Source organism: Zingiber officinale, chromosome 6A (assembly GCF_018446385.1).
Source record: "Zingiber officinale cultivar Zhangliang chromosome 6A, Zo_v1.1, whole genome shotgun sequence".
NCBI lineage: Eukaryota > Viridiplantae > Streptophyta > Magnoliopsida > Zingiberales > Zingiberaceae > Zingiber > Zingiber officinale.
In genome coordinates this window covers 134,945,250-135,017,338 of record NC_055997.1, presented here as the reverse complement: position 1 = coordinate 135,017,338, position 72,089 = coordinate 134,945,250, and the positions used below count along the sequence as shown (strand labels likewise).

At 37.3% G+C, this 72,089-nt stretch overlaps 2 protein-coding genes, 2 long non-coding RNA genes and 1 pseudogene across 4 annotated transcripts; 2 read left to right on the top strand and 3 right to left on the bottom strand.

The window, feature by feature from the left end:
- Positions 1-18,676: 18,676 nt before the first annotated feature.
- Positions 18,677-19,540, bottom strand: LOC121995377 (annotated as a pseudogene).
- Positions 19,541-43,451: 23,911 nt separating this feature from the next.
- LOC121994452 lies at positions 43,452-44,688 on the bottom strand. Its single transcript, XR_006115724.1, has 4 exons — positions 44,608-44,688; positions 44,409-44,541; positions 43,685-43,796; positions 43,452-43,572 (listed from the first exon to the last, which is right to left on the bottom strand). It is a non-coding gene; the product is annotated as an uncharacterized LOC121994452 (long non-coding RNA).
- A 1,318-nt stretch (positions 44,689-46,006) lies between these two features.
- Positions 46,007-46,644, bottom strand: LOC121995376 (F-box/kelch-repeat protein At3g61590-like). Its single transcript, XM_042549129.1, has 2 exons — positions 46,326-46,644; positions 46,007-46,218 (listed from the first exon to the last, which is right to left on the bottom strand). The coding sequence occupies exons 1-2, from the start codon at positions 46,642-46,644 to the stop codon at positions 46,007-46,009; spliced, it is 531 nt and encodes a 176-aa protein (XP_042405063.1).
- Positions 46,645-47,414: 770 nt separating this feature from the next.
- LOC121994450 lies at positions 47,415-47,949 on the top strand. The gene is made up of 3 exons (XR_006115723.1): positions 47,415-47,630; positions 47,705-47,812; positions 47,909-47,949. It is a non-coding gene; the product is annotated as an uncharacterized LOC121994450 (long non-coding RNA).
- Positions 47,950-68,102: 20,153 nt separating this feature from the next.
- Positions 68,103-68,954, top strand: LOC121998245 (21 kDa protein-like). Its single transcript, XM_042553063.1, has one exon. It carries the CDS (start codon positions 68,168-68,170, stop codon positions 68,774-68,776), a length of 609 nt encoding a protein of 202 aa, XP_042408997.1. The 5' UTR covers positions 68,103-68,167; the 3' UTR covers positions 68,777-68,954.
- The last annotated feature ends 3,135 nt before the right edge of the window (positions 68,955-72,089 follow it).

Here is a 72,089-nt window from a genome sequence, read left to right as displayed (position 1 = left end):
ACGGGGATATAGATATATGATGTCTTGGTCCACGAATCGTCCGAAACCGTGATGATCGTCAGATATAATCCTCCCACCGATCGGCTCGGGGTTCGCCATCGAGCCCCGCTCATATAATCCTCCGGCTGCTCGGCTGGGGTTCCATCGAGCCCGTGCGCCCACGGCTCAGATATAATCCTCCCCAACGGCCGGGGTCTTCACCATCGAGCCCGTAGCAGCTACGGGCTCGTATATAATCCTCCCGAACGGCTCGGGGGTCTTCGCCATCGAGCCCCTGGCTCGGATATAATCCTCCTGGCTGCTCTGGGGTCTTCGCCATCGAGCCCGTAGCTCGGACCAACAGTATATAATCCTCCCGGCTGCTCGGCTCGGGGGTCTTCTCGTAGCAGCTACGGGCTCAGATATAAACCTCCCGGTCGATCGGCGGGGCCTTCGCATCGAGCCCGTGGCTCGGATATAAACCTCCTACCGATCGCTCGGGGTTTTCGCCATCGAGCCCGTGGCTGATATGAACCTCCGGCCGATCGGCTCAGGGGCCTTCGTCATCGAGCCCGTGGCTCGGATATAAACCTCCCGGCCGATCGGCTCGGGGGCCTTCGTCATCGAGCCCGTGGCTCGGATATAAACCTCCCGGCCGATCGGCTCGGGGGCCTTCGTCATCGAGCCCGTGGCTCGGATATAAACCTCCCGGCCGATCGGCTAGGGGGCCTTCGTCATCGAGCCTGTGGCTCGGATATAAACCTCCCGGCCGATCGGCTCGGGGGCCTTGGCTCGAAGAACTACTACAGATCATATAACTAACCGAGAACAGATAACGGAAAAACTGACCTAGGTCATGAGGATAGCAGAACTCTTCGGCGTCGTCCATCTTCACGTTCCAGATCAGGCGCGTTCCCACAGACGGCGCCATTTTGATCCTGTCCGAACCAGAAGTCAGCAGACGCTGGGCACGTGACGCTCCAAGGCTCGCTGATGTAGGTCTCCAACTAGTGTCGAGATGCTCCGGCTATCCTGCACAGAAGTCGAGCCGGGAAGGGGATTCCCAGCGACGACCCTCCGACGCTCAAGTCAGGTAAATCACGATGAACAAGGTGGCTCCAGAAGTCTCAGAGTACATACCATCATCCCTTGTCGATGAAACCTGAGGTTCTTTATATAGAGCTGTGAAAGGTTTGGGCACGCGTACCAAGGTGCATAAGTGTCCCCTGTCCTATCCTAGGTATGCGGCTGTCAGAAAGCTTACCTGTCCTTTCCTAGGTACGCGGCTGTCAGAAAGTTTACCTGACCCATATCGCTACAGTCAAAGCATGCCCTCGATGGGACAGCAGAATCCCCTGTCACAAGATTTGGAGCATGACACACACGTGAAACCTACAGGTTGTCAGAGAAAGAAATCCTCTGGCCCTTTCCTTTGCTCCAAACTTGTAGTCCGAGCGGAAAGATACCTAAACATCCGACCGGACATCCGCAGTGGTTTACTTGTGCTTTGTGGAGACTAACAAACAGGGGTGCTTTATGACTGTGATCGGTCAAAAGGTCAGCTCGGTCCATGACCTTTTTAACTGAGCGTCGGAACCCCGATTTGACAGGGTGCCTACCAACTATAAGTGCAAACCGGCCGGACCCTTCCGGGTACTCGATTCCATCGACCGGCCGGCAGTCCAGTCGGACCGGCCATCTATGGCCGTCCGTCCGGTCGGACCACACTCTCCTCTGGGTGGGCGGCTGTTCCGGTGACTTCCACTTGGCGTTGACTTTGCAAGAGAAGGGGGGGCCCGCTCTTACTACCGGATCATCTAGCTTGCCGGACGTGTTCAGGAAATGTTTTTTTCCATATATCATGATTTACCAGACCCCTTACCTTCTCCCTTTGATGTCTCATCTGCCTCCATTTATGAGTATTTCTTCGGACATCCTAGACCGGGTGGACAAGATGAATTAGATGTTGATTTTCCTACTTTTGCAGCCCTAAGACTATCTGCCCCAGATTACATTCTCTTTAAGATTGTCACGAATTGTCTTCTGCCAATCACATCTAAACCCTTGTCAGAGATCCGACCATATCACTGCCTGATGCTTTATGGATTACGTTGGCGTCTCGATTTTGACATCATGTCGAGCATCTACTCTTCTATCATCTCCTATAGTGAGTCTACCAGCTTCACAGTTTATATGCCTTATGGGCATATAATTACGGATTTGCTCGAGACCCTACAGATTGATGTCTCCAAGGGAAGGATAGTCAAGATGGTGAGGCAGGACTGCAGACTTGGAAAACGTGCATTTTCCAAGTCTGGCATCATAGGACAGAATGGGACGGTTCGTTGGAAGGACGGGAGAGCACTAGGTGAGCTACCACGGGCACCTCCGCGACAGGTTGATGCTGCTCCCGTTGCTTCTCCTCCTCCTGCTGCTGCTAAGTATGGAGAGGCAGATCCTGATCTGCGCTGGCAGATTGCTGAGCTGGAGAGCCGCATTGATCAGCACGATGAGCTACTGGCTGCTGAGCTCCATGGGCTGCGCGTTCGGATTGACCAGCGTTACGATGATCTACACAGTCAGCAGTTAGCGACGCAGCAGGTGCTTCTGGGATAGATGGCCAGCTACCCATCGCCGCAGTATTACTCGGGCTATCCACCCTCGAGCATGCCGCCTCAGGGATTCATTCCTCCAGCAGATGATGATGATGCTCCTCATCTTGAGGATGTTGATTGATACACTTTGTTTTATGTTGGTCATTTTGACTGCCTATGTTTCAGATATTGTTTGATAGATACTGTGTCTGACCTGGATATTAGCTGTTTATGCTACTCGTTTTTCTATTACTTGCTTCCTTTTATTTTTCAGTTCTTATTGACTATTTATATGCTTTTCATATACCATACCTTGATTGTCTCTTATTTACTATCCGATATTACACTTAGAGTGAATTTTGTGTGAATTAAGAAAGAGACAGTATGGGTTAAGGGGGAGTCTTTTGAGTCTTATTGCCTAATTCGCACCTTTTCGGTGTTTGACAAAGGGGGAGAAAATGACTAAGTTTAGAGATGAATGAAGTTTTGATTTTAGGGGAAAGGATAACAGTTTTGATTTTAGGGGAGAGGATAACCTTTGAGGATTATTGACTTCTTTAGTGTTGTATTCATCTTAAGGGGAGGATCTTGATTCCCCTAGAATTAGGGAAATATGAGCATTTCTGATCTAAACTTCAATCGTGTTGTCAAACAACAAAAAGGGGGAGATTGTTGATACGGTCTGACCTGGCTGTTGTTTTGATGTTGACACTGATTTAAGTTTGTATCAGATATTAATTAAACTCAGATTGATTACTGATCAATGTTGTTCAGGTGGAAGGGAAAAGTCCAAGTATGGAAACTTGGCACGCGAAGTTAGAGAGGGCTCGGTAGCTCGTTCTTCGGACTAGGTCAGAGAGGGCTCGGTAGCTCGTTCTTTGGACCGAACGAAGTCGGAGAGGGCTCCGTAGCTCGTTCTCCGAACTAGGTCAGAGAGGGCTCGGTAGCTCGTTCTTTGGACCAAACGAAGTCGGAGAGGGCTCCGTAGCTCGTTCTCCGAACTAGGTCAGAGAGGGCTCGGTAGCTCGTTCTCTGGACCGGATGAAGTCGGAGAGGGCTCCGTAGCTCGTTCTCCGGACTAGGTCAGAGAGGGCTCGGTAGCTCGTTCTCTGGACCGGACTAGGTCAGAGAGGGCTCGGTAGCTCGTTCTCTGGACCGGACGAAGTCGGAGAGGGCTCGGTAGCTCGTTCTCCGGACTAGGTCAGAGAGGGCTCGGTAGCTCGTTCTCTAGACCAGGAAGGCTTTAGGGTTTAGGGCTGGGAAGCTCTAAACCTACCTACATAGGCATTGGATCGGTCTGTTGACCGATCCAGTGATACTATGGATATCTAATCGGTCTGTTGACCGATCCAGTGATACTATGGTTATCTGATCGGTCACCAGACCGATCAGTAACCAATCAGCAACATTCTGTGAGATTTACTGATCAGTCTGGAGACCGATCTGGAGGCAATAAAGTTCGGGAGAGAGTATAGGGGATCGGTCTGTGGATCGATCCACCTATAGCCTGATCGGTCCACAGATCGATCAGAGCTCTCCTGGACCGATCAGGCCATAGCCTGATCGGTCCAACAAGGTGTGGATCGATCTATTGACCGATCCACAAAACTGTCTGAAGTCTCTGCTGTTTCTCTGCAACTTCTGATCCATCTGATTTAACCATCTGTTGTTAGCTTTTTAAGTTGCAGATTACAGGTATCATGCCAATGCTCAAATTCAAATTAAGCTCCATCAGAAGAATAAGACAAAGGGTTCTTTCTGCTGTGTTTCGCTGCAAATGGTGCAATTGGAGCATCAACGGTTACTGGCTGCGATCAGGCTGTGATTTAGCTGCAATCAGTTGGGAATCAGCTTGACTCTTGCTCATTGGTTCGAGCTCAGAGACCCCAGTGAAGACCATGGGTTCTATTGGCGTGAGTTCAGAGAACCAGAGGAGGAGGAAGAGTGATTGGCGACGTTGTAGCTTGCAGCAGGGATTCGGTGCAGGTTGACAGCAATTCGGGACAGGCTGAACGCAGTTGAAGCAGAGGCATAAGAAGAAGGATGAAGAGAGGTTTTAATAGAGAACTCTCGATCGATCAAGCAAAGGTGCTGAGCTTTGAGTTCTTGGCTGTGCTTCCTTCTTGTGCTCTGTTTAACTGCTGTATTCGCTTGGCTATGAGCGTCTTTCTTCATTCTCTTTAGCCATTGATCTGTAAGTCTTGTGCTTTATTTCCATATTTTTCTGAGACTTTGTGGAGAGGTTACTCCACCGAGAAGGAGAAATTTTTAGCCGGTATCTATCCGGGGTGTGATCTACCGAAAGATCAATGGATCGTCCACCTTACGGACACGCCGAGGAGTAGGGGCAAGTTATCCCCGAACCTTGTATATACTGGTGTTAGTTGTGTGTGTCTTTCTTTTCTTTGTATTAGATTTTCATGTGCATATTTCCGCTGCGCTAACGATTTGATTGAAGAATTTAGTTAAGTTTTAGAGGAGGCTATTCACACCCCCCTCTCTAGCCATCCGAAGATCCTAACACTATTGACATAACTGTTGAACATCCTGTAGCACATGTTCACACACAAAACAATCTTGCAGAATCGTTTATTAAGCGCCTTCAATTGATTGCAAGGTCATTACTCATGAGAACAAAACTCCCAACTTCTGCTTGGGGCCATGCTATTTTGCATGCAGCAGCACTGATTCGTATTAGACCCACAAATTATCATGAGTTCTCCCCTTTACAATTGGTTTTTGGTCAAGAACCAAATATTTCCCATTTAAGGATTTTTGGATGTGCGGTATATGTTCCTATTACCCCACCGCAACGCACTAACATCGGTCCCCAAAGAAGATTGAGAATATATGTTGGATATGAATCTCCATCAATAATCAAATATTTAGAGCCATCGACTGAAGATTTGTTTACGGCTCGTTTTGCAGATTGTCATTTTGATGAATCAAAATTTCCAACATTAAAGGGGAGAAATAAGCAGCTGGAAAAGGCTATTAATTAGAATCAATTATCCTTGTCTCATCTTCACTCTCGCACAAAGGAATGTGAACTAGAAGTTCAAAAGATTATTCATTTGCAAAATTTAGCAAATGAATAGCCAAATGCATTTACAAATTCGAAGAAAGTAACTACATCCCATATACCAGCTGTTAATGCTCCAGTTAAAATTGATGTTCCTGTAGAACCATCTATTATTGCCAATGAATCTAAAAAAAGGTAGATCCGCTACCTTAGCGGCCCTCCTAGTGCCGGCCCCACGGATATGATTGCCAATGAATCTAAAGCACCTATGAAACGTGATCGACCCACTGGTTCCAAAGATAAAAATCCTCGGAAAAGAAAAGGAACCAAGGATCAAATTGAGGAATTCATAATTCTAGAAGAGTCCCCAAATATGATTCTAGAAGAAATTCAGGTACCTGAAACTTGTGACAATCAAGAGATCTCGATAAATTATGTCACAAATGGCCAAAAGTGGAATCAGAATAAAATTGACGTCGATGATATATTTGCATATAATGTAGCGCTAAACATTGTTAATGACAATGAGGACCTTGAGCCAAAGTCTGTTGAGGAATACAGATGTAGAAATGATTGGCCAAAATAGAGAGATGCAATTGAAGCGGAATTGAATTCACTTTCAAAACATAAAGTTTTTGGTGCTATTATGCGTACTCCTGATAGTATCAAACCTGTAGGATACAAATGGGTATTTGTGCGTAAACGATATGAGACGAATAAAATTGTCAGATATAAAGCACGACTAGTTGCACAAGAATTCTCTCAAAGATATGGTATCAATTATAAAGAGGCATATTCTTTTGTAGTGGATGCAACTACTTTTCGATATTTGATTAGTCTGACAATACATGAAAACTTGATATGTGTCTAATGGATGTAGTTACGACTTATTTATATAGATCACTTGATAGTAATATTTATATGAAAATCCTAGAAGGATTCAAATTACCTGCAATATATAACTCAGGTAATCGAGAACTTTACTCGATAAAATTATGCAAATCTCTATATGGATTAAAGCAATTTGGACGCATATGGTATAACCGTCTTAGTGAATATTTGTTGCAACAAGGGTATAAGAATGATTCGATTTGCCCATGCGTATTTATTAAAAGGTCTGGATCCGAGTTTGTTATAATTGCAGTTTATGTTGATGATTTGAATATTATTGGAACTGCAAATGAGCTTGCAGAGACAATAGGCAAGTTAAAGAAGGAGTTTGAGATGAAAGATCTCGGGAAAACAAAAATTTGCCTTGGTTTGCAGATTGAACACTTAAATGGAATTTTTGTCCATCAATTATATTATATATCAAAAGTGCTAAAACGATTCTATATGGATAATGTCCATCCATTGAGTACTCCAATGATTGTAAGATCACTTGATGTGAATAAAGATCCTTTTCGACCTCGGATGAATGATGAAGAACTTCTTGGTCTTGAAGTACCATATCTTAGTGTTATTGGAGCATTAATGTATCTTGCAAGTCATACACGACCTGATATATTATTTTCTGTAAATTTGTTAGCAAGATACAGTTCTTGTCCAATAAGAAGACACTGGAATGGAGTTAAGCATATATTGTGATATCTTCGAGGTACAATGGACATGAGCCTATATTATTCCAATGTACCCAAGGCTGAATTAATTGGCTATGCAGATGCGGGATATTTGTCCGACCCTCATAATGTTCGATCACAAATGGACTATTTATTCACGTGTGGTGGTACAGTTATTTCATGGTGTTCCACGAAACAATCTATTACCGTCACATCTTCTAATCATCCAAAGATCTTAGCAATTTATGAAGCACGCCGAGAATGTTTTTGGTTAAGATCAATAATACATCACATTCAAGGGTCATGTGGTTTGTCTTTTAACAAAGAAGTCCTGACGACCTTATATGAAGATAATGATGCATGCATTGCACAATTGAAAAATGGGTACATTAAAGGAGATAGAACAAAATATATCTCACCAAAATTCTTTTTCACTCATGATCTACAAAAGAAGGGTGATATTGATGTTCAACCAATTCGTTCAACTGATAATCTGGCAGATTTATTCACTAAGGCACTACCTACTGCAACATTTGAAAAGCTAGTTCATAATATTGGAATGCGCAGGCTCCGAGATTTAAAGTGATGTTGAGAAGAGGGGGAGTAAAAAATACTATACTCTTTTTTAATTTCCTTCACCATGATTTTGTCCCACTAAGTTTTCTTGGTAAGGTTTTTAATGAGGCAGTATCATGGACATCCAAGGGAGAGTGTTATGAACAATATGAATGCCCATGAACTCTTCCTATTGACTCTTGGCATTCCAAAGTATCTTCGAGTTCATTGATGTATCCATGTATCTTCAACGTATCTATAACATTCTGAACTATTCATATATTTAAGATATTCATGTATTGTAAGTATTCATGATGTATCGATGTATCTTGAGCCTTATAAATAGGGAGCTCCTGTAAGAGTCAAGTAGACACAAGATTGAATAAAATCTTTCCCACATTTCTCTTCATTTCTTCTATCTCTTTTGTTCTCTCTTCTGCGATATCAATCTTCGATTCTATATTCATACAACATTATAATTTGTAAGACTTTAAAAATATTTATTAAATAAATTTATTTTAATCGAGATATTTAATTCAATTAACTAATCCTAAAGTGATATATTCAATTCCATAAATATTATTCACCGATGAATAAGATAATTCAGAAAATGTTCATCAAAGTTAATCCCTTTAATAAGTACTAATTAAAAAGTTAACTGTATATATAATTAGAAATTAATCAAATATAGTTGGGCAATTATTAAAAAAAAAAGTCTTTTTTCTTATTTATTATTGCTCTGCAAGAGAGTTCCTTTAAAAAATCATCCATTTAAGACGACTAATAACTAAAGAATTTTTAAAATAATATTAAAATATTTCTTGATGACATTACTCATTTGAAAATCATGCCACGCAGTCTTGTGTCATAATATTTTTGTAATCATGAAAATCATGTCAAATATTTTGATAAACATTGTTTTTAAATTTTTTGAAGTTTTTTTCTTTTCTAAGGAATGCCCCCTTTTTAAAATTACATACATATTAATTTTATTTAACAAACGAGGGTGATGGTCAATGGTCATTAATAATTCATTTTATAGTAAAAATTAGAATCTGTCATCTCATAATAATTTCACGTGATAGGTCCCATGATTATATGTGAGAAGATAAATTAAAAAAATTATAGTGAGCTATTGTGAAAAAAAAAATTAAAAATCTATATATATTAATAGCAGTAGCCCTTTGACAAGGATATCAAGTTGATGACTAGCAGAGCAGCTGACACTCTTAATTTAAAAATCTATATATATTAACGGTGTTATGGATCTTAAATAGATGATTTCAGCCCCATGCTGGCAAGACGTTCAGGTAATTTTACGAGCATCTACGATTTAAAGATGTAGGCGTATTGTCGAATACTTTTCTCTAGAAAAATAAAAAATTTAAAATATTAATTACTGGGTTCGATGTCGATTAAATTTAAAATATTAATTACTGAGTGTGATGTCCATTGTGCTTTTAAATTTACCTCGTACTGATCCAGTAGGGAAACTATAATCCTAAATCTATGAATCTAATTTTATTATGAAATTTACTTCACTGCCCTGTTAAAATTAAAAAATTCATTACTTTTATAAACTTCTTCCCAAATCATAAATCCAAAAAATAATTTTATATTAGGTCCCATTAATTCACACATCATTATTTATATATTTTTATCTTTATTTACAATATTTATTTATATATGCTATCGTAAATATATATTTATAATATACATATTAATTAATTTATTACTAATCTATATTAATTTTATTTACTAATTTTTAATTAAAAAATAACCGTTTCTAGCTTATTTTGTATATTTAAAAAAAATATTTAGCCAATTTGATTTTGATATAAATTTGTATATTTACAAAAAATTAAAAAAAAAATAAAGTGGGTGTTAGCCCCAACATGTGGAGCCGCCACTAAATATTTTTTTTTTTAAAAAAAAAACTTATGCTGAACCAAGATTTAAATTTAAATACTGTATTTTTAAATTTTAAAAACCCACTAACCTTATAATACTATTGGATTCACAAAACCCACCCTCTTAAATTTTATGAACCTAAAATTAGAGTTACTTTTAGACCAGACCTTCTACTTAATAAAAAAATATCTTAAATATTTGGGATCTTAAATGGATGATGATCTTAAAAAAGAGAACTTTTAGATTAATAATAATTTTTAATTGCCATCCAATGGGCATTCTACGTTTAGATTAACAAGATAAGGGAAGGTAACAAAATAAAAGTGAAAATGTGATTAAGATAACGAAACAATATATTTTAGAAGATGCTTAAAAAACATAAAAGGTAGTCTGCACGAATCTCACGTTAATATGGGATTTGAGAGAAAGATCAGACCATATTATAAGTGTTTATGTGTCCTTTATCCACAATCTGTCCACAAACTTATAATATTAAATTATCGGTCTAACTAACTGAGTAGGCCGATCGTCAATAATGTCTGGAGCTACCTAAGTTCATCGATGAAGTTGATATCGGAGACTCGAAATAGACACCAAGCAAACTCAGCGCTTGAATCCAAATGAGGAGCCTCATTTGAGGAATAAAGACATCAAATCTTGCAATGAAATAGTCTCCTTAAAATAGATTCATCACTTCCGACAGTATTAAAAACTTACACTTGGACGCACATCTATTTCTCAAGATAAAATAATAAAATCATAATACAACTTAGCACAGGTTAATATGACAAATTAAATATATCTCTGAATGTTATCATGAATATCTATTCAATAAACAAATTGTTGAGCAGAAAACGAGGAGGAACGGAGGGATTGGAGCTCTCTTACTTTATGTAGAAGAATTGTTCAGAAACTCCTTCTTCACGTGCACACACAGATGTGCTTCTGCTCTTAATCTTTTTTTTTCTGTGTTTATTGCACAGGCGTAACCTCCTTATATGCATGACACCATTACGTGGGTATGAGCATCCCCAAGCAATTGGCATTCGTGCAGAGCCGGAACGTGGCATGCAAACAAATCCAAGTCACATGGCGTGCATGAATAGCAAGGTGTCATGCATACAAATAAGACATGTGTCATGCAAGCAAAGCAAGTAGCATCCCATGTGACATGCTAGCTGAGTCACGCAGGCTGAGTGAGACTCGCAGTAAATTTTGACGGATTCTCATGGATACATTATACGATTCTCTGCGTGCAGTAGTGTTCATCAGAAAATCCTTGGGTTAATATAATTCGGATCTTAGAATCATACTCCTCCTGTATAATTGATCAGTCGTAACATCACTCAATTAATGCAAGATTAATAAATAATAATTAAATTATGTTTTCATTTATATTTTTTTAACAATTTTCTATATATATATATATATATATGATATGTAGATATCACTCTTTGAATATTTTTCTGTGAAAATCTATTTACTCACTAGCTGATCAGTAGATGCGATGTATTTGAACTGTTTTACTATTTATGTAAGCATGGATAGATCTCACACAAGATTTTCTTTGATATAGCTTAGGTCTTATAAGTGCGTTCGTTCTTGGCCATGGATGCACCTAGTTCTGTGAGAAATGCTAAGAATTCTCATCGATCAATTTATATTAAGTATCTATACTATGCATTATTACATTATCAATTGTAAAAGTAAAAAATTTTCAATTTATAAAGTTTATCAACCAAAGAACTATTGTCAATCAAAACTGAATTAAAAAAAAATACTAAACATTCCATTTTCAAATGAATGTGAATAACTTGATTTACTCAAATAAGAAATTGAAATTAAGTTATGTTTTCTTAAGTTATGTCTGAAAGACAGTACAATAAAAATATTTTCTAAATCTAAATAGATATCAATTTCTAAATAAAGGATAAAAACACTAATAGATTCAACTGTAACATTCTTTCTATATTCTGTATAAATGTATTTTTCACCATCAAGTAAAAGTCAACTCTTGAGACAACCCTACATAGTGACACATATGTGAGTAGTAATATTGGTATTTATCCTTTACGTATCAACAGGTACAATTGCTAAATTGACTTCCAAATTAACAAATTTGAGAATTTTACCCTTCTTTACCCACTAATTAGCGTATTTAAGATAATCTTTCTTCATATGACATTCCTTCTTGCAAAAGAAATAAGTGAATTCTTTATCCTGCTTCTTGTACTCTTTATGACGCTTTTAGAATCTGCAGTTTATTTTCTTTTTCCTTTGTTATTGATCCTCTTTCACTTCTTACTTAGACTTTGAGAACTAGATGCTAATTAGTGAGTACTCTTAGATGTCTCAATCTTTAGTTTCCCCTCCATTTGCACGCATAAGCAATGAGCTCATTCAATGTCCACTTTTTCTTTTGAATATTATACAATATCTTAAAAGGGGTGAACCATGCAAGTAGAGATATCAAGATGAAATGCACTAATATACTCTCAAGCATATCTATTTTTAGTACTTTCATACTTGTCGCTATATTGGACATCTCCACAATGTACTCCCTTATATTTCCTTTACTATTGTACCACATGATTACCAACTTAGTAAGAAGTGTGATAGTCTCAACCTTTTCATTTGAGATAAATCAACTTGTTAGTTAGTTAAGGAAACTCCTTGCATCTCCTCTCTTTATTATTGAGATCTTTATGGGTGCCAGTATGGAAAGTCTCATGATACTCAGATACATATGATTTAATTTCTCTCACAGCTGAAACTCATCCCTCTGCTTTATAGTCCTAGTACTGGTCAGAGGTGCGGGGAGATCGTTTTTTAATGCATAGTCTAAGTTCATGTAGCTTAAGACTAGGATCATGTATTCTTTCTATTCAGTAAAATTTAAACTAGTTAATATTAGGATGATATTAATATTGGCAATTATAGATTACGCTAAAATTAAAAGAGTATAGATTATATAAGTTCATGATTTAATTAAAGCCAAGAATATGAATAAAATTATGTAAATAAAATAAAATTTTAAATGTACATAAATTGTCTCTTTACGAAATATCAAATACAAAATTACATTTTACTATATAGACTAAAATACAATTTGTCAGCTCAAACTTTAATTGACCACATAATGTGTCTTCCTTTGAGCCAACTCATTGTGTGCATAATATGATACTTTATATGAGTTTTATTTTGATCAATAATTCACTATAACCTTTATCAACCACATAATATGTTTTTCTTTAGACCGACATATTTTGTGCATGATCTAAACAAAATAAAAGTTTATTCCATAGTTGTAAGCTACCTTGAATATATATCTTGTATAAAAGTAACTTTCCTTTAAGCAGATTACTCTTAGCATAGATATATGTCTACCAATATAAAATGCACTAAATTTACCTAAGATTTATTCCTTTGGACCAATACAATAGTTCAACTTAATAGCACATTATATAGATAGACCCAAGAAAATACTAACAACTTTAACTGAATAGATAATTACTTAATCAATCTTAATAACTTTAAATTAGATTTATCAATCGATTGATATCATATGACAATTGATTAATTTTAGTCAATCGATTACTATAATTGATTTAAAAATTTACTGTATATGAATATATGATCATGTAGAATTCACCTTTAAAAAAAAGCTAAAGCTTCCTTCGAGTTTTATAATTTAATTATTTATTAATGATATTTAATCTCATTCTTAATCATTCATGTGGCATAAAGCGATTCACTCGCCCCCAGCACCCTCGTCAACCCGTCCCTAAGCCAACACGGAGGAGGTAAATCGCAGGTGGCTACTAGCCATTAGTGCAAATGGCCAAGACATGGGGGAGGTCATGCTCGGTCACGCCGAGTTTCAATCCCAAGACCTCATGTGGCAACACCTCATGTCTTAACCATCTCACCCATGCGTTACATTCAATCGATTCAAACATACACTAAATCGATTCTCATGCATAGATGCATGCATTACATTCAATCCATTTAAACCTACACTAAAGGGGTGTTTGGTTGATGAATTTAGAAATTAAAGAATAACATAATAGTAAAAGATAATGTTTAGATTATGGGTTTAATTTGAAAATCATAATTTGGAAATGATTTCTAGATTTATGGGAATCAACCAAATCCATATAACTAAGTAAATTTCATGTCCATTTTTATTTCCATTCCACTTTACTATCAAATTCATACCCATAATTATTCCCATCCTTTAATAAATCAATTCTCATGCATGAATTACATTCAATTAATTCCAGCCCCCATTAAATCGATTCTCATGCATGAAACATTATTTAATGCCTTTTAATAACATATACTTTTTTTTTCTACACATCTGATGTAAAAACAAAAGTTTTAGTTGATTAGAAATATTTCTAATCAATTTTTAATTGATTGGAAATATTATGTGATGGAAAGAGTTTTAATTGATCAGGATATTTTTAATCGATTGACTAATCAATTTTAATTATTTTTTATCATGAATTTAACTGATTAATCGATTTGAAAAATTAAAATTTTTAATCGATTGATAGCAAGATTTTATCGCAACTCAAGACTTTTACTTGATTGGAAAAATTATCAATCGATTGATAGCCTAAATTGATTAATCTAATTGATCATCCTATCATCTTAATCGATTAATGAAATTAAATCAATTAAATCAATCAATTCCCATCGATTATGTTCACCATTTTAGGCTTCGTAATCAATTGGGCAACCAAGCCAATCGATTAAGTCATCACGATTTAACCTAAAAATTAGATTAAACTTGATGGTTCTTCCTGTCACGCCCTGAAGGTGTACTTGTTAAATAAAACTGATGGTACCCCTTTTGACAATATTGGATACAACATGATATAAGTCCATTAATTGGAAATAAATACACAACGAAAAATATAAGATAACAAACTACCCAATAAAGGGATTTACACAATCCACTCACAACATGAAAACTAAAATTGACTACGTGCTAGTATAGGTTAACACAACAAATATCACAACCGATTAAGAATACACCACAAGACTAAAGTCCATGAACAAAACCAAGTGCAAACACAAAGCAATGAGACATAACATGGAAAACACGATCTTGAATGTGATGTGAGAGTGGCAGTCAAGATCTCTAAACGACACAACACATCCTCTACCTGCTAACCTGAAAATAAAAGGAAAAGTAAGGGATAGTGAGTACAAAATACTCAGCGGTAATAAGAAAATAGTATATGATACTATATATAAGGAGATCAAAAGAATAAGTCTTAGGTAAAATACTTACTACAAAAGTTAGAGCACTAATATAATCATCTACTAACCCAAAAACATAACCAATAACATAACACTCACTAACCTGCTCAACCGAAAATAACCAATAAATCGGAAGTACATACAGTACATCCAAATTTGAAACTAACAAATATATGACCGATATATATAGCAAGCATATAACAAACATTAACTGTAGGATAAACGCTCTACCATAGATGATCCCGTGGGCAGTCAGGATAAACAAATAGTCACTGTATGGGGGTGAACTCGCTACCACGTACAATCTATTGGGCAGATAGGGTATATACATAGCGATCTAGCTATAGCACACGAACTCGCTATCAAGAATGTCTCATGGATAGTTGTATGTACCATGATCACTGACAACTCTTTCAACAACAAATAAGAGACAATGGCCGATAGGATATACCAATTGTCGTTGATGACTTTCTCAACCACGAATGGAAGACAATGATCGACATGATATACCAACGGTTGCTGACGGCACTCTCAACTACGAATGAGAGATAATGGTCGACAGGATCATATACTAATGGTCGTTGATGACTCTCTCAACCACAAATGGAAGACAATGGTCAACAGGATATATATGATATAATGATACATAGAAAATCAATAATCACACCAATATAACACTCGATAACCCTACCAGCGTATATACATGAGTCTAAATAACAAACAAAGGTCTAGTAAGATACTCGATATCCTAGACTATCGTACAATCTTATTAATGTATAGACCTGAGCCTAAATAACAAACAAAGGTCTAGTAGAATACTCAATATCCTAAACTACGATACAATCTTACTAATATATAGATCTGAGTCTAAATAACAAACAAAGGTCTAGTGGGATACTTAGCTATCTAGCTACGATCTACGTGCAATAACTCAATACCATTAGCTGATCTAATGGATAGTTCAAATGTATAGAAATGCAATATATAAGTAACAAGTCTAACAACATTCATCTAAGTACAATAGTAACAATATAAATAAAGGAAATTCTAGTCATCTAATCGTAACATCTCAACTAATTAACTTCATGGTATCATCTTAAATATCCTAAAACAATGAGGTCCTAATCAAATAGTCCCAAATGATCGTCTGAAACAGATAACCTAGTAGAATACTCTACCACTTACTATAGTATAAAATCTAACACGTATATACACGAGTCTAAGTATATAACCATACAGTATGGTATAAATGCATGAGTATATGATCACAATTACATTATAGTTTGGCAATATCCTACATGTATAACCAACCCAAGTAGGAATAATAAGTTAATTAGATTGCATAGATATTAAAATAGATCAAAATACAAGATCAAGCAATAAAAAGTCAAGTTCAAGAAGTAACATAGAGTATATATTAAGGTAAAAATAGCTAATAATACACAAGAAATGTAAATAACAGAATCATGCACTAAGGTCAAAAATCTAAAGAAGACAAGCAAAAACTACTCACCTAATCTATAGATCGTTATATCAGTCTTCAAATCAAAAGGTCTACTTCAGACTCCCATCCTACTGGGGTAGAATGCGAAGCAACACTAAATACTAAACTAATTCTAGTAGTCATCAATAGCCTACATATATAATTTAATCCTTTGGTATTTGTCTAAATTTAATTAAATAATAAATCAATCTTTGACTTAATTATTTAATCAACTAATCAAAATTATTTTATCAAATTAATTCAATCTAATATTATTTCTTTACCCTTATAAGTAATCAACTTCCGGTTAATATCAAATAATCAAACTAAATTAATTATTCTATAATACGTTATTATTTAATCAATAATCACTTAACATGTTAACCTAACAATCATTATTTGATTAATACATCAATCTAATTAGCAACAGGGTCAAATGAACTTTCATCTAATCAAAGCAACTCATTATCTTCTTTCTCAGACGGAGTTTCCTGCAGTTAGCATTTGCTCCAGGTTAGGGCTAGGGGTCAGAGGTGGAAACAACAGCGACATCAGTGGCTGCTCGGCAAGGAGAGTAGCAACAACTACTCGGCACATGAGACTATGCGACTTGTAGTCATCACGGTGGCTGCCAACTGCGGTGAACAGCGGAGGTCGACGATGTTAGCAGTGATGGCGACAGTACGGTCTGGAGCAACGGTTGGTAAACAACTGGCCACTGCTTACCAGCAAGGGGGAGGGTGGCGGTGGTGTCGTGTGGACGTAATCGCGACTAAGGAATTGCGTGATTCTGGTCAGGACACCAGCAGGCGACATCCTCAAGGAAAGAAAGGGGCGTGGTGCCAGTGGTGGTGGCCAGCGCCCGGTGATGAGTGTCCGGTGGCTGCACGTGCACACGTGGTTATGGGTGAGGCAACGTTGAGCTATCGGGTGGCACAACATCATGAGAGCCGGGCCGGTTTTAGGTATAGGCTACTAAAGGCCTATGCCTAGCGTCCCTATATATATATATATTTTGAGAGAATAGAAAAATATAAAGATTTGAAACACGATCTTATTGGATTTCACAAAGATATCTTTGGATTTGCATGCTGCATGATCTTATTGGATTTCCCATAGATTTTGTTACATTTCAATGGATTTATCAAAATCCTATCTTTCTTTTTATCCCTCTTATCTATATAGAAACCCTACATTCCCATTGGATTTCTCTTGTTATTTTCCTCTCTTCCCTTTTGGCCCTTTTCCAACTTGTAGCCAATTTGAAGAAGTGACATGGGGATGAAGATGCACAGTAACTATTTTTTGGTAAAAAAAATATCTTCTTTTGAATTTTTTTAGAGAAAAGTGGTTGTTTTGTTTCATTACCTTAAAGTTTAAGCACAACAACACATTATTTTTCTAATGTATGATAAATTTAGTATTTTGTAATGAGCATTTTTTTTATTAAATTAATAACTCAATCAACACATTACACTCTTTTTACTAGAAGGGAGTCATTCATTAATTATTGTTAAATAAAGAAATCAAAGAATGCAAAGATTGAGTAGTAGGATTTCCTTTTAAAAATAATATCAAAGTCTTAATCTTTTTCCGCCTAGGGCTTCAACTAGGATTGAGCCAGCCCTACATGAGAGGGACAGGAGACTGTGGTTCTCCCACATCTAGCGGCATCGTCGTCCGGTCCACATGCGAAGGGAAGACGAATATGGGCTCGCGGCAGCCGACATGACGACGTCATGGCGAGTGAGCGGAGAGGAGGTGGCCCAAAAGAGATGAACACGGACTAAACTTTTATTTTTTTAGGTTTAAAGTAATACAACGGATTAAAAAATATAAATATTTCCTAGTTTAAATTGGATAACTAAACCATCTTCTTTTCTACCCCATTTTTCCTACAAAACATAAAAAAATTCTTTTAAAACCTAAAAAAAGTTCAATAAATTCTATAAATTCATCTAAATTTATTTTCTTATTAATTATCAATTTTTATGTTATTGTTTTCCTAAATAAATTTAATTATCTCCGATTTTAATCATTTTAATTCCTTATATATATTTTTGGTATATTACATTCTCTCCATTAATAAAAATTTAGTTCCTAAATTTACTACTTAGATGGTAATACTAAGGTATCCTCATCTAATGTAACAACTAAATAGTATACCCCTATATTAGTCCATTCTAATATCTCGAAAAATCTATAACGGTCTAAGATCCCTTATACATTACTTGATCTACAGTCCATCTAAGTGTCACAGCAGGATTTCTAGGACAAGGAGTTGCAATCCATTGTCTTTCTTTTATGGAGGAGAATTTAGTGGACTATTGCTATGTTCCTCAATTTGGCAGGTATCGAAAACTACATCTGGAATTTCTCGAGGAAGACGATTTCTCTCCTCTGGCATAAGAAGCTTTTCTTTTTTGTCAATATACTCAAATAGAAATCTACGCCATCCTTTTTCTTTTGCTTGATCAATCAGTTTCTGTAACTTCAAAATTTCCTTGTCAATCCAATGGTTCATTATGTAAGCATGAATACTTCTGACCTTCTCCTCAAGATCTGTAACAGTGGCCTATTGAAAACGTCTTTATTTGCTAACTTGCATAGATATTCACATTCATCCTCGTGGAAGTCATCATCGGTTAGCATATACATTGGAACATCCTTGTGCATATTGGATACACGTAGAACCATAGCTGTGGACATTGCCACTATCTTGTATGTTTGAGAGATATTTTTAACACCTGTAACCTGCCCGAGCTTGTACATCTTTTCAGCCCGAGAGTAGAAATATTTAGGATCAAGTTTGACTCTCCCAAAACATCTAGAAACTTTATCTTCAAAGGTATCAGGATCTTTAAGAAGTTCTACAATTAAAAATTGCCTCATATAAACCAAATTGATGTTCTCGCTAACTATGGAGGCATAGTGAGATTAATTCAATGCAGAAAGGTCTCTCTTATGATTCTTCAGATGTGATGTATCAAATTGGTAATCATTGTTTTTCTTCCGTTTCTTAAAGCAACTGCAACGCCGATGTTAATATCTCGTTATAATCATACTGTGCAATTAATCTTGCGTTGTGGAGGTGCGCCTCCGCGTTCATCGCTTGAACACGTTCAAGCATGCATGGGGTGGGCCAGGGTTGGTTGGCCCACTCCATGTGTATATATATTTTTAATTTTATTTATTAAAAAATATAAAATATAAATAAAAAATTAAATAAAATAGTTAGTTTTTTAACGATATTTTTTAACGGCTAGTTCAAAATTTCATCTATAAATATCCATCAATATGTACATATATTTTCATTCTAACTCACTACTATTTCAATTGTACTCTCTGAATATTCTCCCCATCTATTTTTTTAAGTTTCTATCATCTTATTTTCTATCCGAAATAGATGAAAATAATAGGGCATTTTTTACAAATTTCTTAAATTCTACAAACAACTTGCAAGAATATTCATCTTCCCAAAATCCATAAATTCCACCAAATTATCAATACTCACATCCATTTCCAAATTTGTCGTTTTCTAAGCAAAATCTTCAAATTTTCCAAAATTTTGGAAATTCTATGAATCATAATTAGATGGTAATTTAAAATAAATTTTGTTTTTCCAACTTTATAATTTTAGCCTCTCAGTTATAATTTCGTTTTCCCAACTTTATATAATTTTAGCCGCTTAATTTCTTTTCCCAACTTTATAATTTCATTTTCTCAACATTATAATTTCATTTTTCACATACATCTATTTTATTTAATAAATATATTAAAAATTAATATTATTTTTGAAAAATAATAAAATTATATTTTTAAAAGTAAGTTTATTATTAAAATAATAATAATAATAATTTAAATATTTTAAAACATATTTAAAATAAATTTATTTAATATGATCTAATTTTAAAATGATTGAGTGAATTACGGGATCTATAAATAATGAAGGTTAATGTTAAAAGGAATGTGAGTAAAAGAATGAGGTTGTTATAATGAGTATGTGACAGTAAGCCAATATTTTTTTGATGAGATGGTGAGTGTTATAACGAGATAGCATTACAGATGCCCTTTCGCCTACCAAATGCATCAACGCCTTCTTCCAAACTAAAAGACAACACATCGTCTGAGTTATCACTTGAAGCAAAGTGCCTTTCCAGTAAGCTGTATATTTTCTGAAATTTCACTTTCTTCTTTCTGAATAAACTGTACAGCCGTTCATCACATATAACATTTTTTTTCTCTTCTTATCATTAAGGATCATGAAGTTTGTTTTCTTGAATGTAATCCTTTACAATTTCACACGCATCTAATTGTGTAAGTGGTTCTTTTGTATCCTTACCAAAAGATGAACCCCAACCAACAAACTCCTTTTCCTTTGGCCTGGATCTCTTTTGCCACTTCTTTGATCTAACAGATGTGCCTTTCAAATCCTCCAAAATTGCCAACCCAATATTGAAATTGTCTTTAAACTCATCAAAGTCAGATTCCACCTCCTCAAGTCCATCCGAATATGATCTAGCCTGACAATTTTCACCTCTTTTAAGAAGAGCATTTGCTGGATGAAGATCAACAAGTGTCAATTTTTCCTGATCCTTGATGAGTTCCCAATAATCCTGGAACAAAAACTCATATATATGTAGTAGTGGTATCTTCAAAGTCTACCTTTCCCTTGGGCAGCAATAACATTGGATAACAGCTGCTCTTTTACAAATACAGCAATAATGCCAACCTGAAATCGTACATCTGTAAATTTCCCCCATCCTTGCCAATGAAGTAGCCCTCCGCTAAATCCTCCTTGTTCGACTTCTTACTCATCTTAAACCCACGTCACAAGCGTTTAAAATCGACTCTTTACCTCGATAAGGATTCTTAAAACCTCGACGGCTCGACAGATCCCAAAATCCACGCAGAATCTAAAAAGCAGCACAAACGCGCCTCATTTTTTTTTTTTTGTCAATCGAACTGCGCTTCGAGCAACCATCAGAGAATCGACAAGGCAGCATTCCTCTCTCAAATCAAACCAAACATAATCGAGTCCAAGAACAGCAGGGGCTCCCATAGCAACGGACGGCCCAACAACGACAAGGCGGAATGGGGAAGAGAAGAAAACCCACAGCGAGTGAAGAGAGAACTGGCCGAATGTTACGGACTAGGGTGAAAGCCAAAACGGCGACATCCTATCACGTTGTGCCCTGGACTTGATTAACTTTATCTTTTCTGCAATTCATATATTTAAATGTCCTTTCTAGATTTTGTGGTAAAAGGTGATTCGCTCGTTCCACCCTCGTCAATCTGTCCCTAGGCCAACACGAAGGAGGTAAATCGCAGGTGGCTACTAGCCATTAGTGCAAATGATCAAGACGTGGGGGAGGTCATGCTCGGTCACACTAAGTTTCGACCCTAAGACCTTATGTAACAACACCCCATATTTTAATCATCGCACCACCCCTAAGAGACGTCCTTTCTAGATTATCGAACTTGATACGAATAGTCCAGAATGAAAGTTCTCATAAAATAGAATACATTAATTTTCTATTGACTAGGATAGTATGGTCTATATGCCTTGTCCATTACTCATTTCTTAGTGGCAAGGTCCTACTTTCTGACTCATTCTCAATTGATGTCGCAGAAGAATCTACATCATCTTCATCAAGTTCAAGTCCTAAGTGTCAACTGGTTATTTTCATTGTCAACCTTGACCACAACTATAAATAAGACTTATCACTAAGTGTCATCATGCTAGAATAATAAATAAATAAGTACCTAATAGACCGATATAGAAATAGCTACATCATCCGACAAAATTGGAGGAAGTCTAACCAACCATACCTTAATTCCTAGGGTATTCAACTTGTCTAATAATAAACTACACCAAATAATGAACACAAAAGGTAAGATAATCACTAGAAGTATACCTTAATTTCCTATAACTCAAAGATGTCATGTCACTGTCCGGTCCCAAAACTCAAAAGTCACATCAAGAAAACAAGACACAAAATTCGAACACAAAAATAGGCTTCACAACTTGTGGTTCTGATATCAATAAAATTGTCACGCCTCGAATGTGTACTTGTCTAACAGGACGGACGATACCCCTTGTGACAATATTTGATACGACATAATATAAATTCACAAATTGAAAATAAATACATAGTGGAAAATATAAGATAACAAACTATACAATAGAGAGATTTACACAATCCATTCACAACATGAAAATTAAAAGTGACTGCGTGCCGATATGACCTAACACAACAAATATCACAACCGATTAAGAATACACCATATGATTAAAGTCCACAAACAAAACTAAGTACAAATCCAAAGCAATAAGACATAATGTGAAAAATATGATCTCGAGTGTGATGTGAGATTGACAGGTAGAATCTCTGAGTGATAATACACATTCTCTATCTGCTAGCTTAGAAATAAAAAGAAAAAGTAAAGGGTAGTGAGTATAAAATATTCAGCTGGTATAAAAAAAATAGTGCATGATATTATATATAAGGAAATCAAAGGGAGCAGTTTTAGGTAAAATATTTACTACAAAATTAAGAGCACTAATATAATCATCTACTAATCTAAAAACATAACCAATAACATAACACTCACTAACCTGCTCAACTGGGTATAACCAATAAATCGAAAGTATATACAGTACATCCAAATCTGGATGAACAAATACATGACCAATATATATCGCCAGCACATAACAAGCACTAACTGCAGGAGAAACGTTATACCACGGATGGTCCTATGAGAAGTCAGGGTAAAAAAATAGTCACTACTTACCACGTACAATCTTGTGAGCATACAGGGTATATACGTGGTTATCTAGCTACTGTCTACACGCGAACTCACTACCATAAATATCTCATGGGCAGTCGTATGTATCATGACCGCTGATGAGTCTCTCAACCACAAATGAGAAACAATAGTCGAGAGGATATATCAATAGTCGTTGATGACTCTCTCAACCATTGATGGGAGATAATGGTCGACAAGATATACTAACAATAGTTGACGACTTTCTCAACTACGAATGAGAGACAATAATCGACAAGATATATATGATATAATGATACACAGAAAATCAATAATCACATCCAATATAGCACTCTATAACCATACCTCGATTTAATCTCGTTCGCGTATAGACATGAGTCTAAATAACAAACAAAGTCTAGTATGATACTCAATATCCTACACTATGGTATAATCTTACTAATGTATATGCCTGAGCCTAACTAACAAACAAAGATCTAATAGCTAGGATACTCGATATTCTACACTACGATACAATCTTACTATATATAAGCCTAATCCTAATTAACAAACAAGGATCTAGAATGCTCAACTGTCTAGCTACGGTCAACGTGCGATAACTCAATACCACTATCTAGTCTAATGAGCAGTTTAAATGTATAGAAATGTAATAAGTAGAAAGTCTAACAACATGCATCTAAGTACAATAGCAAGTACAATAGTAACAATATAAATCAAGGGAAGCCTAGTCATCTAATCGTAATATCTCAACTAACTCCGTTGTATCATCATAAATATCCTAAAACAACAAGGTCCTAATCAAATAGTCCTAGATGGTCGTTCGAAGTAGATAACCTAGTAGAATACTCTACCAGTTGTTACAATATAACATCTAACATGTATAGATATGAGCCTAAGTATATAACCATATAATATGTTATAAATGCAAGAGCATATGATCATAACTACACTATAGTTTGGGAATATCCTACATGTATAACCAATCCGAGCAAGAATGATAAGTTAGACTACATAGATATCAAGAATGATAAGTTAGACTACATAGATATCAAAGTAGATTAAAATACAAGATCAAGTAATAAAAGGTCAAGTTTAAGAAGTAACATAGAGTAGATATCAAGATAAAAATAACTATTATACAAGAAATGTAAATAACAGAATCATGTACTAAAGTCAAAAATCTAAAGAAGATAGGCATGAACTATCCATCGATCTGTAGATCATTACAATAGTCTTCAAGTCAAAGAGTCTGCTTCGGACTCCAATCCTAAAGGGCAGAATGCAAAGCATCACTAAGTACTAGAATAATTCTAGTAGTCATAAATAGTCTACATAATTTAATCTGTTAGTATTTGCCTAAATTTAATTAAATAATGAATCAATCTTTAACTTAATTATTTTTTCAAATTAATTCAATCTGATATTATTTCTTTAACCTTATAAGTAATCAACTTCCGATTAATATCAAATAATCAAACTATCATTCTCTGAATTGATTATTCTATAATACATTATTATTTAATCAATTTCGTAATCAATAATCAATCAACATGTTAATCTAACCAGCATTACTTGATTAATACATCAACCTGTGGTTAGCATTCAAATGAGCTTTCAGCTAATCAAAGCAGCTCATTACCTCCTTTCTTAGATGGAGTTTCCTGTGGTTAGCATTTGCTCCGAGTCAGGGCTAGGGGTCAGAGGTGGAAATAGCAGCGACATCGGTGGTTGCTCTGCAAGGAGAGCAGCAACGGCTACTCGATGCATGAGACTATGCGGCTTGTAGTCACACATAGGTGTTGCTCGCGATGACTGCCTACTGTGGTGAATAGCGGGGGCTGACTGTGTTAGTAGCGACGACGACAATACTATTTGGAGCAAAGACTGGTAAACGATTGATGACTGCTTGCTAGCAAGGGGAGGGCGGCGGTGGCGTTATGTGGACTCAATCGTGACTAAGGAATCGCATAGTCGTGGTCAAGACACTGACAGGCGACAACATTAAGGGAAGAGAGGGTCGTGACGCCGATGGTCGTGGTCAGTCGATGAGCATCCGGCGACTGTGCACACACACGTGGTTATGGGTGAGGCAACGCCAAGCGATCAGGCGACGTGACATGGCCAGAGGGAGAGGAGACGGTGGTTCTCCCACATCCAGCGGCGTTGCCATTCGGTCCACATGCGAAGGGGCGACGATTGTGGGCTCGCGGCAGCCGACACGATGGTGGCATCGCGAGTGCACGGAGAGGGAGGTGGTGCCGAAGAGATGAACACGAGCTAAGCTTTTAGCTTTTATGTTTAAAGTAATATAACATATTAAAGAAAAAAAATATTTCCTCGTGATTTACGTAGTTAAAATATATTTCTTTTTTATCTTATTTATCCTTATAAAATATATTTTTTTAAAAACAAAATTAGAAAAAATTTAGTAAATTCTATAAATTCATATAATTATATTTTCTTATTAATTATCAATTTTTATGTTATTATTTACCTAAATAAATTTAATTATCTTAAATTTTAATCATTTTAATTCTTTATATATATAAAGATGTTCGGCGTTGTTCTTACTGTTCTTCACATCAACATAAAAAATCTTGGAAAAAAAGCATATCCTAAGTTCTTCTTATATGATTTTCGATGATCAAAAAATTATCTTATATTAAGAAAATTTGATCTAGTATACAAATAATAAATCAACGAAAAATTTAAACTGTATTACCATGAAATTAAAGAAATAGAGCCTTGACTCTAATACCGCATGTTAAATTCTTATAAAACCTAAGCCATGAAATTAAAGAAATAGAGCCTTGACTCTAATACTGCATGTTAAATTCTTATAAAACCTAAGCCGTATGAATTCTAAAATACAAAGAACTCACATATAGAAAATATAAGAATAAGAAAATCTAGTTTCATCAATTAAACATGTGTAATATATAAACATAAAAATAAGGAATTTGATTGAAGAGACATTGTTCTTGTCATCGGCTTTATCCCTATGGAAGAAGATGCAGCGGAAGGAAGAGGGAGGTCTTCTAAGGGGCTTAGGGAATGACAACGCCGAAGATCTTTTTGTCGATAGGAAACAAGAAATTAGGTCAAGATTTTCCTAAATCTCTATGGAGCTCAATTATCAGTCCATAGAAGGGTTCTATATATTGAACTCATATGCAATAACCCGAAGCTCAATAAACATAAGTTAGATCATTTTAAAGAGTTCGAATTGTATTTACATGTTCAACTTACAAATAAGTTCACATAATAGGGATAATAACATTCAATGCCAAATACTAACACCGGTTGAACTTCTAATCAATGTCAAGTATGTAATTTACTTTACCCACTTAAACTCTCTATAATCATATTGCTCAAATATCAAAATCCTAAATTAAACTATGGTCAATCTTGACATTACATCAATAGAAGGCCTATTAAATTTGCTAGTTAAACTAAAGCCATTTGGATCAACCTTTCGAATATATTATGTCTAAATCAAGGTGATGTAATTTGACGATTGCCCAAGAGTTGGTCAATGAAAATCCTCTTTAAAATACAAGATCAAAAGTGTTTGCAAAATCTGAATCACTATTTAAGTATGTTATGCTTGAGTAATAGAGTTGCTTTATTGGATAAGGGTTGATTCTAGTGGAATTTATTTCCCAAAGAATTATATGTCTTTCCACCTAGGAGGCTATTCGGTACATGATTTATTTCCCTTTATCTCATTCTGAGACTGACACACTTAGGTGAACAAAATCCCCTTTTACTTCAACGATGAAACATACACACTAAAAATCCCTCATGAATATATCAAGACAACTCACTTATATTAGTTATAAGTGTTAATGAATACCCTTGGTTGTGTCATCATAAGTTATATATAATAAGATGACCATAGATTGATGGATTGGACTTGATTAGATTTATTAAATTTGGTTGCCTAAGTCAAGAACCATTAAATCTAGAATTAATATTGATTGTATTCGACAAAACTTGTTGATATATAGAATCCTTATCGATTTTATACTTAACTAGTTGTTTATTTATCAAGCATTTAGGTTAGTTCATTATTTAATTATAAATAAATAAGCTACTTAGGTGGGTGATGCGTCTCTCTCTGACGTGTTTTGTTTTATATGTTTATATTATTTATGGCTCTAGCTATGATGGATGAAGATACTGGACATTTTTTTCAATGCCGAACGGTAGTTGTTTAACCACCCATTTTCAATGTCAAACGGTAGGTGTTTAACCACCCATTTTCAATGCCAAACGGAAATAAATATTTACAAAATTGCTTGTTGAATGCATTTTTAAAATTTGATTTTTGAATGTAGGTTATCTATAAGGATATTTTAAAAACTAATTATTAAAAAATACAGCTAAAATGAAAACGGAAATTAGATTAAAATAGAGGGCACACCAGATGATAAGCAACATTTGGTGGGATAGACTGTGTAGCGGAATCTTTTGAAATTGGATGCACATGGGCACAAGGACCTAATACACAGCCCCTTAATTCGTCCCCTGCTCCATTCCTTCTTTAAGATATTAAACTAATCAAGATGTTCATCCATAGGTGTAGCGCAGTTAGTACTGATTTATCATATTAAAATAAGGGTCGATTTTTATGAGATTCATTTTTCATGAGAAAAAATATCTCACCTACTTAGGAGGTCATATATTTTGATTTATCTTACTATAGGGTCGACGATATTAGACAGTCTAAAATAAATCCATCACCTTTTTACCACGTCTTAGAATAATTAAGATCATGGCAAACAGAGGTGACAGAATGATCACTTGTTTTTCTCTTTAGCAACCAATAACTTATCTTTCCAAAGATTTGACTACAGTAAATAAAGAATTAATTTAGATGAGCACTACAATCTCCATAGATAAGAACATTGTTTGGGTACCATAACAAGAACTTGGCATTGTTGAATCGGATAAAATAAGGGGGAATAATAGAAAGGGATCTTGAATGATCGTTTATACTCATTTGTCAAATCTAAGTTGCTCATTTAAGAGTAGTTCTAACTTTCAGAAACATGTGAAATCCAATGGCATGGCCTAACTACTTCCCTATCAATATATGCCATATATGCTGCTTTCCACCAAAGAAAAAGATAATGAGGAAATAATAGCTCCATATGCTGCGTAATCTTAGAGAGAGAAAAGGCGAGATTAGTAAATGGAGAAGGTTGCAGCACTGGATTTTGATTATTGAGATATTATTTTCAACATCAAAATGATGCTTCCAATTGTTTCAGATTTATCACTGTTCTTCAATTTGAAATTTTTGTCTTGTTTATCTGATGCGGTTGGAATCTTCTCCTCCACTATCCTGGACTTCTTTTTCTACCACAACATTTCAATAAAGGTTCGCACTAATAGAGCCTCCGCTTCCGATAACCCAGCTATCCTCCTGCAACCTTCTAGTCTGTGGCCTTGGATCCTCCTTCGAGCTTAGGGCTCCATTATCTGTATATGCAACTTGACATGCCTTCAAGTTGTTGACCTAGACGGCCAATCGAATATCGGTGAGCGAAGGTCAATGTTGCCAGCTTTGCCACTCTGATGTTTAAGTTAGCAACAAAATGAATGAATAAAATGTCTCCCTTGGGAAGAGGGCTTAAGCTGGAAAAGAAAGACCCTCACTGGGGAAGTGTCTTAGCCAGTTGTGGGTCGGAGCGCCTTCCATTAGAGAAAGAGCTTCAATTGGAATCAAAGAAAAGAGGAGAAAGGAAGAAGAAGCTTGGGATGATGAAGACCCGATCCCCCTTCCCATTCAAACTTACATTGCTTTTTATAAAAATTAAACCTAGTTTCTCGTGTCCCCTTCACTCTTGTCATTTCATCCTTATGTTGTATAGGCAAGAGACCATTCCAACATCATATAGCTGTACTTGGATGTCAAAGACACGCCGCAAATAATTAGGGACCAATCCTTATGTGTCAAATGGCGGCCTATCTTTTTAAGTGTGGGACACTTTATGATTTAGAAACTGCCTTTCCAAGTTTGAACTTCAATTCAATTGACTGTCGTAAGTGACGGAGGGAACTGATGACATGGGAGGAAATGCCCCCACCCCCCCCCCCCCCCCAGATTGCTCCTACAGCCATGTTGAGAGGGTCCTCTGATGATATCCTCTCCATGCGAGGAGATTAATATTACTCCAACTCCAGCACCACAACCTTCCTTACTGAATTGTACATGAAAACCTTCCAGAGATCAGATTTTTCCATGTACACAATGCCCACTAAGAAATTTGCGAGGCCTGATGCCTTGATAGTCTCGACTTATACTCCAGTTTGTATTCACTTAATTCTATGGTCAACTTTACCAACCTCCCCATAGTAGTTTTAGGGTGGGTAAGAATGCATCCAAGGAGAGTTTCTATTAAGACCACCACGAGGTGAGATAAAAGATATAGTCTTAGGCATTGTACCATGTGTGTAAGACCCAAAGTCAACTTCTCTAGACCGGTATAACGAACTACTCCTTTAAATAGATAACTAAGGTAATACAACGTGCTCAAGAACCTCTTTACTCACCATTATAGGAACTCACAACAACTTCCACACTACTAAGCAGGATCCCCATTTTTCTAGCACAAATGGATAAAGAATATTAATGGAATTCCTATAATCTATAAATACCTAGGATATCTCAAAATTGGCCATCATGACTTCTATTACTAGGGTGTTGTGTGGGGGAACTGTGAACCCCTCCAGATCTTGAGTGCCAAACCTAATGGTGGGTCTTGGATGGGGATGTAAATCCTTCACAACCATGCATTCTGCTCTGCCATGCTTCTTCCTCGCCCTGTTAGAGTCTTTGTTCATGGAGGCACTCAAAATCATATGGATCCTTTCCTGTAGTGGTAGTCCAGTAGCTACTGATTGTCTCCCATTGGTGGTTTTGTTTGGCCCCATCGGCTAGCCATTGGAGTTTGAGGTTGTAGTGGGGTCTATATGTTGTGGTCACCACCAAGAAGGCTTAGACATAGGGGTGGATGCCCACAATTCTTTCAATCTCCATTGATATTTTGATGTAGTTATTAGTGTCATGCCCACACTCCCGACGGAAGGAGCGGAAAGTGGCTGCCTAAGGTTGGCACGCCCCCCTCTAATTGTATCTATATGGCCTCCTTAGAACCTGATACTTTTCGTATACCTATATCACTTGTTCCTCACGTAGCTCTACCAGATAGTTCTTCAGTTCCAAGAAGGCCTTCTCACAATCATCATTCCACTAGAAGTGGGATGCCTTCTGCATGATTCTTAAGAATGGGAGGCTATAGTCCGCAAAATGGGAAATGAACTTGGACGGGGTTGTTACTCTACCCAGCATGCATTGTACTTCACAAACACTCCGTGGTGATTGCATTTATCGAACAACTTCTATTTTCTCTAGATTAACTTCAATTCTCCTTTCAGTTACCATATAGTCTAGAAACTTACTCTATCGTATTTCAAATATGCACTTATTAGGATTTAATTTCAAATCATATTTTTGCAAAGTAGAGAAGGTCTCTTTAAGATCAGCTACCTACTTCTATATTTCTACCACTAGAGATTTTATCAATATGTTGTCGGCGTTGACTTCTATATTTCTCGCTAGCTACTTGCTAAACATCTTGTCCATAAACTGTTGGTAGATAGCTATGGTGTTCTTCAACCCAAATAGCATCACAACATAACAAAATGTTCCATCTGCAGTAATAAAACTAACCCTGTCTTGGTCCACTTTGGTTAGATGGAATTGATGATACCCTTGATAGACATCAAGTATAGAGATAAATTGGTGGTCAACAGTGGAGTCCATGAGTTGATTGATCCACGACAAGGGGTAGAAGTCATTCGGGCATGCCTTGTTCAAGTAATCGAAGTCAATACAGACCCACCACTTTTCAAGGGACTTTGACACTAGTACCACATTGATGAGCCATTAAAGAAACATCATCTCTCAAGCATGACCAACTTTCAACAACCTATAGACCTCTTCTTAGATGACCCAATTCCTCTCTAGTCCAAATTGCCTCCACTTCTACATCACGGGTCGGATGGCATGAAGGAGGTGTAGTTGATGGTCCATTACAACAGGATGGATCCTTATAAGGTCATTGGGGGATCAAGTGAAGACATCTTGATTTTCAAACAAACAGACCACCAGGCTCTTCATTAGTCTTGGACTCAACTCCTTGGGAATGTGTGTCACCTTCTTGGGGAAGTTAGGCACAACTTCCACCATCTCTGTCTCCTCCGATAGAAATCCATCTTGGACTCCTTCATGAACCATGCACACGACCTCTGATCTCGATCTAGCCTCTAAGCCTCCAATGCAAGCCTTCTTCTAATCCGCATATATGACCTCCACATAGCATTTTGTAGTGGACTACTAGTCTCCACAGACTTCTCCTACCTCGATCATAATGAGAAACTTGAACTTATGATGGTATGCGGATGCTACTGCTTCAAAAGCATTAGGGCAGATGTAGGATCAAGACGCGCTAGAGGGGGAGGGCGAGTGAATAACGCTCATGGCTTTCATGATTATTTTTAAAATAATCAAAGAGAGTAAAGGCAACGGAATAAAGAAATAGACAAAAGAACAATGCTAACTCGACCAAGATTTACTTTATTCGGAGCCTATGGCGACTCCTACTCTAAGGACCGCACGTGAGAGTGTTTTCATTGGGCAAACACTAATCAATCGAAAAGTTACAATAGATGATTACAATTTGAACATGAGTAACTTGAATAAAAATAATACCGATGACTTGGAGGATTAGATCTTCAGCGCAGTCATCATCAGAGCAGCTTTCGGGCGTCGAGGAGACGTTTTTTGAGTAGCACGAAGAAGCGAAAATTGCTTGGAATGATGTTCTTGAGCCATTGGCCAAAGCCTCTTTTTATAGCCCATTCCAAGCGCTTGGAACCCTCTGGGTGTCTAGACCGTTGATGTGAATTTGGTCAGTTATCGCGCTCCAACTCAGCTTTGGGATAACTTTTCTGGTCCGGGCGCTCGGACCGCCTGGGTGCCGCAAGCCCAGGCGATACTGGTCCAGGCACCTGGACCATCTCTGGACTAACTCCAAACGCCAGACTCCCCTTTTTCGCACTTCTCTTTTCTGTAAAAAAGAGTTAGTCTAGGCAAATAATATGTAAAGAATGGCAGGATTTGATAGCATTTGGACTGTCCAGTCCTAACTTTGAGTTTGACTGAAACTCTAGGTCAGACCTACATCTACTGTTCCCTCTTCGGGGAATGCATCCTCACCTACTTCTCTCAGGAGAAATTATCTTTTGCCAGAATAGTCCTCCAGACCGTCTGGACTTTTACTCAGTATCCGAGACTTCAGGACTTCATGTTGAACATTCGATCCATAACTCATCCAGTTTTCCACCTGGTGTCCGCGACCTCTAGGATTTTTACTTAAATTCCTCAACTCTATGATCTCATCCAAAGTTCTTGACCCCACCAAGACTTCGCCCAATCCACCCAACCAGGACTTTGTTCCCTAACCGTAGTTAGGACTTTCCTTTACCTAAGATCACTTAGGACTTTCCTACACTCTTTGTCAACTTGTTAGACAACATAATAACTTAATTTTGAACCCTTTTGCTATTATTAAAATATAGGCTCGATCGTTTGGTACTCTCTGTACCAACAACATGTCACCTAAGGAGAATGTTATAGGATAAAGATGTGTCCACCATACTGAAATCATCTAGGATTGTCCGCCACCTGGGATCTTGGCAGAAAGAGAGAGAGAGAGGCAACTTAATTTGCCCCAACGACTACACCAAATGACCCAAGAAGCCATAAAAAAGTATTGTTACCACCTGTAAGTCACCCACCTTCATCCTCATTTTTATAGCACAGATAGCTAAAGAATATGAACGAAACTCTTGGCATTTATAAAGACCGGGATACCTTGTAATTGGCCATCATAGCCTCTATTACTAGGGAGTCATTGTGGGGGCACTATGAGCTCCTCCAAATTCAAAGCACTAAACCTGATGGTGGGTCCCGGACAGGGGCACGAGTCCCTCATAACCATGAATTCCACTCTGCCATACTTTTTCCTCGTCATCACTATAAGAAAATTGGGATTCTACAATACTTAAACGACAACGCTTTTTATAAAAAGTGTTGTCTATTTTTTTTTTAACAATGCTTTTAGTGAAAAGCGTTGTCTATTTCATTATTTTCTTATTAATAGACATCACTTTTCTAAAAAATCGTTGTCTATTAGTGATTTTTACGGGTCAAAGACAACGCTTCGTAAAAAGCGTTGTCTATTAGACTTTTTATCAGTGTCTACGACAACGTTTTATAAAAAGTGTTGTCTATGTTTAAATTCTCATCTAAATCTTGATTAATACAAACCGTTGGATCTAGGTAATGAGTAGAAAACCCGAACCCTTCTCCCAACTTCTATCTTCCGATCGTTTTTGATCCCGAACCCTTCTCTCAACTCCTCATCTCACGCAACCTTCTCCATCCAACTCCTCTCCGGCAAACCCCTCTCTGGCGAACCCCTCTCCGCGAACCACTCCTCTGAACTCCTCTCCGTCAAGACCACACCTTCGTCAAGCGACAGATCTCGGTGCTGAGGCAATCGACCACGGCAGATCGACCCATCTCTTCGCCTCCTTCGCCCCCGCAGCAGATCCTGTTGTCTTCTGGTATGCTACTGTAACCCCAATGATTCCTTGTCCTAGTACCTTTTAAGTTGTTCCTCCAAGCCTTGAAACTCCTTGTGAGAGTGATTTCATCTGGTATGCTACTGTAACCCGAATGACGCTGAGGCAGTGTGCTTTCAGTAGCTTCCTTGTGAGAATTTGAGACCTATTGTGAAATTTTGAGATCTTTCTCAAGATCCCTTCTTTGGTCTTGTTTCTTTTTCCTTGCTGTTGTCCTTTGTCTTGCCATTGCATTCGAGTCCCAAATCAGCATTCAGTAGCCTCCAAGAAGTCAAAATACCAATTGTAATTTCACCCAAAAAACAAAATCATTCTCTTTCATTAAATCCATCTTCTAATCCATGCTAATCATATAATAATTGCATCCAAGAAGTCAAACTTCATTCTCTAGCTGTTTAGATTTTCATCACAAGTGAAAAACTCAATTTTCTCTTATCTTTACAAAATATTAACCACCTACTTCTGTTGGGAGATATAAATATCTCCACTGCATTCGCAAACTTATGCCTAGAAAACATAATTCATAAATATCTGTTGTTGTTTGCTGTTTTCTTTTGGTGTTGATATTCTAAAATATTTGTAATTAATATCTGTTGTTATTTTTATTTTTTGTTTTTTGTTATCTACCTTTCCTTTGTTTTCTGCTGTTTCAAAACTTGTGTTTGTGTTAATATTTTGTATATTATTTACAACTATTTTGAAGGTGTTAGCTCATTGTTGGTTATTTAGTTATTACAAGAATGGACAAAGAATGGATGTCAAAGGATAGACTATCACGTGAATATGAGTTTGGAGTAGAGTCTTTCTTGCAATTTGTAATGACAAATGCTAATGATCATAACGCAATACCTTGCCCATGTGCAAAATGTGGTAATTTAAAGAAGAGAAATGTACAAACTATCAGAGCACATATGTATTGTAATGGTATAGATTTAACATATCATACATGAATATGGCATGGTGAAAGAGCTACGATAGGGAACTCAAAGAATGATAGTGATCAAGTAGGGCCAGATGAACAGAAATATGTTGCTGAGGACCCAATAGATATGGTACATGCTGCATTTGATAGTTATGCCGAGAATCCAACCCAATTCAATAAGCTACTTGAAGATGCCGAGAAACCTTTATATCCTAGATGCACTAAATTTACAATGTTATCTGCAGTTGTGAAATTATTCAACTTGAAGGCCAAATATAGTTGGAGTGATAAAAGTTTCACTGACTTACTTAGTTTGTTAGGAGAAATCCTTCCAGATGATAATGAATTGCCTTTATCTTCTTATGATGCAAAGAAAAGCTTATGTGCATTAGGGATGGATTATGTGAAAATTCATGCTTGCCCTAATGATTGTATCTTATATCGGAAGGAGTATGAGGATTTTATCAATTGCCCTACTTGCGGGATGTCAAGGTGGAAGTTGGGCCAAACAAATACGATAAAGGAAGGAGTTCCTGCAAAGGTTCTATGGTACTCCCCCCCTATTCCAAGATTTCAAAGAATGTTTCGAAATAAGGAGATATCCAAGGAGTTGACTTGGCATGCTGATAAAAGACTTCGTGATGGATACTTACGTCATCCAGCTGATGCACCATCTTGGAAAATAGTTGATCACAAGTGGCCAGATTTTGCTACTGAGGTAAGAAATCTTAGATTGGTCATATCAGCTGACGGGATGAATCCCCATGGTTCGATGAGTTCTGCATATAGTTGTTGGCCAATTTTAATGATCACTTATAATCTTCCTCCATGGTTGTGTATGAAGAGAAAATTTATTATGCTCACATTGTTGATATTTGGTCCCAAACAACCGGGAAATGATATTGATGTTTACTTAGCACCTCTAATTGATGGCTTAAAATGCTTATGGGATATAGGCGTTGAAACATATGATGCATATCGACAAGAAACTTTCTCGCTTAGAGCTGTCTTACTATGGACTATTAATGACTTCCTTGCATATGGGAACATGTCAGGATGTATTGTAAAAGAATATCATGCATGCCCTATTTGTGGTGAAGAAACCTATTCACAAAGGTTGAAGCATAGTAGGAAAATGTCATATACAGGCCATAGAAGGTTTCTTCCTGCAACTCATCCTTATCGAAGACAAAGGAAGGCATTTAATGGAAACCAAGAGTTTACCCCTGCACCAAAACCATTGAGTGGCGATGAAGTTTTTGAAAGAGTTGAAAGAATTAGTTGTCATTGGGGAAAAATCAGTGGGAATATTCAGTCGAAGAAGGATGATGTAAAATCATGCTAGAAAAAGAAATCAATATTCTTTGAACTTCAGTATTGGAAACATCTAAACATTCGACATGTTCTTGATGTGATGCATATTGAAAAGAACCTCTGCGAAAGTCTCATCGGTACGTTACTTGATATTCCAGGAAAAACAAAGGATGGAGTAGCATCAAGATTAGACCTTTTGGAAATGAATGTGAGGATAGATTTGGCACCAAGGATGGGGGAGAAGAGAACGTTTTTGCCAGCAGCCTGTTATACACTTAGTAAGGATGAGAAAAGAAAGATTTTGAAATCTTTGTTTGGAATACAACTTCCGACATGTTACTCATCCAATTTTAAAAATCTTGTGTCGATGAAAGATTTGAAACTTATTGGCCTTAAGTCACATGACTACCACACTTTAATGCAACAATTGCTTCCAGTGGCTATCCGTGGTGTCTTTCCCAAACATGTCAGACACATTATCACTCGCTTGTGTTTCTTCTTCAATGGGTTATGCAATAAAGTGATAGATGTCTCAAAGTTGGATGATATGCAAAGAGAGATTGTGACGATATTATGTTTACTTGAAAAGTATTTTCCTCGATCATTTTTTGATATAATGATTTATCTAACTGTTCATCTTGTACGAGAGGTGAAATTATGTGGACCAGTTTGGTATAGGTATATGTACCCATTTGAAAGATACATGAAGATTTTGAAAGGTTATGTGCGAAATCGCAATCGGCCTGAAAGGTGTATAGCTGAATGTTATATTGCTGAAGAGGCTGTTGAATTTTGCTTAGATTATCTTTGTAGTGTGCACACAATTAGGATCCCATTAAGTCATCGACAAATAGAACTTACTAAGCCATTATCGGGTGCTGTGGTGCACTCCACTAGACACGATGAGTTGCAGCAAGCACATCGTTACATATTGGCAAATGATGCGGAGATTGATTTCTATATCGAGTAATTTCTCCAACTTATTAATACTTTCATTTGGTTAGCTTACATTCTATTGGTTTATTTATTCCTAATAATTTTATTAGGGAACACATGGCATATTTGAATGCAAGATTTCGTCAAAGGGCTAAGTCCAAGAAGTGGTTACAAGATGAGCATAACTGAACGTTTGCTTCTTGGTTACATGATCGTGTAAGTTCCTTTAGTATTACGTATTGACATACATTCATTATCATATTTATGCATAATTAGAAATTTATCACATAAAAAATATAGATTGCACGTGTAGACCCTTCCACTCATCAAGTATCAGAAAGATTGAAATGGATAGCGCGCGGACCTAACAAGCAAATCTTAAAGTACTCTAGTTATTTGATTGATGGGGTTACTTATGCTACAAAAGAGCGTGATGGTATACGAGTTGTACAAAACTCCAGAGTCAGCTTAGTCGCAAAGACAATGCAAATTGCTAGTGCAAAGGATAAAAAACCTATTGTGTCAGATATGATTTTTTATGGAGTTATAAAAGAAATATGGGTAGTTGATTACACCAAATTTCAAATTCCAATGTTCAAATGTAATTGGGTGGAGAATAATAATGGTGTTAAAGTTGATGATCTTGGTTTCACATTGGTAAACCTCAATCGAATTGGATTCAAATCCGACTCTTTTATCTTGGCTAGTCAAGCAAAGCAAGTATTTTACATCGAAGATCCTTTTGGAGTGTTGTACTTGCAACTCCAAGCATAGAGTACTTTGAATACATAAATGGTACAGAGTTTGAAGAAACTGCAATCCACTATCAATTTTTAGCAGAGGGTTACCACCAATGGATGTTGACGGAGAAGATGATAATGAACCACCATGCATTCGGGATGACTGTGACGGGAATTGGGTTGACAATATTTAACTGTTGAACTTTTTACTTTTCAAGATGAGTTTGTAAACAATTTAAATTGATATGTTATTTACCTTTGAAGAATGATATGTTGTGGACAATATTGATATGTAGTGGAAAACAAGTCTGGCAGTGGAAAACATCACTATGGCAACCAGTCCTAATTTCACAGTAGCCTAGTTTTGTGAACAACACCACACAAAACATCTAGGAAGTTCTTTTCTTGTATCTGTTGTCTATTTACTTTTTTCTATGATTATTTTTATCATGTTGTGATCAGCAGAAGGTGTGGACTCCATGGAAGCCTCTAGAAAGCATGCAAAAAAAGGTAAGGGTAAGGAAAAAATTGAAACTCCAGCTCCTACCGAGAGTTGGGATGGTAACACAGAGTTGGATTCTACAAACACCCAAACAACAAGAATGTCTAGAGGTCGTACACACCTACATAAGCTAGCTAAGCAAAGGATTCAAGGAGTTAGAAAGGATGTTGCATTTAATAAACTTGGACAGCCAATAGGAGAAGAAGCTATTGCAATGCAAAGTTATATTGGTGTGCTGGCTCGAGAAAAGGTTCAAATTAGTTACAAGACTTGGAAATATGTTCCAAGTGATGTTAAAGAACTGATCTGGGAATCAGTTAATGTAAGTAAATTAGCCTGTTTTATCAATTATTATAATATATTTACTGTTTGTCTTAATTTTTTTTAACATATTTCCATTTTTGTGATTTACAGTTGATGTACAATGTTGACCCAAAGTGGAAAAATGGTTGTTTGAAATCAGCAAACAATATGTGGTGTCAATACAAAAGTTATCTCACTAAGACGCTCATTTTAAGAAAGCTTGATAAACCCGAGGAGTTGGATGAGCCACCTATTGGCTATGGTATTACAAGAGATACTTGGAGGTCATTTGTGATTAGTCGCATGTCTGAAGACTTCATGGTAAGATTTGTAATTTAATCTTTTAAAACTAGTTTATTTATATTCAAGTTTAACAACACATGTATCCTCATGTATCCTCACTAACTAGAAACTAAGTGATCAACAAAAAGAAAGAAGAAAACAACACATGTATCCTCATCGGCTTTCACGTAAAGGATATGCACGATTTGCGGAACAAATAGTAAGTATTTTTTTAGCATATTTTCTTATGAACCCTCCAATTTATTCATATAAAATTATTTGAATTTTCACTGTGCCAGTGGGATCACTGATTGTGTCTTGTTGCTTTCCCATACTCCCTACTATTTGGTGGCATTTCACTGTCAATGTGGTTGCTGAGACGCAAGTTCTATGCAGTAGACGCAAGTTCTATGCAGGAGCAAACCACCTTTGGTACCGCATACTCAACACCTGAGTCTGAAACTGAGTATGCGGGGGGCTGGCTTGTTGCTGCAAGTTGTTGGCAGTTAGTGATACATTTGGTACCCCATGCCTTAAAGCTTTTCCCTGATTTCCCATTTCATTTAATGATTGTGCCTCTCCGAGATGTGCTGCTTCAGTTGGCTCTAATCCTGATCACAATCCTGATTGTTCTAGTGCTGCAATTTGATGACCAATTCCTGTGAGTCTGCTTCATTTAATGACTAATTTTATTCATTTAACTGTTATTGGAATTTTCTTGTTGTAGGCGACTGAATTATGTGATGATGACGACATTAATAGAGCTATTATGTGGAAGAAAGGACGAGTCACCAAATAAGGTGACTTTGAAGGAGAGGATTTGATAAAAAAAAAAATCCAACAGATTGTAAGCAAAATAACAATAAGTAAAAGTACCATTTTTATTGAACTGATAACTCTTTTAGTAATAATGCTTTTTAATCTGCCTGACAGGATGGTTACATTCAACAAAAGAGGGAGGGTAAGTTGATAATTGAAGGAACCAAAGAGGATATACTTACCAAAGCACTTGACACTGAAGAATATAATGGCCGTGTGAGGGGTATTGGAGGTCATATCACTCCAACAATATATTTTAATTCTGGTAGAAGATGGAAGCATGCTGATGTAATCACTGAGCATAAAAGGGAGCTGATGGAGGCGAGGAAGAAAATTTTAGAACAAGATGCACGTATACAAAACCTTGAAGTAATGGTGTATAAAAAGGGTACCATGTGCGATAATTCGATTGATGACAAAGGCAGTTGCTCAGTAAAGTTGCAACCCATGATTGAAGATGACATGAAGAACGATGATGATGACCTACAAATTTTGTGTCAAGCTGATGTTTTGCAAGTATAACACTAGTTGCATTAATTGTGACCTGCTGCTATTTGTGACCTGCAACTTTTACATTTTAGGGAAAACCAGTTGCATTGACATTGGAATCTAGCACAACTATTGTTGCACATGGTACAATTGTTTGTGGCAATGAATCTGATATAATGCTTCATAGTGTTCCATTTCCCAATAATTGCATGCGAGTCTCCATTGATGGAGCAGTAGAAAAATCAGCACCTTTGCAATATCCAATTCCAAGTGAATTTGAAGTAATTGGTGATGCTGTAGGAACCCATGTGGCTTGGCCAAAACACTTGATAGTGAACCAAGATGAGGTATTTGTTAGATTTTATTTCAAATTAAATTGTCACTTGTTTTATTAATCATCCTATCTAACTGTCATGATTTGAAATTATTAGAAGCCTCGAAGGAAGAAGCTTGAACAACCAAAAAAAAAACATACTTTGTCAACAAGTGCCCCAAGAGCATTTCATATGTTATATTGTTATAGTAAGCGTGCTTTAGATGATGGCAGATATATATCAGTGAGTTTTGATTATGACATGTTTGATGATGATTATGAACTTGTTCTACACCTTGAGGACATCATTCCTTTGTATCATTTGGAGCCCCTTTTAGGTAATTGTGTAGTTGGCTACATATGGTAAGTGTTTAGATTTAGCAATTTAAATATAATTTTAACAGGTTTACTGTAATCTATGATAATCATCCATTTTGTGAATAACTTTCATTTTTCAATCTACCTTTTCATTTTATTATGTTTGCAATGGTAGGCATCTTTATAAAAAACTGCTGAAAGATAACAAGAAAGAGAAATTCAGATTTGTGAATCCACATACACTACAACAAAAACCTTCATAGACATCGGTTTTCCACCGGTGTCTATTTCATTTTCGACCGATGTCTATGAAGCCGATGTTAAAAGTCTTCCATTTTAGACATCGGGTTAAAATCGGTGTAGTATCACTTAACGACACCGGTTTTCGAATCGGTTATTAACCGGTGTAGTATCACTTAACGATACCGTTTCATCAACGGTGTAAAATCGATGTAATATTGTATGTTAATAACACCAGTTTTGGCAGCGGTAAATGACCGATGTAATATTAGTTAATAACACCGGTTTTGCAGCGGTGGAAAATCGATGTAATATGTATATTTTTTAACAGCACAAATTTGATTTTAAAACCGACAATAACAAAAAAAAAAATACACAAATATTCACAAATTATACAAATATTCTTCATTCAATTATATCCATAAAATACACAAATATTCACAAATTATATAAATAATCTTCTTACAACAATATCCATAAAATATCCAAACATTCTTTTTACATCAAAAGCTAGCTAATAGATATCAAAATCAATGTAGAACATTCTTTTAACACATCAAGGTAGAACCACACTTCAAATGTAATCTAGCATGCATTCAGCCCACTCGAACCGCACTTCATCAATTTCAACTCTGGAGTACTTGAGATTTGTAAACTGTAAAAACACATAAATCAACCATATGCCAAATAACTAAAACAAATGTGTACATGTATTAAATAAAATAGAATACTGAGTTTTTAAAGGTTGCTGTGGAAGATAACGAATATAACATAGAATCTAAAACTTTCATATATGACACTTAGTATATGCTGCTTAGAATATAACATAGATAATTTGCTCCTTCTAATTCAAGTGTACAGATTGATAAGAACTGACAGCATCATACAACAACTTACTAGGCATGATAATGGTTGAACAAAGAAATATGACTACACAACAAATCCAATGAAGGAAGCATAGAAGAACAAAGCTACCTCTAATGAAGAGATATACTATTTATTGTACTACCTCTAATGCCATCTTGGTATCCTGAATATCCTGCACTAAGCCCCCTATTTTCTGTGATTTCTGCTACCAACCACAACAGCAAGGAATGCGGCAAGAAGGCAGCTGCCTTCTTAAATAATAAAATTGATATGAGTAATAAAGAATAAAATTTATACTTGGTATATAAGGCGGTTAGGTACCAAGTTATTTGATTCTAGGTCCTACTGTCAATCCGCAATGGAAAACCAGCACGCTATCCTTTTCACTTTCAACTCCTTAATCCAATTCCCTCTTTCAGATTTAGCTGTCCGTGGAATTCAGATGATCAGGAAATCAAACAAATAAAGTACAGAAAATCTAATTCCATTTTGGTGACTAGAATTTCAAATTTTCAACTGATGAAACTTCATGATCGCATCTATAATACATATAAATAAGCCAGCAACCCCTTCATTGCCCAGTTTGACAGGGCTTCCTAATGTGAAAGAAAGTTTATTGTGGTCTTAATAGAAAGCTTTTCAAAATGAGGTCTAATTTAAGGGTTTTATGTAAAAGAGTATATTGGTTGGCTTTTAGAAACAATGAATAAAATTGTATGTAAATAAATAAAATATAACATACATATCAAAAGAATGTTCAACAAGGAAAAATGGAAAAGAAACTATCTGAAATATAGTAGCATACACAAACTACAAATCTAATAAAAAAATTTAAAAGAGGGCCCAGGTAAGTCAGCTACTTGCTTACTTGCAAAGTCAAGTGTTTGTAATTCACCTATCAGCAAGAGTGATTATGCTCCTGGCTGCAATCTGAGGCTAGGGCCCTTGAGCTTAACAATAAAACCAGTCCAACCGTGCCTCAATTTGAGATTTCTTCTTTATTACTCATATCAATTTTCTTCTTTAGGTTTGATTACCCATTTATCTTAATAGGTTAGGTTAAATTCGAGTATCAATGTGTTAGATATTTACAGGAAGTTGAGCAGGTTCAAATATCCACAGGCACCCATGAATAAAAAAAATGTAATCAATACTTTAATCCTAAGGTTACCATTTACGATAGCTTCTCCCTAGGTGGGAGACTAGATCTAATTTTCCATGGCTAAGAACTTGGAAAGTTGTATATGCTTCATACCTTAAACTATAAACCATGCACCTGATGCTTCTGCAAACCAAAACTAAATCTGCTTAAAGCATCAACATTATGAGTTGACAAATAAATTTGTAAAGCTTTAGAATTGTCTTCTCATAATTTTTTTCTATATAACAGATTCAAATTTTACAATCGGCTGAAATATACTAATATAAACCTAAAGCAATAGACAACTATCACATTACAAGGTTTATCATTCATATCACAAAGGAACCTAATAGCACAACCATTAGTCTTTCTAAAGATAATAGAAGGTTCTTTAAGGAGCTTACCTTGGCTACTTTATTGGACGAATCTATACTCCAAAGGAAAAGATTTCCTTCATCAATGCTGATTAGTCTATCATGCTTCCCAGATGGCCACCAAAGGACGCTGACAAGCATACCAATAAGGAGTCATTAAAAGGTGCTTGGAGCCCAAGTATCTTCTTTTCTTTTAATATCAGCAAAAACTGGAAAACACAAACATGCCAAAATGAGATTACCACTTGATCTTAAAAGAATGCTTGTCAAGGGAGACCAATTGTTCGAGTTGTGGGGCATTCGACTGTCCATAGAGCTCAGGAATCTTCCAAACAGAAGCCCCATATGCTTCACCTTTAGTTCAATGCAAACTTTATTAGTTTTAACACAGATAGGGCTGGAATCATTTCACAGAAAAAGATCAATACCCTAAAAGTATTAGCATAACTGTACTTCATTCAAATAGAAAACAAAAGTGCTCAAAAAATATCATAGGGCAGAGTATGAGTTTTAACTCATTCAGACACAACAAGAATGAGAGAAGTGCTAAACAAGATAAACAAAATAACAAATATTTCCACAATAAACTATAGCTCCACGAACAAATTTTCCCCTGAAAGGATTTTTTCATGTAAACCTGTATATACTGTCCCTTTTCTATAATTCACAAAATTAAAAAGGATTCAAAAGTTAGATATATGATGCAAGGCTAAATCTCATGAGTGAATAAACCATACATTTATCATTCCATTTTCGAACAGCTTATGTGGTTAAACAAATTTCCTTTCTTTCCTAGAAAAAAACCAATTACAGAACTACATCGAGACTAAACATAAGGGTCATCTAGCTTAGCTTATTCGCATTCAGAAACACTCACCTACTTACTATTCTACATTTCTGAAGAACACACTGCCACCCATTAATTCAAGACCAAGTTACTACGGCTCCAAGTCATCGTTTACTCACCAGAAGTGAACACTGTAGAGAAAATCCTGGGATCGAATGGGCAAGTCTTGAGATCCCAGATCTCGTTTGGGTGATAGAAGAGACCATCGCATATGAGCTCTGATCCTGACGGCGAAAGTCGGATCAGATGCACCTAATAAGCAAAAACAGCGAAATCACCCACAAAATCATTAGATCGAGATCGACGAGAGAGATGAACCTCGTTTTCCTCTTTGAGGCTGAGAGTTCCGGCGAGGAAGCTGGTGTGGTCAATGTCGGCCTTAACGTCGGCGATGCATCGGGCCTGGGGAAGGAGTTGAGAGGAAGACGAATTAGTAGAGTTCCAAAGAAGAAAGGAGTTGGAGTGGTTACCGCCGTTGCGAACTGGTACTTGAGGCCGCCGTAGACGATTCCGGTGGAGGCCCCCCGCATTGTGGAAGCAATGGTGTTGAAACTAACGATGGGATAATAATATCAACGTGAAATATATATTTAACCTGTAAATTAAAGCCGAATCCTTCTCAATAACTTTCACATCATCATCATCATATTCTTCTAGGCCTTCATTTGAGAGGCGCCTATGACGTTCAACTTCAGGTTTTATATCGAGGAGGCATTGTGGTTTAACTGAGCAGCTACCCTTCTCCTCACTCTCAAATTCTCGACCAGAAAGTTTCAACACCATTGCTTCCAATTTTTTTATTCTGTCACCTTGGTCAGAAAGCATAGCTTTTGCCTCCTTAAACTCTTTCTGTTGCCTTTCATAGGCAGCCTTATCAATTTGCACCTTCCCTCTAGCAAGCTTGAAGAAGGATGATGGAGTGACATTTGCTCCTATGCCTCTCACACGTCCACCATGTTCATTAGAATTCAAGGCCTTCGTGAGAATATCCTCAAATGGTCTATGTTCTCTTGAAGAAAATCCTAGTACCATAGGTGTTAGCATGATAAACAAAAACCTTGTATCTGCCGTAATCCCAAGTTAAATTGAATACTTTCCTAGCTGACCTTAGATATCAAGACAAACGCTACCCAGAGAACTCGGATTATTACCTCAATTATTCATCTTTTGTATTCTCATGATAAACATAAGAGAGTTGTTCATTCCTCTAATTAAATATAATATCTGTTGAAGTATATTATAAATATGTAAAATTCATAAGCAAAACGATAGTTTGATCTCTATCTATAGCACAAGTTAGTGATTGATCCATCTAGAATTAAACAAAACAAGCTACGAAAGTGAATTAGCCTTTCAAAATCTCTCTAACAGCATGACATAGGTCTCTGCAGGTGGTGAACTATCCCAATAATGAAACAATGCAAAAGCAAGCAGAAGCTAAGTAAACTCCAGTCAAACTGGTATCTTGCAATCCCAACCGCTTTCAATCTACAAAAATCTATGAACCCTAACTTCTGATAGATCACAGAAGATCCACAGTAACTTCTGGCGACAAATGCCCAATACAAAAGGAAGGAAACATGCTAGGAGCTAAAAATGACCAGTTTCATTAAAATCACGTCTAAAAATGGAATTTGCTACCGGATCCTCACAATGCAATTCAATCACGAGAAAAAACCAAGTCACGAAGCAGCTGAAGAATAAAGAAATAAAGTAGTTACTTGATGTAAGCCCGACCATCTCCGATCCGTAGGGGACCAAGGGTGTCGAGGCGGGACGCAACGATGCCCTCGCTGCCGCCGGAGAGGAGGAGCGCGTTCCCTACCTCCCTGAAGGGCTCGAGGTCGTAGGGGTGGATCGAGGCCTCCGTCCCCAAGGTCACCGCCGCGGCGACGAGGAGCACGGCGATTGGGGCCACCAGATCCATAGCTGAATATCGGAGAAGAGAAAGGAGGCTGGAGAGATCTCGCCAGGAGAGCGAGCGAGCGAGCGGAAACAGGGAGAGAGATGAGATGCTTCTTCAGAAAGGGACCCACACGAGGAGACCACGGTGTAGTCGCGCGTGAGGTGGTCGAACGACAAGGCGAGCGCGTTGAACAGGGGGGAGGAGCCGCCGAGGACTCGAGGAAGCAACTTCCAGTCTCTCTTGATGGGATTGCCGACCAATAAGCAATCTCCGTCATTGGTGTTCATCAAGCAAACTAGGCCACCGGAGGAGGACGTGCGCCAGATGCTCTTTTCTAAGCGGGGGAAGTCGAAGTTATACCACTGGACGAAGCAAGGGACGTACAGGTGGCCCAAGAAGGCGCAGTCGTGAAAGCAGAACCTGAAGAACAAGGGCTTGTGTGGCGCCATCATCGCCCACGACAACAGGGGGCTAGAGTGAACCACCTCGTGTCTTGATCTTAATCGGGAGAGGATCTAGGAAGGGGGAAGAGGGAGATAAGGTTGAGAGAGATGATCGGAGGTTTAGATTTAGGCTGAGAGAAATGGTCGGATGGTCAGAGGTTTTAGGTTTAGGTTTACGCGAGAGAGATGGTCGCGCGGAGGAAGGGGCGGGATAAAGATTTAGGTTTGGAGGGAATTCACAGTGTGGAGATTTTGGCTTGTGGGGAAAATTAAAATATTTTATTTGGGTTCATTAACATCGGATTTTAAAAACCGATGTTAAAATCGGTGTCTATTAACGAAAAAAAGGGCGCTCATAGACATCGCCTAAAAAACCGATGTCTATGAGCTAAAATTTACGCTCATAGACACCGGTTTTTAGAAAAACCGATGTAAAATATTCAAAGACATCGGTTTTAGCCTAAAACCGTTGTTGTTCCACTGATGTCTATGAGGGATTTTGTCGTAGTGATAAAATCCCATATATGGCAAACACTGCACATGACAAAAAAGGTAAGCTTGAAAGGCTAAACCAAAGGGCAAGTCATTTGGCAGGCAGGCTAAGTGGTGCATCTGTAGATCAACTTGTATTGGTGCCATGTAATATCGGGTAAGTAAGAATTAAAACATCACTTTCAATTGTTGTCTTTTGATAATTTATTGAATTATATGCACTAATTATGTGTTTATTGCATAGTTTCCATTGGATTCTCACTGTTATTGACCCTTGCAATGAAGTTATTTATTTGTTGGATTCTCTAAGGCACCGCATTCATGATGAGGATTGGAAATATATAGTGGAAATGTGAGTTCATATTTCTTTTTTATTAAGCATTTATGTTAATACAAAACTCATATATAAAAAAATCATTAACGTATGAAGGGCCTTAAGATTGTTTAATTCAAACAAGGAAAGGAAAGGTAGAAAAAAGGCTATGTGGGTAATAGTAAAGGTATGTGTAATTACATATAACATATATTTTAATGTGTATGTTTATCATTAATAATATGTCTCTAATTTCCATAGGCTCCTCGACAACAAGATGCCAAACAATGTGGTTACTATGTGATGCGATTTATGAGCCAAATTGTTGAAGAAGTTGAAATTATCGAAAGAGATTCACTACGATCTATAGTAATGTTTACTTGCTTATGTCTCAAATTATTTGAAATAAACTATTTAAAATATGCAAAGTCAATGTTGATTTTTTTTCCTCATTAATGTTCACAGTTCACACAAGCAGAGTATTCTCGAGAAGAAATTGATGAGGTGCGATCAGAGTTGGCAGAATGTATACAAGATCATATTTATGAGTAGGTGCGTTCAAGTTTATGTAAGTTCATTACCTTGTTTTAGCTAAGGTTTATGTAATTAAGTTCATTATCTTTAGCAAGAAGCAACTTGTTGCTTCTTTAGAATCCATTTTCAGCTATGAGATGCAATCTACCCTTGTTTGTTATTTTCAGTTTAATCTGTGATAAAGAGTCTTCTTGGTCATTAACTGAATTATATAAACTGAATGCATTTTAGAATGGAGGAATACTGAGATGTGTTCCCTGAGCTTCTAATTTTGACAATTGTTTGCTAATTTTTTATATCAGTTGTAGTCATATGATAGTCCACTTGCTCAATTCTTCTGTTATTTCAATAACCTAGAGAGTTTAGATGAATCATATTGTCACGCCCCCAGAGAAGACCCTGTCCGAGAAAATTTTGGCAGCATCTCCCCTGTACGACGGACAATCTGAAACTTTCTACATACATAAATACCTCAGCCACAGGCGGCTGGAATAATAACAGTAAATAAAACCAATCACCACGCAGTTTATATAAGTATTCAGCCTCTGGCTGCCACAACCACGCAGTTAATAAAATAGTAAACAAAACAATAAAACTCTGACTCGAAATCCACCCTACTCCACTACACTCGTAAAGCTCAAAACCGACGAACCCACCTCTTCTGCCGTCCAGGCAGGCATATAGTAGAATAAAATCCAAATCATATCAAAGGTCCATCAAACGAAAGGATTCCATACAATATCCATATGAAAAATCCAAAACAAGACTAAAACAAAGTCTGATAGAAAAAAAAAAAACTAAAATAAAATAACAACTCAACCCAGCAGAGGACTAGCACTACGTGCTGTGGGGACTAGCGACTGGAACTCCCTCCTGACAGCATCAACCTGAAAATAACAACAATGGAGGCGGGGTGAGTCCAACACTCAGCAGGTACAATTGATATGCAAAGTAAAGAAATAACACCTAGCACTAATCATGCGTACAGTCTCCTGATAAAGATAAAGGTAACTACAAACCGAAGAAGACAGGAGAGAATCTGTACTAACCAGGACCCGGTAAAAGGACAAACAGTCCGAAAGGTATAGAAGACCTGTATGCATGTCAATCAAGGTATCCAAGCAATGTGCAGCATATAAGTGCAACAAACACAAACAATAAATGCATCATGCATATGATGCCAATGTCATGGTCACCCCTGACGCCAGTCAGCCGACTCACAACAACAGTGGGACCGAGTGGGTAGGGCTGTGACAACCGTGCACTCAGCAACACTACTCCTGATGAGTGATCGAGTGGACGGGATGCTGTCGGAGTACATACGTACTCCTACCCCAAATCATAAATGGGGGAGCGCAATGCTCTCATCTCCCGGTACACTATGACGGGGAGGAATCTCTAACGTGCTACACGCTGCGTCACACTACCCATGAGCGGATCAACGGAGCACCGGAAGAGTCAAACTGACGTGCTACCACGCTGTGTCCCGCTACCCATGAGCGTCACAACGGAGCACCGAACAGTGATGAAACTGGCAAAGTGCTCGACAATAAAGGAGCAATCAATCACTCAGCATGCAATCATGCGAATGGTGCATGTCACTAAACATGGTAATATACTAAACCAATCTCTGGACATATCATAATGTGCACCAAAGCAAATGAATCATATCAAGGTATCTGATCATATAAGGTATCAAACCTAGGTCCTGACATGGTAAAATATGGTTATATCACTACCCATGAGCATGTGGAATCAGGTACATATCCATACAAGATGTAAACAAACAATCAATCAACAGGTAGCATGTATTGGGCAGTGATTAACCGAAACAAGTAAGAAACACAATTAATGCATCTTGTTAATTTAATTACTAAGCATATCAAAGACAATAAGTCAAAAGTACCCGCCTCCAAAAGAAATAGTCCAATCTGACTCCGAGATACTCGTCTCGCGTCAAACTCCTGTGTTAAATTACACGGTTTAGCTAATTTAATTATAAATAAATAGCTAAACTAATTTCTAATCCACTGACCAGTTTGGGTTAGTTTCATTAACCCCAATTACACCATTATATACTTTTAAACCTAAATCAATAATTATTGCTAACACAACTAGCAATAATCTACCACAAAGATCAAAACCATAAACCTTACCTCTAACTCTCCTTCAGTCGTCTGTGATGGCAACGGACCCGATTCACAACGGAAAGACCGGAATCCAGCAACTTCAGACCATTCACTGCTAATTGGAAAACAAATTCCAAATCCAACTAAATAGAAAACCTTATAGTAGTATACCTAAATCCATATCACTATTGACGTTAACAAAAATCCTTACCCAACTTCCTCTTCACTGGTAGGAGGTGATCAATGATCCGATGACACTGCTAGTGCACAGGAGCGCCGGCGGTGGATCGGCAGTGGCACGACAGCGGCGCTAGGGCACGGGAAGGTCAGCACCAATAGATGTCGGCGGTGTTTGAGTGGAGGAAAAAGGCTGGTTGCGGTCGGCACGGCAAAAGCACAGATCGGCAGGGCTAGGGCACCGGCGAAAGGGGTCGGCGTCGGCTTCTGTAGAGAAGAAAAGGAAAACGTCGGGTCGGAGTACTAGAGCATAGAGAAGAGAAGAAGATGATATGGTGGCCGGAGAATGGCTCGGCTCCGGTTGGAGTGGCGGCAGAGAAGTAGAAGGGCACAAAGGCGGTCGGTGGTGTGCTCGACTAGGGCAGAGGTTGGGTCGCCGGCATCGGCAGACAGTGGTGGTCGGCTTCACCGAGACAAGGAGGAGATTAAAAGGGGGGAACCGTCGTGACCGGCGGTTAGGGCATGGAGGAGAATCGGGCGGCGTCGGGGAGAAGAAGAGAAGAGGGCAGCGGGTTTTGGCGAGGAAGAGAAATAAGGAAAAGAAATTAGAATAAGTAAAAAGGAATTATAAAAGAAACAATTCCTCGCTTAATTGGGTAGCCTAAATAGACTTTTCTCCGGGCCCCGTTTTCATCCCCGTGAACTCGTCCATACGAGCTCCGAAAAATTCCCGAAAAATGTCCAAAAATTCCGGAAAATTCCCTTATTAATATTCGCCTATTTCCGGTATTTTACACATATTGTCACGTCAACAATAATAATATGGTATACATGAAGCGATATAATGCATATGTTCTTAGCTACGATATATATATCTATTCTCTATCGTGGCAGTATTAAAAATGTAAACACTTCATTCTATTAAATTATGGAGAATCTAGTAAGTGGACTAATTGATGGTTTGATTGTTACAAATGAAATCATTTGTGCACATAATTTGGAAAATAAAAAGTCTGCTCTATATATGTTTGTTTGCATAAGTACCCGAAATATGAATTTCGAGCTATATTGAGTTTCTACCCTGCATTTTGGCTTTTCTAATGACTCCATACAAATAAATTAGAAAGGAATGTAAACAGCACAAACCTCAACTGATGTCTCATAAGAAGTTCTTATAGAACTTCATTGGTTGTTGGCGTAGAAGCTTACTATAGATCTGTATTATTGAACTTCAGGATATTTGCTTGTATTACAAGATATATACTTCATGTAAATATGAAATAAAAAACACAAATGCAACATAAGACAAAAACTGAGAAATGGTTGTTATACTGAGTACTACAAACCACAGTTTATCATATTATAGTTGATTCTCTAGCAAAGTTTCACATTTTGAACTCGTTTATTTTGATTTGAAATGTCTACAACTTTTACTAATGTTTGATGGCAAAATTTGGTGTTTAGTTCTTTATGCAACTTTTTATTGTTTGTTATGAAGTCGCCATAGCAATGTTATAACCTTCACAACTCTAATGTTGATCAATACCAGTGGGTATTCTCTGAGTACCTCCATTTATGTTTGGAAGTTTCTTATATGGGTTGTTCACCTTTTTGGTACCTCCATTTAGCCTTGTGTAGCGAAATCACTCGTTTCCTTTTGAACATAATTGAAGAAAATTTCATGAACGATGGTTGCTAGTCTTTTTTAATCCTCTCTTGGTTTTCCCAAAAAAATAGCAAGGCAAGTCATGTCAGTTGATGGTTGCTGATTATGAAAACTCAAGGCAGCTTCAGTTATTAGATATTGTAGAGTATCAGATGTAGAAATCAGAATTAAAAAAAAAAGGATTCTTTCATACTCCTTGGAATGGTGTTCGAGAATTTGTATGTACCATTGAAGGTCTTCCCTCCAATTTGCTGCTATAAATGGTCTCATCAGTCCCTATTTCACTGGTTGTTGAAAACATCTGTTGCTTCAGAATTTGCCAGGACAGTAATCTGATTTATGAAACTGCACATCTGAACTGCAGTGCAAAAATTGAGAAACCTACTATTCTCCATACTAATCTGTAATGACTCCGCCATTGTCCCTATTTTCTCAGCCTTATTAAACACATATGCATTAGATAGTCCCTCTCCTTCATGCTGCCCAGCCATTAATGGCTTGATACTCTGCTGCTGCAAATGAGAGCTTATAGGCTTCCATTTTCCAGCACTTGTTGCATCTGTGTTATGGCTTGTAGGTACTGATTTGTTGAACCACTCGAGATACACATCAAGTTTAGAAGATCTTAAAAGTGCAGATATCATAATTGAAGCCATTGTGGAATCTGAAGTAAAAAAAAAATGTAGTTATTTTCAGAACTTGATAGGATTTCAAAAGTTTATGCAATTTTAGCATCTAATACTAGTTCTCCAAATATTGTTCATCTAATATTGGTTGTGAGTATTCATTCATTCGTCTCCAATGATTGTTTTGTTTCTTTTGAGAGCCATCAGTAATGCTCATGTATGGACTTGAAACATATTATTGCTACTTTTGTAGGTGGATACAGGACAGTCGAGATCAGTACACTAAGGAGCGTTTGGATTTAGTAATTGATCAGTACACTAAGTGTCTGGATTCAGTAACTACTGTACTGTTTTGAGTAAACAGATTGTTGGCTACTTCTTCAATATTCAGTATTCAGTAGCTACTTCTTAGAAGTAAACAGATTGTTGGCTAAACAGAGTGTAGGCTGTTCAAAACAGATTTTTTGTGCTCTTTTGTTTTATATGTGAATATCACTATCTACTTTGAAACAGAATTAGTGTTAATTTTGATATTTACTAGCTTCTCATGTAATTAAATACTAATATTACTTCAACGTCAGATTTCTATTATTTTGGTATGAGTTTGAAATCATTATCTGAGTTGATTATATGTAAAATTCGAATCTAGACATGGTAAAAGAAAAATAATAGTTTCGTAAATATAAAAATAATGATTTTTAAATAATTTTTTAAATTTTTTTTCTTTAAAATGACAACACTTTTAAAGCATTGCAAAAAGTGTTGTCTTTGTAAAAAAACAACAACGCTTTTAAAGCGTTGTAATAGTGTTGTCTTTGCAAAATATGACTACGCTTTTAAAGCGTTGCAAAAGCGTTGTCTTTTCAACCAAAAACAACGCTTTAAAAGCGTTGCAAAACGTTGCCTTTGCATAAACCGACAACGCTTTTAAAGCATTGCAAAAGCGTTGTCTTTGCTACAAACGACAACGCTTTAAAAGTGTTGTTGTTGAGCAGACTTTTAACAACAGTGCCTTTAACAACGCTTTTTCAGGCACAAAGACAACGCTTTAAAAGCATTGTCTATTAGCTTTTTTCTTGTAGTGCATGTTAGAGTCTTCATTCGTGGCTCCACCTGAAATCATGTGGATCCTTTCTTGCGGTGGTAGTCCAGTACCCTGTCGCTCGCCTCCCATTGGTGGTACTGTTTGCCCCTATTAGCCAGCCATGGAAGGCTGATACTAGAGTCTGAGGTTGTGGTGGGGTTTGATATATTGTGATCACCACCAATATGGATCAGACCTAGGGGTGGATGACCATAATTCTTTCAATCTCCATCAACATTTTGATGTAGTTATCAGTGTCATGCCCATACTCCCAATGGAAGGAGTAGAAAGTGGCCACCTGAGGTTGGTGCGTCCCTCATTTGTATTAATATGACCTCCTTAGAACTTGATACTCCTCACATACTTGCATCGCTTGCTCCTTGGTCATCCTCGGTGGAGTGAGATGGGCTGGGGGCTTGGGTTGTGCGGTTGATGTAGACTGGGCCGATGGTTGAGGTAGTAGGTGGAGTGCATTGCGCAAGGGGGACACTTCCTTCTTTACTACTTTTAGCATCACTTAATTGAACCACTTTATAAAATCTCGTAGGGACTCTTGCTGCTTCTGTTTAAAGTTGAAGAGACTCATATGAGTTGAAAGATACCTCTTAAAGCTCGACAAGTGTCGCAAAAATAAGATTGCAAAGTAATCAAATGAATGAATGAAGCCTGGGCGTAGAGTGTCACAACATTGCTAGGCTGGCCCATGAGGGTTGTGAGAAAAATCCTACATTTCACACCATCGGGAAGTTGATGGAGGAGGGATGTGTTTTCAAAATGACAAAGATGTTCTTCGGGATCAGTGGTGCCATTATATTCACGAATATGTGGAGACCTAAAGTTGGATGGCAAGGCTTCCTCTAAGATAGCAGTCGAGAAAGGCATCTGCCAGACCGTCGTTCTCCTTACTAGAGACTGAACCAAGCTCATTGGTGGAGTTTGACTAATTTGTTTGACTGGACTAGTCGGTATTCGTTGAGGATGAGATGTGGATGCTAAACCTTGTGAACTCTGCAATATAAGCTCAGCTACTGGAGTCATCCTCACCAACTCTCTTGTTCCTTCGGGGGTGGGAGGGAGCGCGACCAAGACACACTGGAGCGCCTCATTTGTTGGAATGTATACTAAAAGCCTAGCTTTTGTATAAAAAATTATTTAGAAATAAGAATCACATTGGTCAAATGTCTACATTTATATGCTAAGTGTAGTTGTTCAATTAATTTATATTGTAGATAACATGGTGTGTAGTGTCACACACAGAAGATCATGTTATCAGTTCCTTATAAAATATAAACAGTACCTCACGACTAAGATGGATAGGAAAAAACCATTGGAATAGTCGTAGTGTAATTTGGTATTAGTTTATCTTGACTATAAAATTACACTAGTACACTCTGAGTGTATTGAGCAGGATCATTTAAGGTAAGTTCTTTTTATACTGACTGCATAAAAGAATAAGACCTTTATTATTATGGAAGTATGTGCTCTTAATCATAATAAAATAACAAGCACATATACTCAATATTCATTTCTTTAATTTATTAAAGGGTACGATTTAGTTCGATAAATAAATATGCCCGATAAGTTGGGAAATGATATTATTTATATGGTGTGTTGTTGATTATAGAATGAAACTGTGTTCTAGTAATCTAGGTTGATAATGTCCCCAAGAGGAGCTCATAAGGATTGTCATATAAACCCTGCAGGTGGACTTAGTCCGACATGACGATAAGGTTGAGTGGTACTATTCTTGGAGCTAGATATTAATTAAGTGAGTTGTCAGTAACTCATTTAATTAGTGGACATTCGATATCTTAAACATATGGAGATTAACACACTCATGATAAGAAGGAGCCCATATAGTAATATGAGATTGGTGCGGTAGTTCAATAATAACTCTTTAGTGGAATGAGATATTATTGATGAACTCAAGTTGGGTGTTCGGGACGAACACGGGAAGCTCAAGTTCATCAGGAGACCAAAACCAATTCCTCCTCTCAGTCCTTGTCGTAGCCTCTTATTTATAAAGTCTTATACCCACCTAAACTCACCTTCTTACCCATTCCAAGGTGACCGGCAAGCCAAGCTTGGAGCCCAAGCAAGGGTCGACCAAGATAAAGCTTGGATGGGTTGAGGTGTGGCCGACCCTAGCTTGGAGCCCAAGCTTAGGTGGCCGGCCACATAAAAATAAAAGGAGTTTATTTTAAAGTCTTTCCTTATGTGGAAGTCATGGTTTTAAAAGAGAGTTTAAAATTTAGATCTTTTCTTTTATAGCTTTCTACAAAAGATTAAGAGAAAGGTTTGATATCTTTCCTTATTTGTAGTTAAAAGGAAGATTTTAATTTTTGATAAAACTTTCCTTTTTTGTAACCATCCTCATGATTTTAAAAGAGAGTTTTAAATTAAATTTTACCTTTTATAGTTTCTACAAAGGATTAAGAGAAAGGTTTGATATCTTTCCTTATTTGTAGATTAAAGGTAAGATTTTAATTTTGAAGAAAATTTTCCTTATTGAAATCATCCACATGTTTTAATAGAGAGATTTTAATTTATAAAAGTTTTCTTTTATAACCAACCATGAAGGGAATTTTAAAGAGAAATTTTTATTTTAAAAATTTCGGTAAACAAATTAGAAAGTTTTAATTTTGTGTTTAAAACTTTCCTTGTTTGGAGGAGTTGTAGGGGCCGACCACATTGATAGAAGAAAAGGAATTTTTTTATTATTAATTTTCCTTTCTATGGCAAGGAAAATAAGGAAGTTTTTATTAAAATTTTCCTTATTTGCCAAGACCAAGGAATATAAAAGAGAGGGTAGAGGTGTCTCACCTCAATACAACATATCATCTAATATTCCTCTCTTCTCTTCCTTGTGGTGGTCAACCCTTCTCTTCCTCTTCTATTCTTCTTCCTTGTGTGGCCGGAGGCATCATCTTCTCAAGGAGCTTGGTGGTGGCCGGATCTTGTTAGAGGAAGAAGGAGAGATAGGAGGCTTTGTTTCTTAGCATCTCTTGGAACTTGGTTGGTGGCTGAAAGTTCTTCATCTCTTGAAGATTGGTGGTGGCCGAAACTTACTTGGAGAAGAAGGAATCTTGGGTGGATGCTCATCTTGGTAGATCGTCGCCCATACGACGTCTAAGATAAGAAGAGGAATACGATAGAAAATCGTGAGGTCTATAAGCTACAAAAGGTATAACTTGTTATTAGTTTCCGCATCATAACTAGTTCATCTTTTTGTTTAGATCTTAAAATACCAAACACAAGAGGCTAACGTTTCTAGGTTTCGAATTTATGATTCGAATTTATGTTTCTTTTGTTTTTTCGATCTTGTGATTCGATTGTTCTTATTGGTTAAACCTAGATTACTATAAGGAGATTAAATATTGAATTTCATTGAAAAGTTTTGTCTAGGAAGTGGTGGATGCTCCCATAACCAAGAAGTCCTAGTGGCTCTCCATGTTTAACCTGGAAGTCGATCTCTGAAATAAATATTTAATCAAATTTATAACATAGGTGGATTTGGATTAATAATGTTAAGCATCGTTTGTGATCCAAGTCTAAACCTCTAAGAACAGATAAGTTGAATTTGGAATCAATAATGTTAAGTTCTGTTTACGATTCTAAATTTAATTTCTAAAGAACACAATAGGTTGTTAGGAGAGGTTCAGGACTTGTACAAAATTTTTGTACAAGGGAACTGGTACGATATTCCGAGTAGCAACCAACATCATTAACTTGAGATTTGATGAACTACGCTAATTGCCCCCATAGAAGGGCCTCTTGTAGTCTCCTCTGCTGCTGGGGGAGTTAATGGCCTTGGCTCCTCAAACCTTTCCCTCCACGACTCAACCATTGTCCTCTTGATGCTCACCATCCTTACGCCTTAGTGCTCCCTTCCCATAAAAGATGCCAAAAAGGATACGGTCAGAATCTTCTCCTTTAGGGATCATAATTTTTCCTACGGATTTGGAGACTTATGAGTAAAATCTAAAATAGGGGTGGGTTCAGGAGTCTTTTCAGGTATGAGTTAGGGTTCAAAAAATTTTCAAATCCTCGTAGTTGAATGGGGGAGGGTATGGGGATACTATCCCCACCCCGAACCCACCCTAATAATAATAATAATAATAATAATAATAATAATAATAATAATAATAATAATAATAGAGTTTTATATTTTCTATTTATTAAACCATAGATTATTAATGTTACTATATATATTGTTTAATTAATATAAGTATTTATATGTCATTGGATTCTTGTATTAATACTTTTTTGAAAGGTGTTAAAAATTGAAAACCTTTTAAAGCGGGGATGAGGACGGAATGAGGATTTAATCCCAATGGAATTGGGGATTGGAATTTCCCGATTAAATAGAACCGGGGATGAGGGGTGTGGATATAATTCGAGGAAGGGGATGAGGATGACAAACTCGCTCCCTCCCTCATCCCATTGTCATCCCTATCTTCCTCCACTACCCCGTACATCCTTTTCTATTGCAATACTTCAATAAGCATTTGCACTAGTAGAACCTTTGCTTTCGATGATCCTACTATCCTCTTGCAACATTCTAGTCTGTGGCCATGTGTCCTCCTTTAATCGTTAGGGTTCTACTATCTTCATCTATAACTTGGTCCACCTTCAAGTTGTTGACTTGGATATCAAATCAAACACTAGTGAGTGGGGGCCGACATTGTTGGCTTTGCTCTTCTGATACTTAAGTCAATAATGGGATGAATGAATAAGGTGCCTCCCTTGGGGAGAGGGCTTAAGCTAGAAAAGGAGGGCCTTCGCCAAGGTAGGGACTTAGCCATTCGTTGACTGGGTGCCTTCCGTTAGAGGAAGGGCTTCAGTTTTGGAATCGAAGAAAAGAAAGGAAGCCAAAGAAGAAGAAGAAGAAGCTTGGGATGATGAAGACCTGATCCCCTTGTCCATTCGAACTTACATTGCTTTTTATAGAAATTAAATATAGTTTCCTGTGCCCCTCACTCATGTCATCTTATCCTTATACAGTATGGGCCAGAGACCATTAGGGCATCAGATAGCTATGCTTGGGTGTTAGATACATGCTTTAACATGCCCCACTTTCTTCTTGCCCCAAATAATCAGGGACCAATCCCTAAGTGATAAATGGTAGCCTATCTTTTCAGGTGTGAGATACCTTACGGTTTGGAAATTAACTTTCTAAGTTTGACTTTCAATTTAGTTGACCATTTTAACTTTCGTGTGAGTCAAGGGAGACAACGAGATGGAGGAAACTAGATGACATGGGAGGAAACGTCCTCCCGGATTACTCCTATGGCTAATTTGATAGTGTCCTCTGATGGACTGTTAGCAAGCAAAGCATTATTAGAGATAGTAAAAGAGGGTAGTAGAAGGGGAAGAGATCAGAGGAGATATTCCCATGGCAGATGTTCTCGCTAGCTTGGATAACAGGCTGCAGACGTTCCTTAGCAGGAATGCTCCTGTGTCGCTCATAAGTTGTAGAATGTGAAGACTAGTAGAGGTTTATTCAAAAAGGTACCCTTACTGTCAGATTATTTTGGGAATGCACCCAATAGGGTTGTTCCCAATGCCTTACTTTGGGAGTTTGTGAGGACTTAGCCTTTTCGGGAATATACCCAAAGGGATTGTTCTTAATCTTTCACCTTCAAAGTCAGTGAGGATTTAAGCTTTTTGAGAATGTACCCAGTGAGATTGTTCCTAATCTTCTACTTCTAGTGTCACGCCCCAAGGGCATGCTTGTCCTTCAACTCGAACGGTACCCCCTAGTGACAATATAGAAAATATGATATCAAGTCAATTCAAGCCAACATAAAATATGAATGTAATATAATAGCACCAAGTCACAAATGATAATGCGTGTATGTATGCATGAACATGTGATCATATTAAACTAACCAAAAATATAACCAACAACATAAATATTCTATACAAAAAACTAAAATTCTAAATAATAGAAAGTACACCAACAGCTCAAACAGAAATTCAAATTTGGGTGGGACTGATAGCTGGAACCTCTGAGTGATACAACACTTGCTCTATCTGCTAACATGAAAGTCAAAGGAAAAGCAAGGGCTAGTAAGTATAACAACTTAGTGGATAGAAGAACATAGCATATGAATAATATACTGTCAGGAGATCAAATGATGCATCTCAAGTAGCATACCTACTATATAAGTAAGAGTAGCAGTATAATCAACTACTAATAAAAACATAAACAACCACATAACTCTCAATTAATTAACCTACTCAAGTAGGTATAACCAATAACTCGGGAGTACATATAGTACATCTAAACCCTGCACAAATAAATACGTAACCAGCATATAACAAATCCTGACTACACATGAACTCGCTATCATGGGTATCTCGTGGGAAGATAGGGTATATACGTAGCTATCTAGATAAGGGCTATACGCGAACTCACTACCATGGATGTCCCATGGCCAGTCAAGATACATACATGTATAACAATAGCAAGCAAAACAATCAACCAATCTTATCAAGAGAATACTAGTCACTTAGTTGTAACATCTCAACTAACTCCATGGTATCATCATAACTACCATAAAACAATAAGGTTATAATCAAGTAGTCCTAGATGGCAGTCTGAAACAGATAACCTAGTAGAATACTCTATCACTTGCTACAGTATAATATCCAACATGTATAAGCATGAGCCTAAGTATATAACCATATATACGATATAGATTCAAGAGCATATGATCACAACTACAATATGGTCTGGTAATATCCTATATGTATAACCAACCTGAGCAGGAATAACAAGTTAGACTACATAGCTATCAACAATAGGTCAACATATAAGAACAAACAATAAGGTATCAAACTCAGGAGCAATATACAACATATTTAATGTAAGTGAGTAACTACGATCTAATCAAAACATGACAATAAATAATCATACACTATAATCAAAACTACCCACTTGAATGTAGATCATCCTAACCATCTTCAAGTCAAAGAGTCTGTCTTGAGCTTAAATCCTACAAGCACCGGTACAAGGCAAAACTAAGTACTATGATAAATCTTACAAACCATAAATAGTCTACATAGATAAACCATTTAACTTTCTCTTTTGGGTTTTGCTTTCTTAGATGGGTATCTAATAAATCTCTCATTTATTAGAATTTAATTAGTTACTTGATTGAATTAATTAATCAACCTATTAATTAATTCATCTAAGCATTTAATTTAATCTATAATTAAATTATCAAATCAACTTAAGGGAAAATTTGCATGCAGTCCCTATTGGTAAACAAAATTTTACATGCAATCCCCATTGGAAAAAATCTTTGTTTCCACTCCCTAGTCAAACATATTTACCTAATTACTCCTGATATTTTAAGTATAAAAAGTCTAAAAATGAGTATAGTTTCTCTTAAATTCAGTACATTAAACTAGAATTTAGTATATTTCTATCACATTGAGTATGATACTTTTTCCACCTCAATTGGATGAAAAATATACTAGATTTTCTTTAAATGATACTCAATTGGATGGAAAATATACTAGATTTTCTTTAAATAGTCTTAAATTTAGGAGGAATTATATTAAGCAGGAAAAAGGCATGCTCAATTTAATAGAAAATATACTCTATTCTAGAAATTATACTTATTTTTAGACTATTTGTACTTAAAAAAATATGAAGGGAAATTTTAATAGAAAATATACTCGATTCTAGTATAAAATGCTGACTTTAAGAGGAATTATACTCATTTTAGTATATTTTTTTATCAAATTGAGCACGATTCTTTTTCCACCTTAATTGGATGGAAAATATACTAGATTTTCTTTAAATGGTACTTAATTGGATAGAAAATATACTAGATTTTCTTTAAATGATGCTGAATTTAGGAGGAATTCTATTAAAACAGGAAAAAAGTCGTGCTCAATTTTATAGAAAATATACTCAATTCTAGTGTAAAGTACTGATTTTAAGAGAAATTATACTCATTTTTGGACCTTTTGTACCTAAAAAATCTGAAAGGCTTAGGTAACAATATTTGCACGAGAGAGTTGAAGCAAATAAAACTTTGCATGAAGGAGTGAAAATAAAGATTTTTGTGATTAGAGACTGCATGCAAAATTAAAGTTGTGATTGGGGATTTTTCTTTACTTTATCGTCAACTTAATCAATTAACTAATTTCATCTAAATTTTATTCATATTAACTACGATAATCATTTAAACCCCATAAGATAATCAAATCAATCAACTCATTAAATCAATAAATAATCAACCAAATTGATTATTTAATTAACTAACCTGCTTATTAACCAAATTTTTCCTACTTACTAAATCAATAACATGTTAATTAATGCGTAGTTTGTTGGAGTGTATACTAAAAGTCTAGCTTTTGTAAATATTTATTTTTGAAATAAAAGAATCACATTGGTTAATATCTACATTTATTTGTTAAATGTAATTGTTCAATTAATTTATATTATAGACAACATAGTGTGTGGTGTCACACACAGAAGATCATGTTGACGGTTCTTTATAAATTATAAACAGTTGCTCACGACTAAGATGAAAAGGAACAAGCCATCGGAATAGTCGTAGTGTAATTAAGTATTAGTTTATTTTGATTAATAAATTACACTGGTATACTCTAAGTATATTGAGTAGGACCATTTAGGTAAGCTCTTTTTGTACTGACTTAATAAAAGAACTAGACCTTAGTTATTATGGAAGTGTGTGCTCTTAATCCTAATATAATAACAAGCACATATATTTAATATTTATTTCTTCGACTTATCAAAGGATAAAAAATCATTGTTAATTAGAGTTTTTATTGTAATGTTCAATCTTTTAAATTATGTTGATTATGTTTATATTTTTGTTATTTAATTTACTTATATAAATTTATGAATTGTATTTGTAGGTGACAGGTACTTGGATTTTACATATGATGGTTGAAGATGATTGATAGTAAATTAATTGAGTTTTTATTTTATAAGACTTTGTTCATTATAAACTCAATGTTTTGTTAGTATTAAGTTAGTTTTGGATTCAATACTTTTACATTAATATTGCATTTGTACTTTTGTGATGATGGGATAAAATGTGATGATGTGGTGAATGAATTAGAAATTTTGGATATAAAACTTTTCTATTCTGTATAGTGGTGAATTGTGACGATGGATAAATTGTGATGATAGATAATTTTTTCTATTATGTGGTGAATGTTTTGTATTCTGAATAAATATCAGTAATAATATTTAATATCTTTATGAAATATTATAATTGACATTTAATAATATCATTATAGATTAGTTAAGATGACAATTTAAAATGCCCTTATAGATTATCATTACTAACATATTTTATTGTCTTTATATAAAAATTTAAAATATCTATAATTGTCAATATAAATTAGTTTAGGTGATATTTATATTTGTCCTTATTAAAATAATAATAAGGCATACATAAATATCCATAAAATATTTTTTCATGACATTTTGATTATCAGTATATTTCTATATTGTACATTTTTTGATGATGTCATCATACCTTTAATGTCACTAAAAGTATACTATAAGAGTATTTATGTATGTCCTTTAATATCTTATTTCGAGAATTAGTACTAGTTTATAGGAACTCAAGTATGATCAAGTCTCTCACTTAAGTTGGTTGATATTCTACTCTCGCTATGCACATAGTTCATTAGAGTTTAACTTTGCCACTATGGTCATCCCCTAGTAGCTAGGTTACTCATCTCTTAGGTGCACAAAGTTGATGGTTTGCTCCATGTGTAATTCTTCATGCTTCACCTATGTAGTGTGCCTCCATCGACGCTTGTCAATGTGCCCTTGGTGCTTCCCATCTTATGGTCCTTTGGATATCTCATTCCATCTTTCTTTGAACTCTTCAGACCCCTAGCCACCGTGCTACTAACATGGTAGCACCAAGTTATGCTCCATTACCTGCTCAAACACCACCTTAATTAGCACTTATTTCGTGTGATCCCTCAGTCGCCTCATTACTTCAAAGTCACTAGGGCGTGTCTCCTTGGTCATGCCTAGTTGTCATCATATCACACTCTCAACCTTATTGAGTCACAAAATTTTCAAGCTCCGTCCTGCAAATCCTTACATACTCAAACACATATCAAATTAATATGCAACATCTAATTTAAATCTTTTGCACATGCTTTAAATCCAACCACTCGCAACACCATTTACTCCACCTTAGCCACTTGAGACATGATTGCATTAAGAGGTGATGGGTGAGGCAGATGAGCAGAAAATAGGTCATTCGTGAAGGTGAAAATTTTGAGTTCCCCTTGTTTTGATAATAAATTATTTTCTTTTAGAATGCTTATATTTTACGTTGCCCGATTGAAATTTTTTATAAGCATGATTTCCGGATGGATTCAACCACTAAAAAATAAATAATTAAAAAAAATATTTTGCGAAATAAATGAAGACTAGTGTTTGGTTACAAAACATATTATAGTTCAATATATATATATATATATGATACGGTGCATTGGTGTGAGGGCTGTGAGATGATGTGGCTCGGAGTCAAGGCCGCAAGAGGGTCAAAAGTCAAGCTAATATGTAGGATAGGAAGGTCAGAAGTCAAGCCTTCGTGACCGGTCAACAGTCCAGCTGACAGGGAGGATAGGAAGGTCTGGAGTCAAGCCTCCGTGGCCGGTCAACAATCCAGCTGACGGGGAGGTCAGAAAGGTCAGAAGTCAAGCCTCCGTGTCCGGTCAACAGTCCAGCTGACGGGGAGGATAGGAAGGTCAGGAGTCAAGCCTCCGTGGCCGGTCAACAGTCCAGCTGACGGGGAGGATAGGAAGGTCAGGAGTTAAGCCTCCGTGGCCGGTCAACAATCCAGCTGACGGGGAGGTCAGAAAGGTCAGAAGTCAAGCCTCCGTGGCCAGTCAACAGTCCAACTGACGGGGAGGATAGGAAGGTCAGGAGTCAAACCTCCGTGGTCGGTCAACAATCCAGCTGACGGGGAGGTCAGAAGGGTCAGAAGTCAAGCCTCTGTGGCTGCTCAATAGTCAAGCTGACGTGGAAATCAGGAAAGTCAAAAGTCAAGCCTCTGTGGCCGGTCAACAGTCAAGCAGACGTGGAGGTCAAGAAGGTCAAAAATTCAGCTTACGTGCCAAAGTCAAAGTCTCAATAGACGAGATGGTCAAAGGAGGGGATTATAAGACCCGCCTTGACAACGATTAATAAACGGGCTCACGAGCCAGGTGTAGCCAAGGATGGAGAATACGAACAAACAGGTCTGTCACAGACCCAGCGTGCAGGTCGAGACGTATATACCTTGGATAATCCGACAGATGAGGGTTAGGAACCAGACCCAGCGTGCAGGTCGGAACGTACATGCCTTGGATAATCCGACAGATGAGGGTCAGGAACCAGACCCAGCGTGCAGGTCGGAACGTACATGCCTTGGATAACAGCAGACAACAGCAGATAGGGGCAGGTCAGGAAGCCGACCCAGCGTGCAGGTCGGGACGTACATGCCTTGGATAACAGCAGACAGAGGCAGGTCGGGAAGCCGACCCAGCGTACAGGTCGGGACGTACATGCCTTGGATAATCCGACAGATGAGGGTCAGGAACCAGACCCAGCGTGCAGGTCGGGACGTACATGCATTGGATAGCAGCAGACAGCAGCAGACAGAGGCAGGTCGAGAAGCCGACCCAGCGTACAGGTCGGGACGTACATGCCTTGGATAATCCGACAGATGAGGGTCAGGAACCAGACCCAGCGTGCAGGTCGGGACGTACATGCCTTGGATAACAGCAGACAGGGGCAGATCGGGAAGCCGACCCAGCGTACAGGTCGGGACGTACATGCCTTGGATAACAGCAGACAGCAGCAGACAGAGGCAGGTCGGGAAGCCGACCCAGCGTACAGGTCGGGACGTACATGCTTCAGATGACGCAGACGGAGACGGGCTAGGAGATCAGACACTACATGGCAAATATGCAAGGAATCGTAACCACCTGTCAGAGAATAATCATCACATGTCAGGGAATATTCTAACAGTTGGAGGCTCATACTCCTCTCGATTCCTCTGCCAGCCTATAGGAGAAAGCCACGTGTCGACCACCGCCAGACAAAGCCTGACACCCGACATTTCCTGACATTCGTCAGGCTCCAGAAACATCCGTTGCAATATAAAAAGGGATGCTTTGTCCTTTATGAGGTACGCTCACTCGTCATTTTTCACTAGTCTTTTACTTTTCGTCCTTTCTCTGCGATTTCTGGGGGAAAAGTACTTGACTTGAGCGTCGGAGGCCCTGACTCGGGGACTTTTTTCCTTGTTTCTGGTCTCTAACGATTGGTGGATCCGTCTGAGTGTGCACAGGATAACAACATCGTCATCCTGATCATTTCTAGTCGTAGGCCGCCCGTGCGAACCTTTCCAGGGGGTACCCAGCATATTCAGCATTTCAACGACTCTCCGTCAACTTTTCGCATAACAAAGCCCGTCCTCATCCGACTCAATTTCCGGACGGGATCAATATATATAGTAGTTGTCTATATATATGGTTTAGAACTCAAAGAAATATACATGACTATATATTAATTATACTTTCTAAATCATATTCCATAAAAGCTATGAGATACATATGTGCCAGTTAAATCTTTAGGACTATTATTTATGTCATATCATCCCTCTTATAAGTTCACATGTAATCCAGTGTTGCATTCCCGGTTACGATGTAATGATATTGATATGGTGATAAAAAGGCCATAGATGATTCTATGGGTCAAAGTAGGAAAGAATGAGTAACATGGAGAGTAAAGTAAAGATAGTTGAAGTACAGGTACCTTGGTTGGGTATAGTAGATCGAACGGGCTATACTGTCGGTCGAACATGATTGTTCGGACGACCGTTCGTGGAGGGCCTATGATTGTGGTAAGAGACAAGACGTAAATCCCTTGGACCATCGTCCTGGTCGGACGCCATGACCGGTCGAATGAAAGACAACTCTCTGACAATAAAAAGGTCGAATAAAGGAAGATATCTCTGTTTAGTATGACCGAATGGGGATATGTCCTTATCGAGCGACCTCCGATCGACTTTCGATCAATCTACAGTGGAACTCACTTGTGCATCTTATCGTACCCTTTTGAAGGTTTGTGCCAACTGTATTTTAGAAATTTCCAGCCTATCACATTAGGAATTTGTGTGTTTACTTAAGGAATGACACTTTTTAACTTATCTTTTCCTAAGACGCTTTGGAATATGCATGTGTTTGGAAATTTGTGCACAAATACTACAATGACACTATAAAAGGGGATTCTCCTCTACAGACAGATTATTCTACACGCTCTAGCTACAGTTTCTACTATTCTCCATAAGCGAAGGACTAACTTGAGCGTTGGAGGGTCAAGTTAGGAACCCCTTCATGGCTCGACACTAACGTTCCTTGTCTTACAAGGTGGTTACGTTGTGAAGTCTTCATCCAATCAACCTTAGAGTTACATCCTCAGCCAACCATCTTCTTTGCTTTTAGGCAGGATCATGTATATATAGTCTTCATATAGATGTATTTATGGTTCGATTCTCAATTAAGGCATATTGTCATGGGCAGAGCGCTAAATTCAAGCCTACTCGAGTTGTAGCCCGGGGTCAATAGCAGTCAAAAAAGGAATAAAAACAAGATTTACTATGGAAGAAAAAAAATACGAAAGAGGAAGCAACCCATGGGATATCTGAGTAGATCACCTAGGCTAACTCTGCCATGCATATTGTAGGATATTTTTTTTCAATAGAATGATAAACTTTAAACGTTGGGTTTCGACCACGTTCAAATTATGACAAAATCGAAAACTTTTGTGAGGACTTGAGCTGGATCCTAAGAATAGACATGTAATGAAGTGCTCCCCGAAACTTGTGTGTCCTAATTTTGCACTTTGTAATTATTTATTTAAGACAAATTAAGTGTAATCGATGCCAACTTAGACAAATTGACATATCACAGAATATCATGCATTCCAGTTAGCTAGCTGCGTACCGAGACCAAGATCTTTTTCCTTAATTATATACGTTGATAAAAATCTGCAGACAGGTGGGTCCGCACCCCTAAACCACCAATGTAAGGGATCTGCATAGGCATGCATGTGAAGTTTGGTGGTATGTCGTCGTCAATTAAACATATAACATGTTTTGCGGACCATGCACGCAATTAGTCCAGTAAGCTCGACACACAAGTCTCTTTCAAAATTATAGTCACTACACAGTCCAAATTGAGTCATCATCTCAATCACTGCGCGCCATTTTCTTTTGCCAAAATGATCCGAGCGTCGGCAACCATTAATAATAATCCCTTTTACGTTAAAGGGTGGCCTCTCTGGCTAGCTGACCCTAAAGCATGCATTATTGTACCTACGTAACAGTAATATAATTAATATTGTTTAATTAAGATTGCTCATTAGTTTCTATAAAATGCGTCCTTGTGCTCATATTTGATTTCAGAACGAAACGACAGTGATTAAGTTGGTCGCAGTAAGCCATGGCTCCTTTGCAAAGCAACTCTTCCATTTCCTTCCTCGCTTCATTCGTGGTCATAGCCCTGACTGCCACTGCTTGTGCAGCAGTCAGAAATGATCCTTATAGCTCATCTAAAGCCCTCCACTTCATCCGAACTTCCTGCACTGCCACCGACTACCCCAACCTCTGCTTCAGCTCGCTGTCAGGCTACGCGGGCACGATCCGGACGGACCCCGTCCAGCTTGCGCAGGCCGCTCTGTCGGTGAGCCTGACCGGCGCGCGTGCCACCGCCACCTCCATCTCCAAAATTCTGAAGAGCGGCGGCGTGGGGTCGAGGGAAGCCGGGGTCATAAGCGACTGCGTGGACAACATCGGAGACTCGGTGGAGGAGCTCCGGAAGACCATCAAGGAAATGGAAGGGCTGAGGAAGAGCAAGAACTTTAAGCTATGCGTCAACGATATGCAGACGTGGGTGAGCTCGGCGTTGACGGACGAGAACACGTGCATGGAGGAGTTTCCGAGCACTAGCATGGCGCTGGCGGCGCGCAATTCCGTTAGGGGCGAGATTGTGAAGGCGGCGCAGCTCACCAGCAATGCCTTGTCCCTCATCAATGGTATTTCCGGTGTTTAACGACTTGAGTTAATGGGAAATTAGTTATTCTAGTTAAAGAAATATATATATTTTAACTGCGTGTAGCTAAATATATATTGGACTCGTCAGCAGTTGGTACTGTTGCTTAGTGCTCGCTGTGTTTGTGTGCAAAAGTACTTAATTTGTAATGTTAAAGATCAAAATCATGTTTTAGCTAGGCTTAATTTGCTAATTAAACTTAGACATCCAGTATCAACTGACTAAAACTTCATGTAAGACTGAGGTGAGGTCTTCTTCATCACGTCCTACTCCAATCTCAGAAGCATTGAAGGACTACACTACAACAAAAAGATAGTACCGAACTTGTTATAGGGGTAAAAAAAACATATGTAAGATCGTTGCAAATCGGAAACAAAGACAAAAAATAAAAACAAAAAATAAACACACAATAAATACAAGAATAAAAGTACAATCAAATAACAATAATAAAATATAAGAATACTAAAATTTATGCACGAAAAATCACCTTTTGCTCACAAAGACTCTAGAAACGTAGCAACATTCTCCTATGAACCGAACACGAGCATTTAATAGCAAAATTTACACGAGATCAACTTATATGTACCTTTATGTGCTAGTCATTATTTCAAAAGTTAGTAGCCGTACGTAATTTATCTCCTCCATATTGACCCTGGGACGGATTAACGGGGGCGCTGGGAGGAAGTGTATTCATTTTTTGCCACCATTAGTAAATTGCTTGTTAATCAATTGATTGTTTTACACCAATTGATTAGACCATGACACATGCATGGTCGATGTTCCCCTTTTTTTTGTAATCTAAGTATTTGGCTTTCGATCCAACTAACTGTAAAGGTGGATGGACCAATCCCACAGAAGGACAGGTGATTCTTGACATGACGTCCCAACATCACAACTCCACAAGAAATTCCTAGAGTGAGATTTGAATCCTCGTTGAATGGAAATCATTCTTGTCTCTTACCACCACACCATACTAAAGGATCGTTGAAAGCCAAAGCGAGTGAATATTACTCGTAAAATAAATATTTAAAACTTTTTTTAAAAACACAGCCAAAATAAGAAATACACAACGAAAGAACACAAGTTGTTAGTGAAATCGGTATCTGGAGTTTTAAATGTTTGTTTGAATAATATATTTAAGTAAATTCGATCAAGGGTGACCAAATAACTTGATCAAGAATGATTGAGCTGAGTATAGAATCCAAGCAAAATCAAGCTTGGCATGAAGCTTGGAAATGAATGAGAAATCCAAGTAGGACATATTATTTGATAGATTGGTGGAAAGACTTAATGGGACTTGGCAGTGCAAGTCTTAGCGAGACTAAGCAATATAAGTCCTAGTGACACTAGGTAAAGGGAAGACCTGATTGGGAACGAAGTAGTAGAAGTCCTAGCCGCGCTAGGTAGTGGAAGATCTAGTTGGGAACTAAGTAATGTAAATCCTAGTAGGGCTAGACAGTGGAAGATATAGTTGAAAACTAGGTTAAATCTAAGGTGGGTCAACCGAGAACTGAATACTTGGTAAGAGAGAAGTCTTGGAGAAAAAATTCCAAGCAAGTGAACATAGTAGGCTAGTTAAACCAAATACTAGGTTTTACATGTTTGTGTGTTGCTTGCGTGTTTGTTTTGCAAGAAAACACACCTAGATGAAACTTGGGCGGGACCAGTTAGGAACTAGCTTGGGCGATCAGACCCATGGTCCGGTTGATCGGAAAAGTCTGATTGATCGAAAGTCGACGTGATTGAGTTCATACGAATCAGTCTACGGATAAGTTTTGACTAAGCTCCAAGTGACCTGAGGGTGTTCCAATCGACCATGAGGTCAAGACTTAGCTCAAAGAGGATCGAGTTTGCAGTTGAGTCTGTGTCAAGCGAAGGGAGGTCTAGTCCAGCGGAGGGAGGTCTAGTCGACAAGAGGAGTGTCAATCGAGCTCTATAAAAGGGAATCGAGGCAACCACTTCTTTCAAGACCTGCAATCAAAACCTCTCATTTTGGTGCTCGAAAAGGCTCTCAAATCTTGCTCGTGTGGTCCGGAAAGCACTAGGAGAAGTGTCACATACTCAAGGCTTCGGCTCAGACCTAACAAGATTGTTTTTATTTATTTATGCACTTAATATTTTCATGTTTATGTTTGTACTATCAAACTGTAAGAGATTTCTTCACCTCCGAAAAAAGAGAAAGAAACTAATGACTCATGCTTACGGGTGTAAACGAATCGAATCGAGTCGAATATGCAGAAAAATTTAAGACTTGAATTCAACTTGAAATAGGTATATTCGAGTTCAAGCTTGATTCGAAGATAGAAAAATTCAAAATGTTTTGTTCGAATTCGGTTCTAATTAGGGCTTGGGTTCGATTTCGGCTCGAAATATTTGAACACTTAATATTTTCATGTTTGTGTTTGTACTATCAAACTGTAAGAGATTTCCTCACCTTTGAAAAAAGAGAAAGAAACTAGTGACTCATGCTTACGGGTGTAAACGAATCGAATCGAATCGAGCCGAATATGCAGAAAAATTTAAGGCTTGAATTTGGCTTGAAATAGGTATATTCGAGTTCGAGCCCAATTCGAAGCTCGAAAAATTCAAAATGTTTTGTTCAAGTTTGGTTCTAATTAGGGCTAGGGTTCGAGTTCGGCTCGAAATATTTGAATACTTAATATTTTCATGTTTGTGTTTGTACTATCAAACTGTAAGAGATTTCTTCACCTCCGAAAAAAGAGAAAGAAACTAGTGACTCATGCTTAGGGGTGTAAATGAATTGAATCGAGCCGAATATGCAGAAAAATTTAAGGCTTGAATTCGGCTCGAAATAGGTATATTCGAGTTCGAGCTCGATTCGAAGCTCGAAAAATTCAAAATGTTTTGTTCGAGTTCGGTTCTAATTAGGGCTCGAGTTCGAGTTCGGCTCAAAATATTTGAATATGTTCGTGAACTATTCGAATTATTGCTCGAAAATAGATTCGAAAGGCTCAAAATTTATTTATTTAATATATATTTAACTTATATTAATAAATATTAAGGCTCGCGAGTGGCTCGAACAATATAATTTGGGCTCGAGTTCGACTCGAAAAAAAGTTCGAACATATTCGAGTTCTGCTCAAATTCAATAAATTCGAATACGAATTGAATATTTTTCGAGCCGGCTCGAAAAGCTAGTGAGTCAGCTCGATTTGTTTGCAGCCCTACTCATGCTAAGTGCATAGGCTTAGACAAAAAAAACCGAGGGGTGTGAACCAAGTAAATCAAGTGCCCCCATGTTCTTTATTTTTCTATTTAAGTACTTTATTATTTCTACTGTGCTACTAATAAC

Coding starts and splice junctions, on each gene's coding strand:
- LOC121995376 (XM_042549129.1), bottom strand. CDS start 46,644: ATGGCGCCACACAAGCCCTTGTTCTTCAGGTTCTGCTTTCACGACTGC. Junction 46,219..46,325: donor CTACACCGTGGTCTCCTCGT/GTGGGTCCCTTT, acceptor TCCGATATTCAG/CTATGGATCTGGTGGCCCCA.
- LOC121998245 (XM_042553063.1), top strand. CDS start 68,168: ATGGCTCCTTTGCAAAGCAACTCTTCCATTTCCTTCCTCGCTTCATTC.